This window comes from Pogona vitticeps, chromosome 5 (genome assembly GCF_051106095.1).
Source record: "Pogona vitticeps strain Pit_001003342236 chromosome 5, PviZW2.1, whole genome shotgun sequence".
Classification (NCBI taxonomy): Eukaryota; Metazoa; Chordata; class Lepidosauria; order Squamata; family Agamidae; genus Pogona; species Pogona vitticeps.
Window position 1 is genome coordinate 91,679,106 of NC_135787.1, and position 72,089 is coordinate 91,751,194.

At 41.3% G+C, this 72,089-nt stretch overlaps 1 protein-coding gene across 2 annotated transcripts; it reads right to left on the reverse strand.

Annotated features, from left to right (window-relative positions):
• Positions 1–8,465: 8,465 nt before the first annotated feature.
• On the reverse strand, positions 8,466–46,687 carry LOC140707753 (homeobox protein Nkx-3.2). Of its 2 annotated transcripts, none has more exons than XM_078394073.1 (4): positions 41,675–46,687; positions 30,152–36,987; positions 24,227–24,373; positions 8,466–23,583 (listed from the first exon to the last, which is right to left on the reverse strand). In XM_078394073.1, the coding sequence occupies exons 1-2, from the start codon at positions 42,216–42,218 to the stop codon at positions 36,443–36,445; spliced, it is 1,089 nt and encodes a 362-aa protein (XP_078250199.1). In that variant the 5' UTR covers positions 42,219–46,687; the 3' UTR covers positions 8,466–23,583; positions 24,227–24,373; positions 30,152–36,442. The 2 variants fall into 2 exon arrangements, with proteins under 2 accessions (XP_078250199.1, XP_078250198.1); XM_078394072.1 differs by having other exon boundaries at positions 30,152–36,990.
• Between the last annotated feature and the right edge of the window lie 25,402 nt (positions 46,688–72,089).

Consider the following 72,089-nt stretch of genomic DNA (forward strand, 5'->3'; position numbering starts at 1 on the left):
TATAAAGGTAAAGGTTCCCCTTGGCAATTTTTGTCCAGTCGTGTTCGACTCTAGGGGCGGTACTCATCCCCGTTTCCAAGCCATAGAGCCAGAGTTTTGTCTGAAGACAATCTTCCGTGGTCACATGGCCAGTGCAACTTAGACACGGAACGCTGTTACCTTCCCACTGAGGTGGTCCCTATTAATCTACTTGCATTTGCATGCTTTCAAGCCACTAGGTTGGCAGAAGCTGGGACAAGCAACGGGCGCTCACTCCATTGTGTGGATTTGATCTTACGACTGCTTGGTCTTCTGACCCTGCAGCACAGGCTTCTGCAGTTTAGCCCGCAGCGCCACCACGTCCCTATTTAGCCAACATATACTCTCTAGCAATTGATGACAGGCCAGAAAGTGACCATCTCTCCCTTAGAGTATCCTTAAGATTCCAATAAATCCAATCAGGGGCATTAACAGACCATAAAATGCTGGGACATGTTCTAGGTGAGAAAAGGCTTAAATGGTCAATTAAAACTAATGACAATATAAGGTAGATGCTGGGCACCAAAAAACTCCAAGAGCTACAACAACATGCTCTTTTGAGGACCCAGAACATTTGCAAGGTTTACCAGAATGAAATTCTTGCACTTAGACCACACTTAACTATTACACACTCAGAAAGAATGTCTGAAACTCAATGGTCCCGATTCGATAGGGAATGTAAGATCAAGAAAAAAGAGCTGAGCAGAACAACAAGACAGATGAAACATATTGACACTGATGAAGCTACAGCTTTCGTGCAACATCTACAGAGAAAATATAAATCTTTCCTTAGAGGAAAAGAAAGGCTTTCTATTCTGATAATTGGAATTCTTTGGGCCACGCCCTCATCGAGGGTAATGAGCCCAAATTCTGGATGCAGATAGAAAGAGGCTTCTCACAGAAAGCCTTTGTGACTGCCAATTCCATCACGCCAGAAGTATGGGTCTCCTACTTCAATCGTAATTTGGGGGGCAATATTCATACGAACATTACACATGAGATTCTCTCTAATTCCCCTGATTCTAACTCTTCAGAATGGCAAGGCTGCCGGTGGAGACATGATCCCCAGTGAGGTTTTTGCTGTTGACATTGAATGGTGGTCTCCCATTCTAGCCAACCTATTCACCTATATTAACAGCATAGGCAACCTTCCCACAGGTTGGCAAACAAGCATTGTTGGGCAAATTTTTAAGAAAGGCAATCCTCTAGATCCTTGCAACTTCAGACCTATCAATCTCCTCAATGTGGCCTCTAAGCTTTATGCCAGGTACCTCTTGAATAGGCTTTTACACTGGGACAGCAAGCATTCTATCATTTTCGAAGAACAGGCTGGCTTCAAAAAAGACTGAAGTACAATAGACCAATCCTTTGTTCTACATCATTGTAATCAGTAAATTTACTAAACCTCCAAACAAATATCTTTATGCTGCCTTTGTGGATTTTTTATCAGCCTTTGGTCTGATACAGTAGATAGAGAATGCCTATGGTCTAAATTGGACAGAACAAACATTGACAAGAGACTCCTTTGGAGTGCTGGCGCTGCGGGTTAAACTGCAGAAGCCTTTGTGCTGCAAGGTCAGAAGACCTACAGTCGTAAGATCAAATCACATGACGGACTGAGCCCCTGTCACTTGTCCCAGCTCCCACCAACCTAGCGGTACGAAAGCATGCAAAAATGCGAGTAGATAAATAGGTACCAGAACAGTGGGATGGTAACGGTGTTCCATATCTAGTTGCACTGACCACATGACCACGGAAGATTGTCTGCGGACAAAAATGCTAGCTCTATGGGTTGGAAACTGAGATGAGCAGAGTTGGACACGACTGGACAAATTGTTAAGGGGAACCTTTACTTTACATAAAGAAAACATGGTCCAAATGCGTATAGGCTTACAGGGGGCTCTATCACAACAGGTTTCCATTAGTCCACAGGTGAAACAAGGCTGTATTTCAGCATTCTTTAACTTTTATATAAACAGCTTGATCCCTCCAATGGCTTCCCCCTCATTCTTCCCTCCAACCATTGGCTGTAGGAAGATCTTCATACTGCTTTATGCTGATGACCTGGTTTTCCTATTTTTGAATAAAATTGGTCTTAAAAGAATCCTGTCCAAATCTGGGCAGCTCTGTAAAGAGGAATGGCTAATAATCAATTACAACAAAACAAAGATTATGGTCTTTGGAAAGAGAGTCCCTGTGAGCGAGGAACCACCAGTGTGCGGTCCTCCAAGACACCCATCATTGAGGAAGACCGCAGCTGCATAGAGGGGGTGTTACTGGAAATAGAACAAGAGAAAGGAGAGGGGAAAGAAGCGTTAGAAGTCTGTTTGGCTGATGACAAGGGGAAGGAGCTGGATTTGATTGTTTGGGAGGAGGCATTAAAAGGGGGAAAGCATGTGTGTTTTCAGAGTAATGGATGAACTAAGGCTGGAGAGGAGAGATCAGGCAGTACAAACGGAGAATGAATGGGAGCAGGAGGATGTATTAAGGTTAATGAAGGACTTTCTGAACCTCAGGACAGGAGGAGGCTTGCTACCTGATCTGGCGGGCATCAGAGCTGTGAGAGAGAACCTTGAACCTGTGGAATGGACAGTGGTCGTATATCCGCGCAACCAGCATGGGGGGAGGAAGGTAATACGTCCCAGCCCAGCAGCCGCACAAGGGGGGTTGGGCGAGACACCCCTGCTGTGGCACGATCTGCATGGTGTGGAGCATGCCTTTGAGGCCCATGACAGACAGGGTGTGCTTTGGACCAGCCCCGATGTGAGGAGTGACTTAGTAACTCCTGATGTGAAGATCCGCAGTTACAAGATTCTACCTGAGTTTGGTTGATCCTTTTGAAGCTGTTGAGTTAGATGTGTTAAAGAATAAAAGAGACACTGTAAAAGTTTTAAACCAGCCTCTGACTCTCTTTCCCATGCAAACTTGGGGATCGCCCATGACGGAAGAAGAACCCGATCACAGTCCCTAAGCAAAACTGGTCACTGGATGGGCATGTTATTGAGCAGATACACTCATTTAAATATTTGGGCCTTCAATTTTGTCAGAAACTCTCCTGGAGACAGCATTTAAATGCTACCATCTTATTGAGTACCAGATCAACAGCGCAATTTAAAATATTTTTTATGGTAGAGGAAGCCAGCTGGTAAATTCTGTTCTCAAGGTGTTTGTTGCCAAAATTCTAGCACAAAAGCTCTATGGGACAGAACTATGGGAGAGACAGCCAAGCCAAAATTGGAAATCTTGCAGAACAAATTCATGAGGCTGATACTGGGGCTCCTCAGCTCACCTCAGAGCTGAGTTAGGTCTATCCTCCATTGCTGCTACAATCAATCTGGCTTATTTTAGGTATTGGCATAGACTGAACAGCTTGGAGAACTCCTCCCTGACAAAGTGCTGCTGGCTAGAACAACAAAAGTCTGGTGGATGGGCACAACAATGTCATCAAAAATTAGTTTACAATCTTCTGATGGAAAATTTCTTTAGTTTACGCTCCCGTGACCTTAGGAACTGGATCTTTAACTTTGATGCCAGTTAGGATAGGGCGGCTATTGTTGTGTCCCGTTTTTCTACCTGGTACTCCCAACTTCAGGTGAACCACACAAAACCAAAATATTCTGAGTCAGTGACTTTCCCCCAGATTCACAAAGCTTTTACAGAACTTAGATTTGGACAGGGAGATAGAAAGGAATCGAAGGGAAATATAAAGGAATTCCTGTTGAGGAATGAAAATGTGGTTTTGGATGCAACCAGATTGAGGATTAAACTCACTACTTACTGTTTTGCCTCTCTATAAAAATCCTAGAGGAAGATTTCTGGTACCCATCATTCAGATGCATTTTAACTGTACCACCACTGAAACAGTAGTAGGATTGCTTGCCGATACACAGTTGTACATTACATATGCTGTAGCACAATTTGCACTAGCAGCTAAGAAGCTGAGATTTAGATTTGTCAAGGATCATAATGCCACATAAATGTTGAATACAGTGGATTGACATCATAGGTCATGACAATATTTTTAAACTAGGTTTTATTGGTTTTACGGCAATTACCTGTTTTAATTAGATTTTATATATTACACTTATCTGTACATTGTAAAGGCCTATGGCCAGAAACAATATATATGTAATGAGAGAAAGTAACAAACAAAGGAAGTGAAATGAACAAATGGGAAGAGAGAAGGGCAAGCCAGAGATGGGAAAAGTAACTTTGCCAATAGGTTAGTGAGAAAGGAGAATCTCTTTAGGTCCTAAAAGTCCCTGCTCCCACTGGGGATTGACATTATCTCAACAGTTTTGGTTCATGATCACTTTCTGTCTGGATGCTTGCATAAAAGCTTTCAATGTATACATTTTTCCAGCATCTTTAGTTGGAACATAGACCTGATAGATGGGTTATATTGATAGGTTTTGTAACAAGTCTGATTGATACTATTCATCAGAATTTACATCTAACCTCCTCTTATAGGGGTCATGTTTCTTTTGAGTGCATTTGTTGTTTCCAGGATAAAACACTGTGTAATCCTATTGCAGTCTACATTCATTCACTAACACAAAGTATTATGATACTTATATATTCTATGTCTTGTTTTACCATCACTGTGGTAACTATTGAGTATGTAATTCTGCACATATAATTCAAATACATTTTAGCTCATTTACGATGCTGCTATTCTGCATAAACAGGAACCGGCATATTTCTACTCAGAAGTAAGTTCCACTAAGTTTAATTTATAGAGCTTCTAAGGGAAGTGCCTATAGAACTGCTGCTTAAGTGAGCTTTGGCCTGGCCCATCCTCTATGAGACCCTGGGTACCTCTAAAGCCAGGAATGTGCCTCACGTGACGGGAAAGAAAGTGAAAACAGAACGAAGGAGTAGGAGAAACAAACGATAAATCCCGTTTGTCAGCATGTCTGAGCTGGCACACTCCGGGCTACCGAGAGAGGCCGAACGCGGGCAGGGTAGTGGAACAAGGAGCTTCTCTCTCCCCGCCCGTCCCCTCCCCCAGTCAGACAGCCGAGATGGGACGAGAATCGTCGGCTGCGAAGAAAATGGACACGATCTACCCGGAACTTATTTGGGTTTCTACTGTGCTGAGCTCTTAATTTATTCAATATATATATAACTTGTTAAGACTTGGACAATCTTTCATTTTAACAAGAGCAGGGGGATGGTAAGGGGATTCAGCCTGGCAAAATGCCGAGAATATAAACTCTGCTATTTGGAGCTGCGGTTTTTTCCTCCCTTTCGGTGAAACGGCAATCTGGCCAGCAGAGTGCGACTGGCCCGAACGATCTTTTGCTGCGAAGTAAATCCTAAATGGCATAATGGGGCTTCCAACCTGAAAAGATGCTAAGGTTTGCAGCTTCGAAGAGATTATCGATCATTATTTAGAGGTTCAGTCCTATACATGTGTTATTCAAAAGTGGGGTAAATTTCAGGTAAGGGACTATAGATTTGCGAGCTAAATTCTTACTTGCACTCTATATTTTACTCTTTTCAATACTTTTTCGCCTGCAGTTCGTCAACCCCTTTGGGAAAATATCTCCTTTAAACTTGGGTATAGAAATATTTTAAATTAATTAATTAAATAACTGAAACTTGGGAAAGCTTCATCAAAACATTATAAATAAACACAATATAACTTGGAAAAGAGTTAAATAATTAGGAACAACACTTAAAGAAAACAAAGGCACAATATTTGAAGGAAGAAAACAGACTAGTGGTACAATCTAATACTTTTTGCTTATGTGGTCATTTGTTTTAATTGTGGTCTGGATAGATCTCTGAACTGAGTACAGAAACTCCACAGAACAATTGAGCAGAGAGAAAGAAAAAGATTCTAGAAGGGCTTACTTCTAGATATTTCTCTACATTGTATGGCAGTTCAACTATTACTTTCATTGTAAATATCAGCATGTTTCCCAGTTATATACTGTATTATGTACACTATGGAAACAAACAAGGGTGTGTGTTCTTCCTTTAGGCGGACATTCAAGTATATGTGTTGATATCCAAGGCCAATGTGACTTCCTTTCCTTTCCCCTTGTTTTTCAATTCTTCATGGTGTCAGAAAACCCACCCTGCTTCAGTGGGCTTTCTGGTCCTCACTAGCAGATCCTAGTGAAAATAATGGAATCCAACAAAAGCACCCATTATATTCTGACCACAATATTTGATTACATTTTGTTATTGTTGCTGTGAAGTGCCTTGGCTTCTTCTTAGGGAAAAAAGGGCCATGTCTTGTTAACGCTAAGCAGATTCAGACAAAGACAAAGATATAATTGTAGGGGAACCAAGAGCCCCTGCTTGTCGATTAGTTCCTTTTGTTGGACATATTCCCTAGTAAAATTTCTTTGCACTAAAACTTAACACTGCAACCTTATACAGGTATTCTCAGTGATAAGTCCTATGGAGTGCAATTAAACCTACTCCCAAATAAGCATACCCATCAGGGATGGAGCGCACCTTCCATTAGTTCTGCTGACTAGGTGCAATATGAACTGCAGTCTAACAGCATTTGGAGTGGAAAATCACACCTTGCATACCTTACCATAGGACTGCAACCCCAATGTACAAAAGGGACAAGGAACATGTGCTCCCCACCAGCCCTATACACAGATCCATAATTAAAATTGCTGAATGTGAGAGATGCTATAGACCAACATTGAAAAGGGATGCATACTGACATCCTCCATTACAAATATTCATAGGCACAATTTGTGTTGGAAGAATATTCAAGAGCATATCTTCTCTTCACCTCTGCACAAATGCCTTAATAGGAGCTTTTGGAAGTAGTTGGTTGTATGTTCCCCCTGGATTTACCATTTCCTCTCATTTCCCCTTAGTCCTTTCTAACTTTCAAGCTGTTAACATCTCTTTTCTTGAGGGTGAGCTATGCCACCTGCCCACTGTGGACCCTGAGGCATAATCTATCGAGTTTAAGAAAGACTTTTGTCAACTATATTTTCTAAATAAACCTAGTAATATTTTATTTTAAATTTAACCTCTGCCTAGTTTATTGCTTCAAAGAACAGAACAACAAGATGGGTTGAAAGTTTCACAGGAAATACCCATTGTTGTTTACTCAGCAAAGCAACCTTTGCTGAGCCCTCCCAAACAGATTTGAGAACCTGAATCAAAATTACAACTAGATTGTTGAGAAATCAAATCTAAGAAATAAATAACTTATCTTGCCCATTTAAATGTATGGGAGAAAGAGAATTTCTGAGAGATTAATCCCTCCCCACCCTTTGTATCATTAATAACTTCTCCTTTTTAAAGCAAAAACATTTTAGCTTCTTTCTCATCTAGATTTATTTCTTTCTCTCTGAGATGAAGGTGAGAATTTAACAGCTTTAGTTCATCCACATAGATTTTCTGTCTTTCTGACACCTTCTGATTTTCTGTCTTTCTATTCTGGGTGGAGTATCACATGAGAAACTTGTACACTATCCCTTTGAATGGGAAGAGAGGGTTTGAGCCTAGTATGGCAACCATACACAAGTCTATTCAAATGTAGGCCCTATTACTGTAAATTAAACAGCCAAAGGCAGATAAATACATTTACATGGGCAATAGAAAACTATTGCACTGCAACTTATATCACCATAAATTATGCTAGTTTTAGATGAATATTATTATTGTTGTTGTTGTTGTTGTTGTTGTTGTATTTATACCCCACCTATCTAGTCATTTCGACCACTCTAGAATGGCTAGAGAGAGCTCAGCTTTTTCAGATGAACTAGCCCCAAAAGGCTAATCCTATAGTCAAAGCTGACTCATGTTGTGGAGCATTGCAGTGCTCTACAAATCTATCAGAAGTAAATCCTACAGAGTTCTGTGGGGCTCACTAAGAATAAGCATGTAAAGGATTCTTCTATAACTGTTGTTTTCATAACTTGTTAGTTCTTTGATTTCGATAAATTTGTAACATTATTAAAGATTATTACTACATTATTTATCTGTTCAATAAGCCAATGTAAAAATTGCACCTGAACAGTAGGCAATATTCATCATGTCCTGACATCTGAAACCACCAACATCATTGTAATCATATCAAAGTGAAATTTAACCTTAAATTAGGAATGCTGAATGACCACCAGGAAAGCATACTATCTGATCAGGAGGAAATAAAGAGAAGGTGGAAACAGTATACTGAAGACCTATGCAGAAGGGCAATAGACTGTTTTGAAGAGGAATTATATCATGAAAAACCTGCAGTTCTAGAAAATGGAGTCAAAGCTGCTCTAAAAGCACTAACAAGAAATAAATCGCTGGAGTAGATGGAGTACCAATACAACTGTTTCAAGCCATAGAGATGGAATCTGCTAAAATCCTAAAAGGACTGTGCCAACAAATATGGAAAACAAACAATGCCCCACAGATTGACAATGTTCAATGTGCAATCCAGTCCCCTAGAAAGGAGATGCCAAGGAGTGCACTTTTTAATTATTTATTTTTTTTCATACATAACAAACAAATCTATATATACATTAGTGTGCTAATGGAGATATTCTATTCCCATCATTTTATGGAGCCCCATTCCCCTTCCAGAAATCCATTGACTCATGTGTAAGTACACAATGCTTCCCCTTTGTTAACACTAAATCAATAAATTATTCTGATATATTTCTAAACATATTCTTGTCATTCATTTTCTTATCTTAATATGACATGTTAATTTATCATTAACAACTATATTCCACACTTCTTTATACCATTCGTTTAGTTGGAGATTGCACTTAACTTTCCAATTCTTTGCTTTTATGATCAATTCTTTCATTGTCCAATTCCATTATTCATTCCCAAATATGTTTACTTATCATCCCTTTCATTCTTGTACTCCCATTTTCTTTTTCCTTCTTCAATTTTTTTAAAACTCCCTACCATTTTTTTCTCTAATCCAATGTTCCAGCTGAATTACATTAAACCATGGTAACTTTTCCATTAATAACATGTACATTATTTGTTCTTTAGTACCCATCCTCTCCATCCAATCTTTTATTCGAATAACCTGTTTCCTCCCTAATAAACCTCCTTTCAAATACCTCAGAAAATTCTCTAATTCTGTTACAGGATGTCATGGAGAAATTGATGGGGTAAATATTTTCTGTACATACTCCATTTTTGTACCATGTTCTTTAAAAAAGGATTTTCAGTCTTCTTTATAATACTAAAATTATTTTGTTAAAAGAATTTTTTTCTGGGTTGTGACCAACTTCTTGAAATTCCAACCTTGATTATTTTAACTTATTAGGTTGTGATAAAATATCCACCATATATCTCATTTCATAGAATCATAGAAAAGTGAAGTTGGAAGGGGTCTACAAGGTTATCAAGTCCAGCCCCCCCCGCTCAGTGCAGGAATACAATCAAAGCATATCTGCCAGGTGATTATCTAAGTTTTTCTTGAATGCCTCCAGTGTTGGAGGACTCACCAACTCCAGAGGTAACTGATTCCACTGTCAGCTATATAATTAGCTGTATAATATAGTTTTGATTAGCTATATAATATAGTTATATATAGTTTAATATTAGGTAAACCTAAGTCTCCTAATTGTTGATATTTATACAAGTACTTTTTAATAATCCTTGCTTTTTTATCACCATTGCAAAATGCATTAATAGTATTTTGCCTGTTTTTCAGATCATCCTCTAGCAACTTCACTGATAATATCAAAAATAAAAAACAATTTTAGGTAATATCATTTTACATAATGCTATCCTTCCAAATCATGATTATCCTATCCTTTTTAATTCCTTTAATTTATCTTTAACTTCTTGTTTTGATTTATCAACATTTTCTCTTTTTAAACATAATATTTTGTAATATTTATACATAAATACTTAATATGTTTACATATTTTTATATCAAACTTTCTCCTAATTTTTTTCTTCCTTGTCTTTAACATAATTAAACAACATCATCTCTGACTTTTGCAAATTTCTTTGTAAGCCATCATCTCCTTAAATACTTTCAATTGTGATTTAATGATAATCCATAACCCTAAACAGATTCTCTATTGTTAATAATGTATCATCCACAAATAAATTAATCTTACCTTGCCTTTAATGCCCACACCTTTGATTAAATTGTCCTGTCTAACAACATTTACTAATACATAACTAATCCAGATAATATCAGGAGTGCAGTAACTATAGGACCATTTGCTATAATTTCCCATGCAAGCACATTGATGCTCAACAATGCCTAAGCCTTATATGGTGTGAGAAATGTCTGGTGTTCGAGCTGGATTCTAAAGAGAAATGGGCATTCAAGACCATATTGCAAATATCCACTGGCTACTGGAGTGCACCAAATAATTTCAGAAAAATATAAGCTATGGGTTGTTCTGAGCCTCATGGCACAGTGGTTAAACTGCAGTACTGCAGTGAAGACTCTGCTCACAACTTGAATTCAATCTTGGGTTCAAGTAGATGGCTGAAGATTGACTCAGCCTTCCATCCTTTTGAAGTTTGTAAATTGAGTACTGCACACAGCTCACTGGAGAGGCAGTGTGTACAGGACATTCTGAAAATTGCCATCACCTGGATGTGACATAACAGCACCTAGCAACAACATTATTAAAACTAGGGATGTGCACTGTCTTTAGATTCATGTGCAAAAATGGACAAATCAGAGTTTTTGTGCAACTTTGGGATGAACTACAAAGCAAAGTGTCTCTGGTCAGGATGGAGCATTGTCTCCAACCATTCTTTGCATTCCATATGGTATTTGTGCAGTTTAAAAAGCTTTCAGCCAAAGATGCCCACCAATTTAAACTGAAGAAATTGAAATTGAAAAGACTGAGCAGCCACTCAGCCAGCTGTTTCATATATATGTGATGTGGGTTCAAATATATATACTTCCATTCCTCTTGTATGACCTAGTAAATTTACTAGTGTTACAGTATCTGTCCTGAACCACCATCGCCTCTCTTTCTCTTTTTTCCTTCTTTGGGCCAATACCAATCCCATTTTCTCAATCTCTTTTCTCCATTCCTAGAAGGGGTGGGGGGCTGTGGCAAAAGTATTTCCAAAATTTTCAAAATTATTGATGCTGTGTAGCATCCATCTCCACCCCAAGCCATAGTAGTTTGAGTTCTTTTCCTCTTTAATGGGGATGGGTTTTTTTTCACAGCAGTCCAAAAAAACAAAAATTATCATCCTGAATGTGAACAAGGATCAGGTAGGTGTATCACCAATTGTGCACAGAGCAGTTTGGGTATAGACCAGGTAGTGGCTTCTCTGCATCCCTAGTAAAAATACTTTGGATCCTTGCAGCTATGCATTTTTCTGTATTATGTGCCCTCAAGTCACAGAACAGGCTTATAGCAACCCTAATAAGTACAGTAAGTGAGATATTTAAGAAATGGTTTTACAGCTTCCACTCCACCAGGGAGTTTCCACAGCTGAGCAGGAATTCAAACCTGAGTCTTCTGAATCCTAGTCTGTAACTCCATCCACAATCGTTATGCATTTTTTTCTTGCTAATAAGCCCTGTGTCTGTGATGTGGGTTCAGTTATTCAACCTAGTTTGCAAGATACTTAAGCTTGCAATTTTAAAGCATGCTTATTCTGCAATCTTATATAAGTTTACTTAGACCCAATTAAGTTCCGACCCAATTAATCCTGACCCAATTAAGTTCAGTGAGGCTTACTAACAGATAATTGTGTATTTTTTAATGCACTGTTCACAAGTGCATGCCTGAAGATGGGATTTTAATCTACAAAAGTTTGCATTATTGTTTGCTTTTTAGTGGCCTAATAAAAGTGTCACAATCTTCTTCATCTGTGTTCTGTATAGCATTGTAGCCTTAGTCTTTACATACTTACTGGCGAATAAGGACTACTGAAATCAATGAGGCTAATGACTGAGTAGACACTGTAGAGTAGCACTGTGCCTTGGAAGTTCATCCTCCTGAAAACAGTGTGACTCATTTTCAGATAAACATACATGGGGTAAAACTGCCTTCTGTAGAAATTTTAGGGTCTCACATTCAAATTTCTTGGTCATGAGCCATTAAAAAGAAAATTAAATGAATGCTAGGTCTTAAGAAGCATGGACCCTTGCTTCAGTGCAAACTAGGTTGGAGCCACACTGCAATTCAGTGCAATTCTGTTTGCAAAAAGGCAGCAAAACTAGGAAAAGAACTGAATGTTCATTGAGGCTTCATTTACAATTTATCATCTGATGTTGTAATCATCAAGTAAAGATCAGGGATGTTTGGTTCAGTCCCTCTGTTCAACTGGTTTTATTTTCCTGTGCTCTGGCTTTCATTGCAAGCGTCGTTTTTAGATTTGAAAGGGATTGCTTATGTGAAGCCTTTTTGAAAAGACATCCCCATGGTCTACTGACATCGTGAGTCCCATGTGTAAAAATATGAGTGGAATATATTTCAGAATAGGCTGACCTTTCAGAAGTACTGAGTCCTACACCAACATCTGTACAGCAATCTGCTTCTTAAACACGTTTTACGGTGGTGGTCGTTAATGGAAACTTATGTGTCCCCGAATTGGTTTAGGGGCTGGAGAAGCTTTTGGATTCCCTCAACCCAGTTTTCAGTATCTTACTTTGTAGTAGCTTATCTATAGCAAAAATTGGATGAAGTAATAATTTATCCCGCCCTGTTGCTATACATTAAGTAATTTACAATTCCTTCTCCTGTGGATCTTTCAGAGTTGGAAAGAGTAGTAGTGATCTTGAAAGAACTCGAATCCCGAGCGGAAATGGATTAAACAGATCCATTTCCCGACCAAACACTGTCTGTGTGAACATGTAATTGGATCAGACGGTACTGGAAACATCGAATCTACTGACATTGGGAGAAATGTGTTCTTCAGCTCCGCAGTCTCCTACCAGGACTCCGCTAAAGACTGTCAGGTTATTCTGGATCTCAGTCTTTCTGCTACTTGCTGTCGCCTTGCTGGTTTTGTTTTTCTCGGTCTTCCATCTGTTTCAATGGAATCTATGTAGTCACGATTGGATTCCAGATTCTACTTTTCTAAGGACAAGGCGGCGTTTGTGTGTGTGTGTCTGTTTCTTCTTCCAAAGAGTTGAGAAATCTTAAAATAGAATCGGAATGTAAAACTGTTCTCCTGAAGTTTTTTAATTCCTTTGCAATTATTACCAGATACCTTTTTTTCAAGCTAAAGGATAGCAGAGGTGAGTTTGTGCTTATATTGGGTGGAGGGTCCAGGCAGACTCCAACCGCCTGAGTTTGTTCTTTTGAGCCAGACGTTCCCGAAGTCTCGGTGACCTTCTTTTTCCTACGCTGTGAAGGCCGCTGAGAGGGAGTAGCGGTGGTACTAATAATTAGACAATCCTCACGCTGGCTCCAAGGTCTGGGGCCACGAAAGTGTGACAGTGAATTAGTCTTGACTGCTGGGAGTGGTGCTAGAAATCCTAGTAAGAAACGTGGTATCTCACATCACGTCTCTGTGACCTTGAACTCAAAAAGTGGCACAGAGTCAATCCTAAAATTATGGCTCCAATAATAAATTCCGCGTTATTATCATAGTTGAATGTAGCAGAGCTGGAAGACAGAAATGATGATGATGATGCCAGATGTTGCCTGGGGGGCAATAATGGATGGCGATTATGAATATAGTAAAAGAAACACATCAAGTGTCTAGGCTTTATTTACAAAACCTCCAATGATCTAATAGTATCAAACAAAATGAATTTAGAGACAATGTTTTCCAGATTATAATAGGTAATGGAGTATTTCCCATCCCTCCTCTAACCATTTTGCTTTCCTAGACAAGCCAGCCATTTGAAGTTGCAGTGTGGAGAGGCAATAAGAACAAGAAATACATGGGTATGAGGACAGAGCTAGAATAAAAGAGTTCCTAACCATGGCGATATATTTACACAATAGAGCAAAGCTTATTGTGGGGTCCTCGAGGTATAAACTTCATATCCTTGTTTAGCGGAATCAGCTCTGTCTTGGTTACACAAGAAAGGAACTGGGCAGTGGCCTTCGGGAAACAACTTTAGAGTGGTGGGGCAACGTAGCCTCTGGATTTCGGCCTCTTAACAAGCTCAGCCGAAGGGCCGGCAAAAGGTAACGGGCGCTGTGAGCTTTCCGAAACTTCAGGTCCTTCACGGGAAAGGGAATTCCACAGCCTCGGGCATCGCCTTTTTCGGATCTCAAGGGATTCCGATCCTGGTCCCTTTGAAAAGCGCGAATCCAGATCGAGTATGAAAGTGCCCTTGCAGTCCCTACATCTTGAAAATGCGCAAGATGATCAAACACGTTACGACCTGCGTGGCTCATGCACCTACCTTTCTAGAAGCCCACTATATGATTGTTAGGACAAAGGCTTTTCTGTGGCTAACGCTGTTCCTAAAATGAACGCTGAGAATTCTGACTTGAAAGAACATATTTTACCTTCTTCCTCCCGAGGCAGTTTATTTAAACCTTCTCCCGGGCCGCTCGCCCGCCGTCCCTCCCTGTGATGACCGCTCTTTTTGATCGCTCTGCTTTGACATGAGTGTCCCTTCCCAAGCCAGAGGAACCAGCGCCTATCAGGCCCTTCAAAAGCAGTTACAAACCATCTCACTCAAGAAATACGGTTGTGCATGGGCGTCCCTCCGCTGGCAGCCCCGACTCAGGAGACTCTCGTCGGAGAGAGAAAGCAGAGAGAAAGCAGAGAATCATCGAAACAGGGGACGCCACCGCGAACGTCGACCCAGGCGCCACTCCTCGCTCAGTTCACCAATTTCTCCCCACCATGAATTGAATTTACTTTCCTTCTTTTTCTTTTTCTTTTTCTTTTCTCTATAGGCACAGCCTATACTTGTAGTTCTGTAAGAATTGTTACTCAGAACTCCTCCCCTTGTCCCTTTCCTTTCGGGTTGTCTTTTAAATCTTAAGCAGGGAGTATCTCCTTTTATTTATCTCTAAACCGTTCTGCGAGTCTTCTGGGATGAAGACTGAGGAAAAATTATTTGAATTCCCGCAGCTGCAATCAAAGCCCCACGTACTTGTGACTAATCTCTTCTGAATTCACTGGGATACTGCTGTGTAAATATGCGTAAGGTCAGACTTCACGAATGAAAAAGAAAGTTTAAATCGGAGCACTGTAAGAGAATGTGTGTTACGTGCTGTCTAGTTAGAACCTACTTAGAGAGACCCTAATAGGGTTTTCAAGGTAAGTGAGATATTTAAACAGTGATTTTTTCTAATCCCACTTCGCACTCCCGTGAGTTTCCATGACTGAGCAGGGACTGAAGCCAGCTCTCCTGAGTCCTAGTCCCTCACTCTATCCACTTCACCACAATGGATATCGAAGAAAATACAAATGCCTAAATCCAGACTAAATCCAGACTTCTGGTTCCAGTAGTGACAGATTGCAAGCAATGAGAGATCACAAGCAGTATCTAAGAGCCATTAATGACCTTATATTTCCTACATATATCGCACCCGCTTACATAAAGAATGCCAAATCAGAACCAAATGCCATCTGGACCACCACTCTGTTTCCAACACTATCCGAAAGAATGCTTCTGAAAGCGGGTGCCTGGTATTCATGATACTGCGCCTTTTTATATAAGGTTCGGTTTCCAAACCCTAGCTAGCGGTTCCTGAGCGATCTGACCTCTGAGAATAAACCGTTTGGAAAGGCCATCGCAGTTCATGGACAACATCACTTGGCAGCATAAATTTTTGTGAGTGCGGGAAGCCACACTTCCCCAGCATCTTTCTGTTCGTGTTTCAGCTCCGTGTGAACGGAGTGGGAAATGACTTAGTACTGCCGGAAAAATATTCTGCACATGCTTCGGAGTACTCTTTCCAGTCGGTACAAGCAGCTCTCTTGAAGTCTGAGCCTGCTTGAACCGATCGGGAATAAAACTGTACGCCAGCTCTCGCGTTGAGAATGGAGATCTCTTCACTAGAGCACAGCTTACGGAATGTGCTCGTCCTTCTTCTGCCTTGGCCAAGAGCGCACATATGGCGTTCGGCATTAGGTGTCAACAGGCAGCGGCGTCGAATTAGAGAGGGTAATTGTCCGTCATTAGGCGGTCTGAAACGCGATCTGTCACAACAACTGGAACATGTCTGGGCGGTCGGCGAAAATAATCGGAATGATTAGTGCTCATTATGAATGTCAAGCCAAGTCCAGGGAGTTGGAGGCGCAAATTAGCCTTGACGTGCAAAAGCAAACGCCAAAAAGAGAGAGACGAGTATTCGGAGGAGGATTAGAGTTCCCCGCCATGTCTAGCAACAACCTGTCGAGAAGAGTTGAGACCCCTCCTGGCACTCCGGCCCGGAGTTCCACCCTTGCGAAGGACACACTATTCTATACATGCTCAGAAGCACTCTGCCGTGGAACACAGGAAGATATATTACTGTTAACGATAAAATAATGATGATTCGCAATACCTCAGAACACGAGTACATAACCTTTCTTCTCAGAGCAGCCATCCTCTAGGTTAGAAAACATTCAGTGTTCAGAAGTATTAATAAAAAGTTGACAATTAACCTCAATGCCACCCCCTCCCTAGTTTCAGTCTGTCTTTGAGCACGGGCGGAAAACCTTCCTTCTCCTCAACCACAGTAAAAACCGTGGCCGCAAGCCAGTTCTTGTGCAGACTTTTCTAGAGATTTCGGACAGGAAATTTTCACAAAGTAGTAGATTTTATGTCCTATGTTACTTATTTTCGTTTATTTAATTACATATGTATCCACTTTTCTACCAAGGATCTCAGAGTGGCCTGAACGACGCTCTCCCCACCTACCTTATTTTCAGCCTACTTTTTAAATTTTGTCTTTACGTCTGATTGTACTTGCACACACTCTTTAAGGTTGCACCCACCACCACCACCACCAAGTCAGTTTCATTCCTGTGCCAAAACTAGCCCCTTCCCCCCAGTGGTGATGTTAGATTAATTTCCTAATTTAATTAAATAATTAGTTAATTAAAGCCCACCCTCCTCTCCATTTGCCTTCCGTTATCCAATATAGCCCCTTCATTTAATGTGTTCTTAGTTAGAAGGGGTAAATGAATAATTAAAATAATGGAAGTGACAGATTTGAAAGCAGAGTCAGCCTGGTAGGGTTCAGGAGAGTTGGGCTCAAGTCCTGCTTGCCCACTGAAGTTCCTTGGGAGACGTCAATGGTAAACCATCCCTTGAACTTCTCTTATATCTCAGAAACCCTACTAAAACCACCATACATCTGAACTAACTTGATAACACACAACGATAAGGTTTGAAGATGGGCATCAGATTTTTTAAAAAGTTTGTTAAAAGGGGCACATGGTTTATATATATAATGGCACATTATATATATAATACTCTCTTATTATCTATATAAAATGGATATATTATACAGTATATCCATTTGAATATAGTATTATATATATATATATATATAATATAGAAGAAATAGATTATTCTCTTATGCCTTATCCTTAAGAAAAATGTTATTTTAAAAAATTTCTGTTCTGGAAAGAGCCACATTTTCATCTACTTAAAACACCATAAAATAAAGATCAGTGATATTTAATATATAGCATCACAAGTAAGGACAGAAAACAGTAAATTAATCTGCAGTATGTTATTTGTAACAGTTGGAGTTATAAATCTGACAACTATATATTTTGCACTCCTTTGATTTAAATTTATTTCAGTCTTTCCCCTTGAACTCACAGAGGCTGACATTCAGAGGATAACACCGAGTCAGCTTGAAAGCACTGAAAACTCATTTAGAACTACCTAGATTTCCTCCAGTCTGACTTCCGTTCTTTGAGCTGCTGAACTGCTAAATCCTAGCAGGAAAAGCAAAACCCTTTGCAGTCTGATATTCTGTGTGTACGGGAGCAAACTGCCTAGGACACATGAAGATTTGCTTGGAATAAATATACGTACGGGACAGGCTTGTAGAATACCCACTGCATTTAAACCTTTAAACTGATGGCTATGAAGTGCATAAAGTAACTTATCAAGAACTGTCCCTGGCATTCCTGTCTCAGGGGCGATTTCTATAGTTCCCACCTCTTAAAAAAAACAAAAACAAACAAACAAAAACACCCTATATACTCAAGTGGAAAAGTATAAGGTACGTTAGACTCAGCGCCATCTGCAGGATGGTATTGGAGGTGAGTCTGCTTTTTGCTTATTTTCTGTGTACAGTATGTTTTAGTTTTGTAGAAATTATCTACAGTACTTAGAACCATAGCGAATGAACTCCCGATGAACTTGGTTAGGATCAGACTAAAATCTTCTCTGCAAAAAACTCAAGGCCGCTTTGTTAAATAAAATGGAAATCCTATGCACATTTTTGAATGAGCTTACAATAAGAACTGTACCTCCAAAGGGAAATAGTAGGGTTGAGTGCCTTGGTAGCACTTTCCAGAAGTAAGCTCCACGATGGGACTGCTTTCGAAATCAACATGCAGGAAAAAAGGTACAAACATCTGGAGTAAAACAATTAACAGATCAAAGAACGAACTAACTTCACTTTGCCTGTAATGAAAAGTGAAATACGTGGCAACCATCCTCCCCATATGCAAAATGTGGAACTAAACTTTTGGTGACCCCCCTCCGTGCTTCAAAACTGGAATCATCCAATGGGTTTTATTACAGAGGAGGAGAAGAGAGAGACCTTCACTACTGAAGGTTCAGGGAAGAAAGTTGGTGGTAGTATTCTGCAAGACAACTTCAGTCTTTTAATTATGGATCTTCCAAACCAAAATAAGTCTGGGGTTTTCCACCATAAAAGCTCGAGCTGGGCCTTTGCTTTGATTGTAATGGGAGATAAAACATGAGATGCAGAGCGTGAAGCACTTGTGGGTTCTAATGTTGCCTTTAAAATTCTGGGCCCTTAAAGTATATAGAAAAATTCTAAACATCATTCAGAAGTCAGTGCCTTTTTGTTTTCACTTAAATTTACTCCCTAATATCAGCAGGAGTGTGTGCGGAAACCTTTCAGGGGTAGGGAGTATTTTAGCATAATTCGTATGTATCATGATAACACACCTGCATCCCTCTACATACTTTAAAGATAAAATTTAGGACTGGAAGGCAAACGCCCTCTTGGTCCCCTGACATCCATGAGCAGCCATACTCAAAATTGCAGAGGCCAAATGGATTTTTGAAGTGGAAAGCAATGAGGTAAATTACGCCTAATATAACATCTTACGAACACTTCAGATACAGTTCAACCCAGTAATATGGACCCGATACTATTGTTTCCAATAATACCGATACAGGGAATTAAGGTGGTTTACCTGAGGCAAGGACAAGACTGCAGTTGGAGGACTGGAAAATAACAGCGACAATAATGTTGACAACGATAATGATAGTGAATTGTTAAAAATAGTATTATAAAACTAAATCACTCCCCTCCCTCTCTGTGGGTATGAAAAAACCAAATCAAATGTTTACTGGACAGACCACAGTTATCAGATGTTCATTTTTACACATAGAAATGTGTGACTTTGTTTCTTGATGTTCAGAATAACCACAAGTATAACCACATTCACCTGAATGAATGCTTATGCTTTCTGTGAGTCTTCACTTCTAAATCAAGCGTGGAAGCATTATTTCAAATCCCTAAAGTTTACTGAAAGGCACTGGGGTCCATCATCTCCTTGGAAGATTTCTTGTCTGTCTGACGGAAGTCAATGGGAGAAGCAAAAAGGCAGATTCCATGGATGATGTGAGTCGAATCCAAATGTAAATTGGTTTAAAACTGCATCTAGGTGTTCATTTAATCAGGGAACCTCACAGAAGCAGAAGACATCAAGAAGAGGTGGCAAGAATACACAGAGGAATTATATCAGAAAGATTTGGATATCCCGGACAACCCAGATAGTGTGGTTGCTGACCTTGAGCCAGACATCCTGGAGAGTGAAGTCAAGTGGGCCTTAGAAAGCCTGGCTGACAACAAGGCCAGTGGAGGTGATGGCATTCCAGTTGAACTATTTAAAATCTTAAAAGATGATGCTGTTAAGGTGCTACATTCAATATGCCAGCAAGTTTGGAAAACTCAGCAGTGGCCAGGGGATTGGAAAAGATCACTCTACATCCCAATCCCAAACAAAGGCAGTGCCAAAGAATGCTCCAACTACCGTACAATTGCACTCATTTCACACGCTAACAAGGTTATGCTCAAAATCCTACAAGGTAAGCTTCAGCAGTATGTGGACCGACAACTCCCAGAAGTACAAGCTGGATTCCAAAGGGGCAGAGGAACTAGAGACCAAATTGCTAACCTGCGCTGGATTATGGAGAAAGCCAGAGAGTTCCAGAAAAATATTTACTTCTGTTTCATTGACTATGCAAAATCCTTTGACTATGTGGACCACAGCAAACTATGGCAAGTCCTTAAAGAAATGGGAGTGCCTGACCACCTTATTTGTCTCCTGAGAAACCTATATGTGGGACAGGAAGCAACAGTTAGAACTGGATATGGAACAACTGATTGGTTCAAAATTGGGAAAGGAGTACGACAAGGCTGTATATTGTCCCCTGGCTTATTTAACCTATATGCAGAATATATCATGCGGAAGGCTGGACTGGAGGAATCCCAAACTGGAATTAAGATTGCCGGAAGAAATATCAACAACCTCCGATATGCAGATGATACCACTCTGATGGCAGAAAGTGAGGAGAAATTAAGGAACCTTGTAATGAGGGTGAAAGAGGAGAGTGCAAAAAGTGGTCTGGAGCTCAACATCAAAAAAAACTAAGATCATGGCCACTGGTCCCATCACCTCCTGGGAAGTTGAAGGGGAAGATATGGAGGCAGTGGCAGATTTTACTTTCTTGGGCTCCATGATCACTGCAGATGGAGACAGCAGCCACGAAATTAAAAGACGCCTGATTCTTGGGAGGAAAGTGATGACAAACCTTGACAGCATCTTAAAAATCAGAGACATCACCTTGCCAACAAAAGTCCAAATAGTCAAAGCTATGGTTTTTCCTGTCGTGATGTATGGAAGTGAGAGCTGGACCATAAAGAAAGCAGACCGCCGAAGAATTGATACCTTTGAATTGTGGTGCTGGAGGAGGCTCTTGAGAGTCCTCTGGACTGTAAGGAGAACAAACCTATCAATTCTAAAGGAAATCAACGCTGAGTGCTCACTGGAAGGACAGACCCTGAAGCTGAGGCTCCAGTACTTTGGCCATCTCATGAGAAGAGAAGACTCCCTGGAAAAGACCTTGATGTTAGGAAAGTGTGACGGCAAAAGGAGAAGGGGACGACAGAGGATGAGATGGCTGGACAGTGTCTGCGAAGCAACCAACATGAATTTGACACAACTACGGGAGGCAGTGGAAGATAGGAGGGCCTGGCGTGCTCGGGTCCATGGGGTCACGAAGAGTCGGACATGACTAAACGACTAGACGACGATGACGAAGGTTATTTCCATTCATGCAATACAATTTCATGGCTATCTGACTCAGAAATAAGCAGTATTATGGTCAATGGGGCTTACTCCCAAGTAAGTGAATTCTTTAGTTTGCTCTCCTTCCTCATACATGGCTACAAGTCCCAATCAAGTATATACATATAGAGTGGGCTTTTAGGCAAGAATATAAAGTTCTTACTGAGAAGTCACTATGCAGTGTAATTTGAACATGGTTAGTCCGAAGCAAGTCTCTTGGTGTTCAGCAGTCCTCTTTTCATAGGGATCTAAATCCCCTGAAATCTGAAATGCTGCTTTACTGGAACATGGATAAGGTTGTTGGACTGGAACATGACACCTCCTGATAATCACAGAATTTGTTCACTGACCCAAATTTGAGAAATTACACATTTTTGAATCATTTTTAAACTCCTGATTTTTTAATAATAATAATAACCTTAGAACTGCAGGACTGGAAGGGACCCTATAGATCATCGGGTCCAATCCCTGTCAAGGAGTCACAGTGGGGTATCAAACTCCCAACCTCTGGCTCTGCAGCCAGATGCATCAACCACTGAGTTATTCTCATGCATTCTTGCTGCTTTGTTGCTTTTTTCTATTTTGAAGAACTGGTAAATTGTAATCCTAAATAAGCTTGGAATAAAACCCCAGTACATTTAACTGGAGCCCCACTGCCTTCAACTCCAGAGTAAATGATTTTTAAATCCTACTGTTGATTATATTTGAAATCAATCATCAGAAGTCTATTAATTTTTAATTGAACAGTGTGTCAAGCTAAAACTGCATTGAGAAAGGGTCTGGCAATTCTCCAAATTAAAATTCTCCCCTTCACTTTCTGCTGGCAGAAACTGTGCCTTTTGGAAACTTATGAGGTGTCTAGTGCCTCTAAGTAGGATTTTTCTGCCACCACCATCACCACCACCCCTCCACTAGTGAAGCAGGCAGCCACTCACTCTGAATAATTCCCATCTCAACGTTATTCCTTTTGAAAATCACTTGTTGCTTGGTGTTAGAGAACAATACTGAAGTGGACAAACCTTAGCACCACTGGACTCTGAGGGCTCCTGAAAATAGATCCTGAGCCTTAAGAAACGGATTTGGGGTTGGCCTTACCAACGCCTCCATAGGGCACAGCCAAATAGTTCAGCCAGGGCAGCTAGTGGACCAGGACAGATGCGCCTCACCCAAAAATATCAGGGAGAGACACTCCTCTGCCCTGATTACTGGCTGTCCTCCAGTTCAGCACACTTAATTCAGAAATTAAACAATTTTTGGATTGTTTCAACCCAACTGAATTTGATGAGAAAGATGGCTACTTATAGGAAAGAAGTTCTACAGGAATCAATGAAGGTATTTGAATGACTGCCAACTGAAGTTACAATCATAAGCAAAATTGTTAGGGGTTAAATCCCATGACTGACCTAAAGTGACACTTTCCAACAGGCATGCCTTGGAGTGTGCTGCAAATGTCTGTAATGCGAAGTGTTAGGGCATCCTTCTCAAAGATGTCAGTGGGGCTGACAGGCTTAAACACAATCCAAAGTCAGAATATTTTCATTTATTGCAGTGGCAAAAACAAAACAAAATTTTAAAGCCCTATTTATACTCATGTTTCAAAAACTGCATTTTATGCTTTCCCAGAAGCATAGAGGCTGTGATAAACAGGTCTTTCTATGGTGCCTGAGTCCCAGATCTGATCCTCAGAGCCACATATCTGTTTCCCAGAGACAATGCTGCCTATTAATGCTTAACAAAGGTTTTTACCTGTGAATTTTTCTTAATATTTCCATTGTTGCCAGTTATTTATGGAATGGGTTTGTAGGTGGAATGGACTACATCTCTTCATATTTTGATACTACCACTCTCATTGCCTTCAAACACCAATCAAACTGGTGGCAGGACTTTGTTTCTTGATGGCAATAAATAATATCAATTTCTTGAGGTCTGCTGTTAATGTTCAGAAAGAAATGGAGAGAGATGGGAAAAGGAGACAGAGAGGGGGCAGTGGTAGAGAAACAACAATGTGTTTGTCATCCTAAAAGTTTAAACAGAGAGGACTCTCCAGAAAGCCCTGGTTTGTGTTGTGGCCATGTGTCAGTTGTGTTTGTCCCTGCTCTGTGAAGAGGTCCTGCTCAGTCTGGGACTTAGTCATTCTCGTTGTATCTTCCTCCCTGTTGGGCCCTGTAGGAAGAGAGACAAAGGTCAAAGAGAGGGATAGCCATAGTAAGGGAACTTCATTTCACAGATATTGCTTTTCTTTGATAGCTTTTCACTGCTTTCCTGTGGCCTCTGTGCTGTCTGCTCTTTGCCCTTTCCTCCCTCCCTCCATCTCTCCCTCCTTTCCCCTTCCTTCCCCATCCTTCTCCTTTCCTTTCCTCCAACCTGAAATGTGGCTGCCATTATCTATTTCTAGACTCCTTCCTAATCTTCCTTGCCACTTCCACTCTATATAATCTAGTCTCCAGCATTCACTTCGTTCACCACTTACACGGATTTTGATCTTACCTCTGAATGAAACTGTGTACAAACTAATTTTATTCTGAATTTAATAGATTGACTAAATTATGATTAATGGAGGAAAGCATTTCAGAAATTAAAGTGAGGAGGAAATGAACAGGAAGTAATCCCTTCCTCTGGACCTATCTTTCTTTTTAAAACAATACTGTCAATGTTTCATAATTAAGTTTCAGTGCAGATTTATGTTGTTTATTTCATGTGTGTAAGGATTCATTTTTAAAAAAAACACCTTTCCAGGCATTCTTGGGGATAACATTTTTCAGACTCATTATACGTACACAGTGCAAATGAGTTCAATGACACTTACCTCCAAGACATTGAGCAGAGGATTGCAGACACACTGTTCCTGATTTACGGAGCATACTGTTGTGCTTTATATTGATGCTCTTTGCACCCTCATTCATGCACTGTCATGATGGGCTCATCCATTTTAAAGTTTATCACCACTGCACTGCTGATGTGGTACAAACAAATGAGAATGAGAGAAGTGGTTAACCCATGGTACAGACATATTCATGTTTTAGGTTGTACCCCAAACCACCCTAATAAAGAACCAAGTCTCACTGAATGTTGTTAAGCATCCTCTGTCTTAACCCAGGAAGACCTTTAGAAACAGCAATTCCAGCTCCAAAGCATTTCCTTCGAGTGTACAAAGCACTTCCTTCGAGTGTACAAAGCACTTCATCAACCATTGCAGTTGTCTTGAACACAGTGTTATCAGCAAGAAAAAACACTGGCCTTCAAACAACTAGTGAAGCTAAGAGATATTGGTTGACCTACTGCTCTCAGGCTCAGGGCTCAGGTGCAGAGTCCTCTATCAGTTTCTCCACTGTGAAGCTATTTCAACATGTATAAAAATACAAAATAAAAGCATGGATTACCATGTACTTCCCCAACTCTCAATGAACAATCATGCACTGCAGTCCAGGAAAGCCCGCAACAAAAATAATCTGTTGGTCTCAAAGGTGCCACAAGACTTTGGTTTGCATGTTGTTTTATTACACTCTCCAAAACACATGTAACTAACATAGACTGTATTTGACAATTATGCTGTTTCAGTGGATTAGTTAAATGAGTATGGTGGTACAAGAAAATGGAAGAATAATCAAAGGCACCTTGCATTTGAAGGGAAAGGAAAGAAGGGAGTCCTGTTATATGGCATGTAAAAAAACTATCTTTCAAATCAGTTTCAAGGACCTCCTCTCTTTCCCTTTCTCATACCTGCTATCTTTTGTTTGGAACCTTGCCTCAATGGTTTAAATTTAATTCCACCAAAGACTTTAAATATTTGGAATCTCTGTACCTCTATATTGGCTCTGAGTAGTTACACTGTTATATAATATTTATATCTTTGGAAATGCTATGCAAAATTTAGGAAAAGATCAAGCTAAAGAAGCATATCCCTACAAAGCAGTATTGCAAAGAAGTGTAGTTTGGGGGCAACAATCTTATGTTTACTTACTTTAGTGTAAAACAAATGTACTGCTTATGCACTCAGGTAATCTACATAATTTGATCCCAGGTAAATCCTGGAGTTAAATCTCAGACTTTACACATTTAGGTTGCCTTGCTGCTATTCCTGTGCCTACCTGTCCTAGTTTCTTGCTATCCCAAGGTATGATACTTATGGGAATTTGTAAATGATCAAGCTGTTTAAAACTCTGCCTTTTTTCTTACTATTCTGTTTTCATCATTTTGAAAAGGTAAATCATTCCACATGGAATAAAGAGTACTATCATAAGGTCCGGCAGTGGTTGTAACATAAAATAAAAATTTGGAGGAGGCACAGTGACTGTTTTATGTCAAAACAACTACAGGAAAAGTCACATGGCATAATACTATGCGGGCTGACTTAAAACAAAGTCTTACTATGTGTAATGGAACTTGCTTCTCTTGTGTAATTGCATTTAGGATTTTCTAAGGCAACTCCAGAAAAAGATTCCATGCTCATTCATAACAAACAGCTTTCAAACTGGTAACTGTGTTTGTTTGTGCAAGCATATCAGATAAGAAACAAAACAAAACAAAGACCATAAAAATAATAAAGACAAAAACATTGTGGCACCCTAAGAACTAACTGCTATATTTTAATGTGAGCTTTCATGGGCCAAGTCCACTTCCTCAAACATAAGAATGAGACTACATGGCAATTCCCCCCAAATAAAGAGGTGGTAGTTAGCTAATAGGCACAAGTTGCAAATATTGTGAATAAATGTGGAATTTCACACCTAGTAATTATTTAAGACCCCAGTTAATTATTCAGTTCTTTTCCTTGACTATTCAGCTTGCTTGGGGGGGCAGAGGCGCAATGTGTGACTTGCATAATTAAATTGTAAGCAGTCCAGAGAATGCTTTAAGTGCTATTGGGCAGTATATGAGTGGCACACTTTGCTTTTTTGCTTCCTTTGAAGTTTGTTCCATAAGTAGCAACAGTGGTTAGTGACTAAAGGAAGTGACTAGTCTATCAATAACAACAGCAGAAACCACATATGGTGGTAAGTTACGGATCCCTGACTTTAAATTTGAAGCTTGTTCTGTAAAGGTGGCCATGGTTAGTTGGGAAAGAACCTAGGCTATGGAAAATAACACTGGATAACAATATAATTACTGTAGAATTTTAAATTTGGAGATGGCTTACGGACCCTTGACTAATATTGGATATCAGGCATATGAATATATTTTATCTCAGCTGTCTCTCTCTGGATCCTTGTCATATAATTTTTCTTCTCCAGAATAGCAACTTTCAAATCCCATGAAAAGTTCCAAATATATTGAGCTGGGTTTGGTGTATTGCCATTCTTATTGTCTGATTTATGTCCATTAATTCTTTTATGCAAAAATTGTCCCATTTTTGTAGAGTACAGATGGACATTGTTGATAGAAAATGGCATAAATCGCATTGGCAGAGTAAATGTGCCCTTGATGTTGTGTATTAACATTGTTGGATCCTGTAATCATCTTGCCAGAGTAAATGTGGGGATAGAGCTGGCATCTGGATTTGTAGCAGGGCTCAGTCCCTATCCCTGTATTAGTGTTATGTAGTCTGTTTTGTGTGACAACAGTCACTTTGGATTGGGGAATTGTCTCTAAGCAAGTATAGGCCTGTCACCATGGGCTTGGGGGAGTGAAATATTCTTGCCAAGGATGGGGTGGAGATTATTTATGATACATGTCTCGGTTGTGGGCTGAAAGTGACAACTAGTGGTGTTCAGTTGTTTTATCTTCTAGGTTTGTCTTGCAGTAGATTGTTTCTGGGTATTTGTCTAGCCTGATACATTTGTTCCTTGGATGGGTATTGAAATTTAAGATTACATTTTGTAGATCTTTGAGTTTGGAGTCTGAGCAGACTTGGGTCTGAGGAGATGTGATTGCAAGGGTTTTTGGGGTCTGAGGCTATCAAAGCTGGGAATAGGGAAAACCCAGAAGCCATTTTCAATGCCAGCCCCAAAGATACTTTCTCCTTGAACTTCATTAGTAGAGCTGCCGCCATTCCCCTCTTGATTACAAGCATTCTGCTCAAGCTTTAAAGACAACATGCTCTGGCAATATGGGTGAAGTATGGTGAGGCATTTGGAGCTAGACTTGAACCAAAAGTTCCACAAGAGAGAAACTTTCACCACAAGTGGAATGTTTCTAAAGAGCTAAGCAGTAAAGTCACACAGACTGCTTCCCTATCTCCTAGGCAAGGTATAAAATTAGTAACAGGCAATTTACAGAAGTAGCTATTATAATCTGGTGACTCTTTATCTGCATAAACTGGGCTAAATGGCACTTACTTAGGTGTTGTGTATTGATTCTCCAGCGTGAGAATATATAATCTGTCAATGATGTTTTCAGCCTTTTGTTTATTCCTGATCTCCTGGCCAAAAGGCAGATCAAAAGGGCTTTTGATCTAAACACTTAATAGTCTGTATAGGTGAGCTCTTTCCTGAGTATATCTGCATACAAAGATATGCAGTTATATATTGGTTCTTGCCTTCTTGTCCAATGGGACTTCTCACAAATTTAAAAGGTATGAGTCTGATAACATCTTTGATGCTTTGTTTATGTCTCTGGCATCCTGACCAAGGGGTTCCACCGCATCTTTACAGTGATTGTACCTGAGGACATGGCTGTAAATCAGCCATTCTCAACCTTTTTTTTGTCCACAGCCATAAACATGAAAGAAATAAAATAAGCTGAATTGGTATTGTCTAAGTTGCATAATGAACCTTATAAAGTAGTATGTGAAGAACTGTTTTCAGTCTGTGGCCCCATTCATATGGGCCAAGGCCTCTCAGGGAGCTATATAGCCCCTTTGAGAATGGCTGCAAATGATGCAATTTTTTGTGTATTCAGGATGGAAACTGGAGGCATGCAAGTAAATTTATCATTCAGCATGTTTTCAGTGCGGCATGGTGCTAAGATTGTAACTCCACAGTGGTATTTAGAAAATGCACCTGCTGTGTGCAGAGATCTAGGCTGAGTTTGATGTTCAGATAAAAGGTATTAAAATCTCATTGGAATTTCTCTAATGTTTCCTTTCTGTAGAACCAGATCAGAAAAATGTCATCAAGGCACCTCAAATAGAGAAGTGGGTTTTGGGTGCAACAGTTATGAAAGCATAAGAAAGCAAATTCCAAAATTCACAAATTGACAATAATTGTATTAAAATAAAAATATGCAAGCTAGATAGTTTTTAAAAATGGAATGGGAGAGGTAAAGAAGGGCAAATACTCAGCTATGTATTTCAAGGCAGAAATACATAGTATCATGTTGGAAAATATGGCTTGATGGGTCAGAAGAATGTTATCTGTTTGATGCAGATAGTGTAAAATTTCACAAAACCCATTTGGAAAGGGACAAGTTGAAGACAGATTCTCCCCTCTGCAAGAACAGTCGCTGGTTTTCCCTCTACTCATTTTTCAAACATGCAATGGCTAAGCTTCTGAGGTGTTGCTTCAACAATTAGATTTTGGCACATATATTGATGCAAGCCTTGCCTGTTATAGTCCAACATGCCATCTATCTCATGGACCACACAAGTCTTATATATTTACATATTATCTATTTGGTACTGTGTGTATTGTATTATGTATGTTTGTGCAAGTGTACATTATTAGTTTTATTATGTTAAATTTAAAATTTCAAATCTAATTAAATTTAAATTCTCAAATCTAAGTGGTTTATAAACATAAATAAATGGATGATCCACATAATTGCACAATATTAAATGATCTGTTCTGATGTCTCTAGACTTGACAAACAGAAGGCAGTGGTAGGAGCGCTCCACCAGATGACCCTAAAGATCAAATGCATGTATAAAGGAGAAGGGGATCCCTCAGGTCACCTAATCCAAAATTATTAAGGCTTTGTGAGTAAGTGACAACATCCTAAATCTGGCCCAGCAGCAAAAAGACAATCAGTGCAACTCCTTCAGCAAAGATAATTGATTGCTCCATTTCTGAAGCACAGTTGTGCCAGTTGCAGCTTCCTGACCAACTTAAAGTTAGCCTCACATAGTGTGCCAGCCTTGAAAATATTGTTGCCTAGATAACTGTTGCCAAAATGTCTCTGTCAAAACATAATCACAACTGGCATACCAGCTGAAGTCCATAACACACCACAAAATTTGAAAATTGGATTTAGCTCAAGCTACTATATTTAAAAAAACAGTGAAGCTTTTAAATTGAGGGTTTCTTGCATGTTGCTAAGAAATTCTTGGACAGAAACCATGGTGGCTGAAGAAGCAGTAAGTCAAAAAATAAATACCCACAAATGGCACAACACACACAATGCATTGGGTTAGAATACTTTGTGTAATAAGAAATGGAAGCACAGATTGTTACAGCTCATTTGAGGTAGAATAAACTGGAAAAGGAGTACAAGAGGGAGAGTAACTTATTGGCTGAAGAACCTGAGATATTGGTTAGGATATAGAGCAACATTATTATTCAGAACTGCCATATCCTAAGTCAGTATAGCCATGATAATGTAAGTCAGCTGCCAGGAGAGCAACAACAAAAGGAAAAAAGTTACAAGAAACTAAAAAAAAACATACAACTATGTTAGAAATATACTAATATTTTGAATCACGATTGTAAAGAAGTCATTCGGGTGGGAGGTCCACTGGAAAAAAACAAGGTTTTAGGAAGGAAACATGAAGTTTTTTAAAAGTCAGCATTACTGAAAAATGCTTCTTGACTTGAAATCCTCCTGTCACGTCACACTGACCAAAATTCTGGTTACTTACTTACTATCCGCCCTCCTGTGAGGTTTCCCTCTGACTCCCAATGTTGCAGCACTGACACAAAGAGGAATAGACTGGAACCTATGACGTCTAAAAATATCGGAGATAAACGCTGGTGTTCTGGATACGCTTCGCAGGGAATAAAAACACATGTGTTACATCTCCTGGGAGTGTAAAAAGAGGCCTTCACGCCGAATCAGACGAAAGGGCCACCTAGTCTAGCAGTTGGGGTACAAGCAATGCCAGCAAATGCTTCTGGAAGCCCCCACTTAGCTACACTTTCCTTACCCTTAGCAACCGAGATCCAAATATAAACCCCCGCCCCGCCCGGAAGACTCTCATGAGTGCTAATAAGAATTGTTAGACTAACAACATAATCCTACGTATGTCTACTCAGCAATAACTTCTGTTAACTTCTGTGTATAGGCAAATGTGCCTAGAATCGCAGGCTGAACCACTGTGATTTTGTGTGATCTCTTGTGCCAAAAGTCCTGTGCCCTGAGTGAAGCAGACTAGGTCACAGAATTTAGGGGCAGATTTGTTTGGGGGTTGTGTGTGCCGCCTACAAAGACTCAGGCATGCGGAGGGCATGTGACATGGTACACAAGGCCCTCACTTCGGACACAATGCCAATTCTCCTTCCTGACCGCAGCAAATTCTGTTTCTCCCGAAACTACCACTGTCCTTCCTTCCTTTGTTTTGTTATCAGCCCACTTATTAATGGGCCGATTAATAACAGTTATTAATGGGAAGGGGGAAAGTTATCTACCCGCTTGGCCCTTTCATTTAAAACTTTATAAATCTATACATGTTCCCTATTAATTGTCATCAATGCATACACATACACACAGGTCCACTCCAAAAGCAAGAAGGAAGACTTTTATAGAAACTTAGCAAGATAATCGAGCTTGAACCATTCAGATTAGGGCAACGCTCCAGTCCTAATCAGCAGAACTTGGCCACTGAGGTCAGAGAAAATGGGAAAAAAGTGGGGAGTTGGAGATGTACCTTTCCCTTAAACCCAGTCATATTATTTATATTGAGATCAAAGTAGGCAGGAGATATTTCTTGATAAAATCAACATCATAAAGCACAGAATAATTCCCGACTTCAGAATATTACAAAATTTAAGAAAAGTTAGTTTTTGTGGGTTTTTTGCTTGGAAAAAAGGAGTCAAAGTATTTTTTTAAAAGAAAATCAAAATAATTGTGTTGTATAGAGAACACATTTCAGGTAAAGACTTAGGAAAATACAATTGGTCGAAAATTGAGTATTTGACTTCACCTGGCTCTGCATCGAGTTCCACAGGTTAAAGGAGGGAATTATGTATTTGTTGTTGAAAACAAGGACAAATGTGTCCTTCAGAACAATCCACACAACAAATTAAGAGAGAACCCAGCTAAAAGTGCATAGTTTTTGCACTGCATCTGGGTCATTTTGAGAAATAGGAACCCTTTTCAAATATTCCTTGTAGAATCATTGGGATTTCAAGAGGGGAAGCAGTATTTTGTCCATTGGAAATGCAAATGATTCAAGCAGACCCGGCGCCCTTCTTAATTTGGGCAACCTATTATATATAATCTGAAAGTCTCGGAAACCCAAAGCCTCCGCAGCAGATTTTATCTTGCTTTGACGGGGGAAGGGCTCAAAATTTCCCGGCCTTTCTCTACTTTCTTTGCCAGGAAAGAGACCCTCAGGACATCCTTCTGTTCTGAACATTTTTACCGACAAACTTTATAGCAGGAGCTGCTTGAAAACCAACCGGGTACAAGCAACGGTCCCTACTCCGCCCCCGACAGCCTCCTTAAAAAAAAAAAAAAACTCTTGTTACGCCTGCCTCCCGCACCCTACGTTTGGAAGGCTCCCTTCATGACGGCTGCTCCTGCAGTTTCTCTCGCTGTAGGATTCACGGAAGGGAAAGCACAGATTCAACAAAAGAGAACAGGGTGCGTGTGGTGTGACGTAGCTGACGTGAACTCCCTCGGTATTTAGTAGTGAACACTACGGAACCCGATGAATTTGGATACCGACCCAGTTCCTCTCTCCGTGTGCTTTCTGAATGGCGCTTGACGACTCAGTCAGCTCCCTCGATAACACAGAAAGTTCTAATAATGCAGTATGAAACAGCGCTCTTCCGAGGATAAGTTCTCCCGCTACCCAAGGATCAGTGACAGACGTCTCCAGCGTGTTTGGTGGAAGTACCATGAATTTAGTGATCTTCTGATTACAGTACTTCCCAAGTAAGTAAGCATAAAGAGTGCAGCCTACTTAGCGTTTACTAAGCAGCCTAATCACCTAATTAATTGCAGCCCTCCATGTTAATTTAATAATAAATGTAATAGTCTTGATAAGTCATATTTCGATATAAATCAGAAAAATAATAAAAGCATCTGACTTTTCCCTCAGTTGCCTTTTAGTGAGAGAATATTTACAGATCATTTCAGCACTTCGTTTTTATTCCTTTCTGTACTGTTTCTGGAAACTGTGTTGATGATAACTATTGGTCTCACGCGCCTCCAATTAGTTGTGTTGCAAAACTGTCCCGTCATCGTTCGTTTTCGCAGGCAGACCCATTCTAGCAGTGCATCAAACTGGAAGTAACGCCCTCTTCCCTGAAAAGAACTGTCCTCATGCACTGTAAAATTCAAGACCACCTAGAAATAAGTATTTCTTTTGTTATCGTGTTCATTATAGGATGAACGATAATTCCTCCATTTTTAAAATCCTAGAGTCATTTATAATGAGGTCAAGCGAGTGTAGTTCACAGTGTCAGGGTTGCGATCTGGCATCAAGTTCCACTGAATATAGTTAATTTCTGAGTAAATGTTTCATAGAAATGTGCTGCCAGTCACCACGAGAAGTCATAATCTTCCATAAAGCCCATATATTAAATTAGTTTGTGCCTAGAGCTCTGTGTGGATTGGGGAGGGTGGGAAGTTCGCTGTTCTGGAGGGTATGGGGAAATCTTAAAATGCCTTGCGATAAACCAGACTGTCGAGTCTTACTTCGAAGAGAAGACGGACTAGGTTCTCGGGCTTAAGGATTGGTAGGGGAAAACTCCGTTCCAGCGCAGCTGTTTGTAATGGGCACCCATGGAAATTGTTGTACCATGAGCACTAAGGTCACAAAATCGCCTATCCGTGCTGCACCTACCCCATAACCTTCCTCTCACGATTAACTTTAGAGGAAATAAACCCATCAGCTACGGGTTAGGTGAGGAAAGGTTGGGGATACCCGTTAAAAAACAGAAGGATACCGCGAGTGGCTCATTTGGTTTTTATGTACAGCGTTTGGAATGCATTCTTTGTGAAACCGACCCTCCTACAAGCGACCCCCCGCCATCAATTTCGATGGCCTAGTTTAGAAGGCAAAACCACCTCCTCCGTGTTTTACAGGAGGGCAGAGAGTTCTATTGGTTCCCACAAAGAGGGAGGAATGGGCACCATCACTCTAGTCACTTCTACCTCGCTCACCTTTGCTGCTTGTTATGGATTCCCATAATATGTCAGTTTGTGCCAAGAGAAGAAATAGCCATTCTTCTTCCTTTAAAAAAGGAGGGGGGAGAAACAACCATTACACTCTCTCCCTATCAAAGTTATTATTGGAACACCTAGACGACTGCCTCTAGTTTGAGAGGGCTTAAAACGGAGGGGGGAGGGGGAAAGGGAGAGAGATCTGTGGGTGGAATTCTCCGGAAAGCTCCTTGAAGGACAATATGGATCCTTGAAATCCCAACCAAAGATGATGAGTATTCTTCTCAAATGAATGGCCTCCTGCTCTCGCCTCGGGCCTTCATTTCTAATTCTTGATCTTACACAGGTTTCCAAGGAAGTTTAGGTCGAGGTGCAGCAAAAGTTTTCAAACACACAAAACCAATGTGCATCGGGAGGTTTGTCCAGTATTCCGGTTTACTTTCCTTATCGGTAAGAGGAACTGCAGTGAGACCCTTTACATACCTATCTATGACCTTTTCCATCTGTCTACCATGTCTATGCCGGCCTATTTCTGTCCGATCACAACCATGTGCTCTGGGACTGCATCTTCCAGCACCACCACCACCCAGCCCGTATGGCTAATAGTGAATACTGAGAGGAGGAACAGTACAGCATTTGAAAAGCCATAACTTCCCCTTCCCTGTCTACAGGGCTCCATCTTAACTTTCGAAGGTGTACCCCTACATCCATTTACTTGGGAATAAATTCAGTGTCAATAAAATCAAAGTCAGTGGAGCTTTTTTCTGAGTATAGGTTTTGAAGATTCCAAACCTCGAGAAACATGACTGGTTACCTCCAAAGGGGCAGGGATCTACATCTGTTCACAACCTTTTTCTGTTTTTTCATAAGCCTACCCGGATGTCACAGTGAGTACTATTTCTCAAGTCAAAGAGCCCCCCTCTACGATCCACAGTTCTGTCCAGGTGCTTCCGTGGGATTTGTCACTATGCAGATTTATTTGGGAGTAAACTATACGGCACTCCCACTCCATAGGATTTGCTTTCCAGTAAAAATGCAGCATGGGAGCTGAATACATCGTTAGTAATCTGACTAAAGTAAACGAATAGAAAGGAGTTTATTCTAGTAAACACAATAGAACGGGGATGTCAAACTATAGGGGAGGGAGGGAGGGAGGTGGTGTCATTCCCTTAAGAGATGAAAATGTAAGTAACTGAAGTCGATTTTGGAATACATTTAAAACTGGTCCCCATACTGATTTCAGTGAGTCTACACTACACTCACTGATACCTAGTGTGGTATACTGGACAGAGCCCCTGCCGAGATATGGAAGCTTAGTGGGAGTGTGGAACTGGTAAAATGACTCCTTAAATGTTTCACTTACCTTGAAAGCCCTCTTGGGCTCCCTATAAATCGATTCCAAGTTGATGAAAGGTAATATAACATAACACTATAAATGGTATTTATTTCCCTATGATTAAGAAGTCTTACTCATTTCAGACGACTAGCTGCAGGCAGGTTGAGGGACTTTAGCCCATTGTTTTCGATGCTCCTTGACGGAGATAAACTGAGAAATAATGTTATGCCTCTTTGCCTAAGCTGAGAAATAATGTTATGCCTCTTTGCCTAAGCTTACGTCCACTGGTCACAGTAGGATAACCCTCAAGTGAATATGCACAAGAGCAGGCTGCATGTTCCGCTTAAATCGACCAATTTCTTTTCAGCGACCTAAGCTGTTGGTTTCCGTGGGAGAAATAGGACGTATCTTCCCACTGAAATCAAAGGCTTCCGGAGCCGAACTTCATGTATTTCTCTTTGAAAGCAAAGCTTACTCACTGATATTTTTGGCCACTGAATCGCGTTCGTAGCACAAAGTGTTCGGTGGATTTCGTCCAAGTATTTTGCCAGCTGTTCAACTGAATGGGTTGGAAAGTCATGTTACATTGTTTCTGTGTTTACCATCGGTACTTTCTTCCTACTCGAAAGCAAGAGTCACTGGTTTCAATCTTCCTTATTTGTAGCATGAGCTGTGCGATCAAATCTTTTAATCATCAATTTAAAACTGAGGAAGGAGACAGTAGCCAAAAGTAAAACCAAATTTTATAAATTAAAAAAGGTACATGGGAAAGGATTAACAGAGAAATATTCACAATTTCACTTAAAGTAAATAGTAATAACTGAGTGCAGATGTCCACCAAAGAGAATGGTGCAGAAATTTACTGGGAAATTGAGAGAGAAAAGGACAAGAGAAGGCTCTGAATAGTATTAAATTCCCGAGGTAAGTTTTTCCCATCCCACAAAGGCCCGATTAAAATATTCACATTGAATGTAAAAATAATAATTATAATTATAAACAGTAATTTTAATACAACCGCAAAGTGCTGAATCCGCAACATCCCAAATCCTTTATCTCAAGACTGAACGGGACTGCTACGAGCAGCAAATGGACCGGAGCTGCTTCAAAGCGCCAATTCCCACCCAGGGTTGTTCAGTGGGGTTTGCTCTTCGAAGATGAAATCCACTTGCTTTGGTGCGGAAAGGGGGCTCTCTCTCCGTGCCGTCTAGATTGCTTTGGCCAAGTAATGGGCACAGTCAAAGAAAGAGGAAGGCGGGAGCCTACACTCCCATTACATTCGCACCAACCGGAGACCCCACTCCGGTGGGGTGGGGTGGGGCAGAAACCGAGGGACGAGGACTTGAGCTGGGATTCTGGGTCAGGATTCGAGTGAGCCAAGCGTGTGGTTCTTCTTCCTCCTGCTTGTTCCCCATCTCCGTGTCCAAGTGTTCCAACAAGGCGCGAGTTTTTCTCTCACTCAGAAGCGAGGGGTTCCCACCGAGCTTGTCACTGCGTGCCCCCGGCGGCCGCGGCACAGGCCGAGAGGGCCCAGCCTGGAAGGCAGTAGTACGGGTAATAATAGGAAGGCTGCAGAGAGAGGAGCGGCGGCGGCCGGAGGACCTCGCCCGGGTGATACTGCCTTTGGTCGTCGCGGACTAGCACCTTGACGGCGACTTTCTTGGCGGCCGGCGCAGAGGAGAGGAGATCTGCTGCTAGCTGGCGCCGCTTGGTCTTGTAGCGCCGGTTCTGAAACCAGATTTTCACCTGCGTCTCGGTGAGCTTCAGCGAGGCGGCCAGGTCTGCGCGCTCCGGCCCGGATAGGTAGCGCTGGTGGTTGAAGCGGCGCTCCAGTTCGAAGACTTGCGCGTGGGAAAAGGCCGCCCTGGAGCGCTTCTTGCGCGGCTTCGGAGCTGCGGTAGAGGCGGCCATCGGGGCCGCGCTAGCAGTCGTCACATCTTCGTCTTCTGACAGTCCCTTGAAACACTTACCGCCCGCCGTGTTGTTCCAGTGGTCTTCCTCCTCCTCCTCAATCTCCTCCGAGTGTCTGCGATCTGCTGGTGGGGAGGCAGAAACGACTGCAGTGTCAGGGCAGCTGGAGCACTTAGAGACATCCCCCCCAAACACAAAAACAAGCCCTCACTTCCCGTATGGCGGGGATCTCATCTGCCCTCCTTGCAAGGAGACAAACCCATCACTACCCAAGTATCCCACGCTGGGATAGCATTTCAGATTTTGAGGCAAAAGGAGGAGACAGATGGGGACGAACATTCTCCCCATTATATGCACAGATGTCGTAATATGTCGCGACTGGTCAGCCCAGAAAGCTACCTGGGTATTGTCTACTTCGCCCCATTTCAATGTACCTCCTTGCATGGATTAAATATTTCACTAAAACTATAGGTGGTTATGACAAACAGGAGAGCAATGTCTCTTAGCTTACGTTTTACGTTTATTTCCAAAATACTGTACAACCGGTTAACAATTGCCAATATGTAACAGCGGAACTTCTATCAAACTGCGCCTACTTTTGTCAACACTTTGATATACTATTCCTATTATGGAGAATAAAACATAGGACGAAAGACTTCCTGATGTACATTTCCAATCATAAAAGATGGGGGGGAGACATTGTCCCTTGTTAGTGCCAAATTCACTGATTCGGACTCCACAGTGGTCCTGTGGAGTCCGTGAAAATTACTCGCAGGCTGACTCCAAGGTGGTTCCCCAAAGAGTCACGCGATTGAGCCCGCCGAACATTGTCTGCTGGGCAATGCCACTCCTTGTCTCTTCGTATTCTTCCCTTAAAGTCTTTGCTTTTGATTTATCGGGACGTTTGCTGCGTTGCGATTAGCAGCCTCCCAGTCCTCACGAACCCTAATATGTTAGTTTCGACTTTGAAGAAAGCTGCGCGAGGCAGTAAACCGCAGGAGGGCACTTCAATAGGTTGAAAAGGGGAGGTGGAAGTGTTGATATTTTAAACAGGCACACACTGCCCTATGCGTACTTATGTAGGAGCCAGTCCCCTTGACCTCAGAAACTTACTTCACAATAACTATAACTGGAAACCGAAGTGGCCTAGAAGTTCCAAACGACTTTTTTAATTGGCTATCCCAGTGGAGCTATTGTAGGTTAAACACATTCTTAGTTTTACTCAGAATACAGGAATACAGGTATTACCGGAATATTCTCAGGCTGCAATCCCATTCTCGGTTGTTATCCGAGGCAAAGCAGTGAGGCTTGCTTGCTAGGAAACATTTAAAATTTGTGCCACCATGGGGCGACAGACTTAGTTGCCTGGGAAGGACCCCCTGTGAAACGTGTAACAAAAGGGACAGAAAAAGTGATGTGGTGCCACAAGCGCCCTATTGCACTGTATTAACCTTTCAGCCGGCTTCTCTGAGGTGCTGATCTTGCACTTGTGGGAGTAGTCTCACCACCAGTGGTGCCACACTGGCCCACTAGAGCAAAAATGGTTAGCCCTTCCACAGATGTATCTCTGTGTGAATTTTCGTGGGTTACTCTCCACTCATTCAGACACAAAGATTTTAACAAATGCCCAGCAAATTTGAAAACGCTGGCTGGAGTGTGTTTTGGTGGCCCTCCAAGTTGTTCCCCTCTCCAGAAACTGGGGGAAGAATTAGAAGTAAAGGCAGTAAAGGATGTAATAATGCCACCTAGATTTTGCTGCTCTTGCCAAGACGGTAGTTTGATTTGCTTTCTATCACTGTGTTACAGAATTTGGAGGACCCTATTTATAAACTGACTCTGGAAGACTAATTTCAAAGTATGGTTGAACTGGCCCAAGAGCTCCCCCTTGGAGTGAACAAGGAATCCACAAATAGCTAAAAATCGCTGCCAGCTTCCTCATAAGTAAAACCAGCCACTGTAAGGGGGCCGAGCTACCAAGTAGCAGAGGCTAGGATGCAGGTTGCAGTAGAGAGGCACCACAAGGCAAGGAGGACAAAGGTCTCCTTCAGGAACAGCCAAGAAGAAATGGTTCCTCCCATCTAGGAAAAAAAAAGACAAGATGTGCCCACCCACCTCACTTTCTCACCCACACGCAAACATATATAGAGCGCATTCAGGAAACAGTAGGGGTCAAGTATTTATTTCCATCCCCTCCAGGTATCTTTAGGAAGAGACCTAGTTTAGCAGAGACCACGCAGAAAAGTAATCTCTGTTGCGAGGAGGAAAAGGCTCAGAAAAGTTCGGATTTTAGTTTTAAACTCTTGTTTTGGTAGCCAGAGCCAATCACAGTGAGGAAGGGGGTTGCTTTCTGCATTTATACGATAGGTCCAAAAAACAGAACTTCGGAATTCATTTCAAATGCACCATTAATAGGAATGTAAACCCAAACTGAAACAATGGTTATCCACCCTAGCGGTGTTTAGGTTATTTTTGTTTCTTGTTACTTGAAAGCATGTCCTGCCTAACTTCGAGCAGGAAAGCCGCATTATTATTGAACTGAATTATTGGGTCCAGGGAAACGCACTTCAGGTGAACAGGCCTATGGAGTGGGTGGGTCAGCTAAAGTGCCTTGGCCCAGTTGTAGTGACCTTTGTTGAGTTTAGATGCCTTCTTATTCTGAGGAAACATACATTTGGGACTCTAAACACTTTGATGTTCTGTGGAAAAGTATCACGCACTGGCTTAATTCTTTCAGGTAAATTAAAGGGGCGCAAACCTGTATAATGTTGGCTGAATCCTGCTCAGTATGATTTATCATTGCTCTTGTTTGGACTGTCTAACAGTTCCGCCACTGTGGTTGAAAGAAGTGTGTTCTGCATCTGTTAGTGAGCCTTCTCTTCTCCGATCATTTTTGTTTTCACCCAGACCACCAAGGTTGCCTGTGGGACTGAATTCCAAACAGGCATGAAGGTAAACTTTAAAGCTTGTTAGCTCTTTAGCGAAAAAGCATTCATTTATGGCCTTTGAGTAGCCGGGTGGGGGTCTCGGCATCAAGAGATTATTGTCCTACATGGTCAAGTGGGAACCCTCTGTGGCATACAGACATCATGAGTAGGAAGCAGTCTGACACCCCATAATATGCTTCCTCTTGATTCCAATGGGAACTCACATCACGGTTTTCAATGCCCAGATTTTGCATCAACAGGAACCTCGCAAGGTTAGGAGATGGAGAGCCGAAAGGCTCCACCAAGTTGGTTAACAGTCAGAATTATTTCAGGTTTATTTCCAAGGTGGAGCAGATGCCAGAGGTAATTAAAAGTGCAATGCTAAATACACTTACCTGGGAGTATGCTCCATGGAGCCCAGTGGAATATACTTCCAAATAAATTTAGTTAGCATTGCATAACTAGGTATAGAGCTGCAATCTGAGGTAACCGTCACTGAATTCTCTGGTCCTTATATCTGAATAGAGATATATATGAAAGTATTACCAATCCTACAGTTTTTAAGAAAAAAAAACTTCTTTAAAGACTTCCAAGCAGTATAATTTAGGAATGGCATGCCAGAATATGAAATCAGTGACTGCCCAGTCTGGCATCACTGACTGGATGGCAGATAAAGACTAAGATTTAGTTTTTTACTCTGGCTTGCTATATAGCCTATTGATTACAACTTGTGTGGGCTCCTAGTCCTAACGCTTTGCCATGCCATATGTGGGAAGGGTGATAGTAAAGATCAAACCCGCATTTTTTTTAACGTTGAGAGACAACAGTTCAAGAAAGTCCTTTGATTCTGGATTCCAAGGAGGGGATAACATAGAAGGTGTATGCAGGCATAACTAGGGAAAGTGGATTCTTGACTGTCTTGCATAAGAAAGGAGATGGAGAATATTCAAAAATGCCTTTTTAGCTCGCTCATCTATTCTCTGAAGCTAATAAAAGCAAACAACATGAAGAAGGTTACAAACTGTCGTGCTGATTTACTGTACGGAGGGAGTTGTGGGTGAGTGGCTTCCCCCACCGCACCTCGATGTGGAACATGTCTAAAGTACGACTCCTCTACCTACCAGCTAAAGCGACTCGGTCCAGAATTCTGCGAACACAGCTCATCATTTCAGGATTATTTGCACAACCCTGAACTCCAAGTAAAACATGACATGGAGCAATGCTGTGAGAAGAAGGCGTTTCAGTTCCATTGCTTTTAATGAAGATACGTCCTGAGATTTATGGCAGGTTTCTCTAATTTTCATTTGGTTTAAGCCTAGAGAAGTACGAATAGCAACCTAGCAGTACACTGTGTAATCCTGACGATCTTGAATCTCGGAAATGTGTCCCCTCGCCCAGGAGGTTCGATTAGTGCCAGGGTCCGGGCCCACACTGAAGCTCTAAAGTAAACCTCGTCCTAATCGGAGTTTCCAGATCAGTTGCTGCTGAATCATTCCTCTGGCATACACGGAGTGTATGGATGTAATTTAGGTAATTTAGAGCGACCTTTTCTCTCCCCCAAAACTTTTAGTTTCCTCTTCAATATGTGTTATGTGCTTTCTAGTCGCTTCGAGTTTACAGCAACCTTAGCAAAGTTTTCAAGGATATATTTCTGAAGTAGCTTTACCACTGCCAGTATCCCTCCTCCCACTCCATCAATTTCCGAGGCCAAGTGAGAATTTTAACCAGGATAGCCACAGTCCTAGTGCAGCGTTCTATCCACCCTATCTCTCAATAGTACAAAAAAGCTAATGGTCCGGTTAGGTAGCTATGCCAACCAAAAGCGGAAGTTTTAATATGGATTAAAGGTGAGCAAAAAAAAAAGTCCCTCAAGATTACTGCATACCTGAATTTCGGGCTGACAGCTCGCTGTCTCTGAGTCCCGTGGCGGACTGGTTTGGGGTCTCTTCCGACGGCAGCTCCCTGCTTGGGCCTTCAGGCAAAGATTGGATGCTGCCGCCACAGGGCAATCCTTCACGCGGCCTCGGGGCGATGGGAGGAGGTTTGCAGCCCTCTCCTTCCTCTTCCTCCTCCTCCTTGTCGCCTTCTTGCTCCTCGCTAAGGACCGATTCCGAGTCCCAGAGGTCTGGAGCCTTAGAGGCTGTGGACTGGTGCCGCTGCAGGGCTGCCGCCAGCGCCGCCGCCTCCTCGCCAAAGCGCCTCCAGCAGCAAGCCGGCGCCAGGTCGGGTTTAGCTGCAGCGCCCCCTGCGGGTGAGGGCAGCGGCTGCAACCGGCCTTGCAAAAAGGTCCGCGCGCCCCGCTCCTCCTTCTTGTTCAGGATAGCTTGAATAGAGAAAGGCGTTGGCGCAGGGGTGCTGCTGCTGCTGCTGGTGGCGGGTGTGGTGGTGGTGGTGGTGGTGGTGGTGATGGTGCTGCTGCGCACCGCCATCGGTCTCCCGCCTCTCAGCCGGACAGGCCCAGAGAGCTGCCCTTTCCTAAGGTACCGTTTCCAAGGCGAAATCAACTGGGCGAGATCATTGCCTTTCCTCTGGCAGCAGCTGTGGCGCCGTCGGGGCCCCTAGGCGTCGTGTTCAGTCCTCTCATAAAGCACTTCGCTGGACTCTCCCCAGGCCGATCGGCTGATCTTCGTCCTCCGCCGTTCGAATCCCCCCTTCTCGAACAGCAAGACACCTTTCCAAGCCCTCCCCTCGTCTCTGGTTCTTTTCTTTTCCTTTCCTTGCCTTTTTCTTGCAAGCCCAGCTGTCATTCCTCTCCGATGAGTGACAGCTCCAGGGTCCGGCCTTGCCTATTGGGCAGGGCTGGACTCGAGCAGCCGCCTGATTGGCTCCGACTCTAGCCAAGAGACTTTGTTAGTCTTTTCCAGGCAAAGTAACTGAAGAAATGGGCGTCCTGTCCCAGAGGCCGTTAACCCTTCCCCGGCCAAGTGTTCGCAAATTCTTTACTCTATCTTTTGCTTCAGAGTAGTTTCTACGAGATAGCTAGCTACAGGAGTTCGCTATTCAGCGGAGACCACATTCTTTTATATATATATAGCGTAGGTTTCTGTGAACTCAGTGAGCTTTACTTCTGAATAAACATAGATGGTGCGAACATATGGCAGATAAAACCATCTTTTAAGAAACAAATACTTAGAAGGTCAGAAGAACTGTCTGTGGAAATTAAAGGAAGTAATTTGAGCTCCCCCGCCCTATCCATTGCAAGTATTTCACTACGTCTAAGGTTGATTTTATCGAGTTCCTTGAATGAAGATTTGAATAAAGTTCATTTGCCGACGAACTGTTGGGTTCCTAAATATTGTAGCTAACTTTTCGCCCTGGAGGTGGCCGTTTCTTCATTTTCGTTAGGTCAGTTTCACTCTAGCAGCGACGTAAGGGCAAGGAAGCCTTTCGAATAATTTTTTTAACTGTAGTGTAAGGAGAGCTTCTTCTTTCCTTCATTCACATCTTGAATCCAAACCAAACCAACCCCCGACTGTTGTACATTGGTATGAAATTATATTGAAAGAGAAAAAGATACCGCTAGTGTGATTTTTATTCATCCATATGAAACTCGTACTAAGTTATCAAAGCAAATGCCATGTACAAAGATAATTGTTAGTAGTTTTTATGTCCACCTTTCACAACTCCTGATTATTGATGATGAGACCAATAAAAGAGAAAATCTTTCTGTCTTGGTGTGGAAAGCAGTTTCTTCTTTTGAAACCAATGGACCTTAAATGTAATTGATTTCTGCAGGACTGTGTGTCATAATTAAGTAAGGTACTTGCAAGACGATAGACAAAAACGGGTTTTCAACCCATATAACATTCGTAATTTAACCTTTTCCAAATAATTTCAGGTTACACATTCATCCCTTTCCCTTCCAGAAAAATTTGATGGCTCTTATGGAATTTACCAAATATTGTGTGTAAATTGAATACAAATTGTATGTAAATTAAATGTTAAAGTGAACTGATCATGGGGGAAACGAAGGGTTTTTGTCTGAACTGCCTCCAGAAGCTTGTTGATATTACAGAAATACAAAGAGAAATGGTAGAGGGCGATAGGTGTACGTATGAAAAATAGAACGGACGGCGGTGGCGAGCGGAAAGCCGAGCAGTCCGTTCCATCAAGAAAAAGAGGACATGAATTTCCAAGCAAAGACAGGCCAGGAGAAGGACAGGTTTAGGAAGAAAGAAAGGGGTTTAGATTCTTTAAATTTGAGAGGCAGAAATGGTGAAGTGAAAGGGAAAAAAGAGTGAGGCACCAAAGCGGAGACATTCGAGAGTTTGTGTGTCTCTTCAAGTTACATCCAGTTTTCAGCGACCCTGTTGTAGTGGTCCTAACAGGTCTAACCGCCCCCCCACTTCTCTTTTCCTGAACAGATTTTTTTTTTCAGTGTGCCCATTACACCACGCTGGAACCCAGCACGGTGTAACGTGTGGTAAAATCTGTGAAATTTGTTATTTCCGTTCAATAGATAGAGAAGGCTAGATGTGAAACTGTGAAGGTGAGAGAACAAGCGAATATGAGGAATGTTAAAAACTCCTGCCTTTGAAAGTACAGGCTACTCCTGATTGTTTAAGAGAGCAGAGTCTGGGCCCCATCTTCTGCATTTCATACCATATGCATTTTTCCCTCGGGAGGACCTGTACGTGAATGAAATATAAAATAAATAAAAATAACGACACCTTTTAGTCTTTAAATAGAAATGCATTCAAGGGCATTCATGTTCACCTTGTTGTAAATCTTGATCTCTCCTACTGAAATCTTTCCCGAACTCTGAAACCATCCTGTACAAGTAAATCAGGTTTTGTTTCAATTTAATTTATTCATTCTCCTTCTCTTGAAAGCCACGCACAACTTAGCCCCAGCTAACTTACGTTAAGATTGACATATTTAGTCGTACCGGGATCACGGTGAACTATGGGGCTGAAATCAGTGGTCGTCTGAATGAGCGGCTAGCCCTTGGACTGCTCCCCATTGAAGGTTACTCAAGTCAGCTGGCGTTTGGGAGGGAAAGAGAAGCACAAGGGAGGTTGCGCTTGTGGCGCTGGTTTTCATCTCCCGAGCTGGAGAAAATTTATAGCCACCTCTAGGACGCCTGAATTTACAAGCCAGCCAGCTACAGCCCTCCGCCCTGAGTTTACAATGGCTGACATTCTTTTTTGCTGGTTCAGTCAAGACTGAATCTCCCCAGCCCCCTCCCCCTGTTCCCAGGCTTCTCCTGGAAATCAGTGCGAATATTGCGCCCTCTTCCAGAACAGCAAACGATCCTTCCGAGAAGGAAACGCCTGAGGAGAAGTGGGATGGGGGCGGGGGAGGGGAGAGAAGAGGACAAGTGCGATTGCGTGCGTGTACGGGGAGGGAGGGAGGGAGAGAGAAGGCGATAGGGTAGCGCAGCCGAAAGTGTCTAGCGAAAAAGGTCGACAGTGAGCTTTGCAGATGCCGTAGTTGGGGGACCAATGCAGGGTCGTCGACCAAGAGCAGAAGCGCCTCCTCCCCAGTGGCCTCAACCACAAGGAAATATTTTGGAAGTATTTGGAGAGCCCAGTAACGAGTTGTTCCCTTGCTGTGCCCTCCAGGAGAAACATGTCAGACCTAGAAAGGGGCATTGATGATGAAGGAGGACACGTGTATGTAGGACTGGATATCAGCTTAATTTGGCGGAGGGGATAAAAGAAAACCGCAATAACCAGCACCCCCAAAGGGGTGGAATGGGCAACAACGTTGCAAATTTTATGTTGGTGAATGTATGTGACCTTGAAGGGACACACACTGAGGCAAGCTACCCTCTAAGGTGACCCATGCTGTGAAGGGGGCAGAGCTGAGTCGAGCAAATTAGATTTATCGGGAATTCATTGGACAGTTCACTGAAAAGGTTTGGCCCAATGATATGTCCTGTCAAATGAGGCAATTTCCATTTCAAGTTATCATTAGGGAAGGAATTGAAAATCGGGAAGGAATAATTAAAGAAGGAGTTGAAAATAAAAGAACCCACTATGAGGAATTCCTATGACACTTTGTAGGCAAAGTTGCTTGGATCAACTCTGACTTGGATACTGTTAATTGATACAGGTTCTGTGGATGCAATTCTTGCCAATTTGACCCATTTTAATTGATACTTTTCCTTTGATGCAGACTGTATGTGGCTAGGATTCTCAGAGAGGTGAATGCCATTACATGTGCGCTGAACCCTTGCCCTTCCTGGCTCATAAAAGCAGTCAGAGTGGAAATGGCCAAGTGGGTACAGGGAGTGGTAAATGCCTCCTTGCTAGCAGGATAGGATCTGAGCTTGATCAAAGGAGGCAGTAATAAGACCATTATTGAAGAAGCCTTCGTTGGATTCCAGTTTACTGGATAAATCTTGGCTAGTCTAAAATATTCCATTTCTGGGCAAGGTTGTGGAGAGTATTGTGGTTTCTCAGCTCCAAGGATTCCTGGAGGAAGAGGATTATCTAGATCCATTTCAATCTGGTTTCAGGCCTGGTTATGGGACGGAGACAGCCTTCGGGGGAAATGTGTCTGCTGGACCTGTTGGTTCTCAGTAGATTTGGGGTCTACACACCATGGTATTCTTCTGGGCCAACCCTCAGGGATGGGACTTGGAGACTATTTTATCCTTCTTGGAAGGCAGAATGCAGAAGGTGGGGATGGGGAACTTTTTCTCAATGCCCTGGCCATTGGCCTGTGGCATCCCTCAGGGTTCTGTTCTGCTCCCCACTCCCATACTTTCTAACATGTACATTTATTATTATTATTATTATTATTATTATTATTATTATTATTATTATTATTATTATTATTATTATTATTATTATTATTATTATTATTATTATTATTATTATCATCATCATCATCATCATCATCATCATCATCATCATCATCATCATCATCATCATCATCCCCTTCTGGGCTACAGAAGGTAAAAGAGAAGGGAAGAGGATTTGGGTTAGGGGTAGAGGAGAAACAAAAATATACTAACATCCATTCTATTCATATTGCAATATCAAGATTCAAGCTCAACTGTTATAATATTTTCTGCCTTCCATATTTAGTTCACATTTAGATCTATGTTATTCGAGCACTATCTGATGACTCTAACCATTTATGGAACAAGTCCCATCATTTTGTTACCTTTTGTAATGCATAGTCCTTCAGCACTTCTGATAAAATGTCAATTTCTGCCATTTCCTTTATCATTTCTGTAAGATCTTCTTATTCCGGTACCACCTGACTTTTCCAATTTTTAGCGTAAAGAATTCTAGCTGCAGTAACTATATATATAATCTTACATTTCTTTGCTTTATCTATATTATCTGTTATCATACTCAATAAAAAGAGTTCTGGGATTAATCAAACCTTACAACACAATATTTGTTGTAACACAGTATGTACTCCTATCCAATATTGTTTCGCTACTCTACAGGTCCACCATATATGCTAGTAGCTTCCCACCTCTCTCTCTCTCTCTCTCTCTCTCTCTCTCTCTTCTCTATTTCCAATTCTTCTTTAGACCTTAGCTCACAGTCCTTTCTCAATAAATCCTGGTATTTTAGGAGCTTGACTTTCGTCATTAGATTAGGTTGATTCGTCATTAGATTAGGTTGAGTGAAGGCCTCTATAGGTGATACCTATACTGGTATTTTTTGGTAGATTTGTTGAATAGTCTTTGTCCAGGTTCCTAACAAAGCTCTTCTTATCATATGTGAATTAAAATGTTTTTGTTCTTTGTCTTTTTTATACCACAGAAAAGCATGCCATCCACACTGCAGATCATGTCCTTCCAAGTTGAGTAATCTATCATTTCCCAAAATTATCCATTCTTTTATCCAGTCTAATCGCAGGATCTATAGTACAAAACCCAATCTGAAAGACCAAAACCTTCCAATATAATGACTAGATCGTCTGCTTGGAATCTATAAGTGCGGTCTCTTACTTTGAATCCTTTTATTTCATTTTTATCTCTGATTTGTTCAGATAATATTTCTAGGGTAAGGATAAATAGTAATGGTGAGAGTGGACATCCTTGTCTAGTACCTTTCTGTTTTTGGGGGTTTTTTTTTAGTTTTTATTTATCTAAACATAAACAAAAATATACAAATCAAAATACAATATAACTGTGTTCCTCATCACCGTAGACGGGACCTCTTGCTATAATCTTCTTCCTCCATTCATATTCTTCCTCTTCTTTTATTGTCCTCTTCTCCAGAACTGCATTGATTCTTGATTTGGAGCTTTCCCCTTTCCTCTTGTTAATGCATATTCAAAAAATCTGCCCCATATTTGATAAAAAATATTCCTTTTCAACTCTCCTTTCTTGACCTTTAAATTACAAGTTAATTTATCATTTAGAGCTATATTCCATATTTCACTATACCATTCATTCATTTGGAATTCAGATTTTGATTTCCTTTGCCTAGCTATTATTAATCTCGCTGCTGTTAATAAATTAGTTATCAATTCTTTAATCATCTTATCATATTCCACATTCTCAAATATCGATAACAAAGTGATCTCAGGATTTAATTCTATTTCTTTTCCACATATCTCATTTAATTCTTTAAAAATTTGTTTCCAAAATCTTTGTACTTTTTCACATTCCCACCACATATGAAAGTACGTACCAATTTCCTTCTCACATTTCCAACAGACATTCAGATAACTAACATTAATTTTATTTAATTTTGTTGGTGTTAAATACCATCTTAAACACAGTTTAAAATTTTTCCCCTTATTCTCAATACTCCACATCTCCCTCCATTCTTCCTCATTTATCCTTTTTCCAAGGTCTTGTTCCCACACTAGCTTCACCCCTTCTTTATCACTTTCTTTTTCTAAATTGAGCAGGAATCCGTAAATTTTACTCACTGTGCCCTTTACTGAAGCCGTCATCTGAATGTCTTCATATGATAATAGAAATTGTTCGTACTTCGTGTATTCTCTACCTTTGTTATATTTCTTTACCCATTCATTAGTCCATCTTTCTAACTGTAAATAGTTCAACCATGAAATATTCTTACTCTGAATAATTTGTTTCATTTGCTCTGTTGATCTCATTTTGTTCAACCAATCTTTTAATCTAATCACTTTTTTCTTTAAATAATTCCGCATACACTTTCATATTGACAGGAAAATTCTCTATTTCTGTCACTAATCCCAATGGAGTTAGGTGAGCATAAATTCTTTCTATATTTATACCATATGTTTAACATTGTCTTTAAGAACGGGTTTTTAATTTCACTTATTTTATACTTCTTAACCATACCAAATAAATATTTTTCAATATCTACCTGTATTTCTGATTATTCCATTTTCCACCAAATTAACCTTTCTGGGTTATATATAATTTCTCAAATAAACCTCAACTGATTAGCCAAATAATATTTTTTTATATTTGGTAAACCTATAGCATCGTTTTTGTTGATCTATAGCAATATTTTTTATTTATTCTGGCTGTCTTCCCTTCATTACAGTATTTGTTAATCATTCCTTGCCAAAATTTCAAATCTTCCTCTGTTAACTGTACTGGTAACATTCTAAAAAGAAATTTAATTTTTGGTAACATTTTCATTTTCTAGTACCTTTCTGTATTTGTATTTCTTTCGTCAACTCTCCATTAATTTTCACTTTTGCCTTTTGCTATAAATTGATTTAATTAATTTCAAAAATCTTCCTCCAACTTGTAGTGCTTCCAGCTGATATAGCATAAAATTCCAATCCAGATTATCAAAGGTTTTCTCCGCATCAAAAAATGTCATAGCCATCTGTTTCTCCGGATGTGCTTCATAGTTTTCTAGAGAATTTAAAATTATCCTTATATTATTTTTCATTTGTATTTTTGGAAGAAATCTAGACTGCTCTTGATAGCTGTAATAAAATCCTTTTCAGTCTAGTTGCCTGCATTGTTGCATATATTTTATAGTCCAGATTCAACAGTGAGATCAGTCTATAGTTTTGAATTTCTTTTCCTTCTGTGCTTTCTTTGTGAATAAGGGAAATTATCACTTCTGTCCATGTTGGTGGCAATTTTCTCCTTTCTTTAACACATTCCAGAAGTTTCTTATATGGGTTAAGTAATGCATCTTCCAATTCTTTATAATATTCAGCTGGGAGACCATCTGGGCCTGGTGCTTTCCCTTTTTTTTTTTTTTTTTTTTGAGGACTTCTGTAATTTCTGCATAGAGGCTCATTTAAGGACTGAATTTGTTCTTTGGTCAATCTCATTTTGTTATGTTTCCATATATAAAATTTTGAGCTTCTTTATCAACTTCCTTTTTATTGTATAAATTCCGATAAAAATCCTCTGCAATCTTTTTTATTTCCTTTTGTTTCAATTTTTCCATCCCTGTTTCATCTTTCAGTATTCGTATTGCTGTTTTCTCCTTCTCTTTCCTCAATTTGTATGCTAGCCATCTCCCTGGTTTGTTTGCCTTTTCAAAAAAACTTTGCTTTGCAAATTTAAGCTTCGTTATGATTTCTTTGGTGAAGAGTATATTTATCTGGTGTTGTATAGATTTTATCCTCTTTCAATTCTGTATTTGTCGGATTTTGTTTCAACTGGATCTCGTCTGAAGCTAATCTGCTTTCCAACATATATTTTTCTGTCTTTCTTTCTTTTTTGCTGCAAATCATATAGCTATTCCTCTAAAAAAAGACCTTTCTTGCCTCCCAGACCATAATAATCAAGGTTTCTGGGCTTATACTCTGTTTAAAGAGAAGATCAATTTCTTCTTTTGCTTGCTTCTTGAAGCCCTCATTTTTATATGCACAGTATTAAGCTTCCAATTAAATTCTCTTGCCACCTCTTCTTGATGTCTTCTGCTTCTGTAAGATCCCTCCCATTTTTGTCCTTTGTCATGTCCATCTTTGCGCAAAATGTTCCTCTAATATCTCCAATTTTCCTGAACAGATCTCTGGTTTTTCCTTTTCTTTTATTTTCCTCTATTTCTTTGCATTGTTCATTTAAGAAGCCCTCATGTCTCTCCCTGCTATTCTTTGGAAGTCTGCATTCAATTTTCTTTAACTTTCCCTATTTCCCTTGTATTTTGTTTCCCTTCTCTTCTCTGCTATTTCTAAGGCCTCATTGGACAGCCACTTTGCTTTCTTGCATTTCCCTTTTTTGGGGATGGTTTTGTTGCTGCCTCCTGTACAATGTTACAAGCCTCTACCCAAAGTTCTTCAGGCACTCTGTCCACCAAATCTAGTTCCTTAAATCTGTTCTTCACCACTCATGTGTATTCATGAGTGATTTGGTTTAGATTATACCTGACTAGCCCAATGGTTTTTCTTCAGTTTAAGCTTGAATTTTGCTATGAGAAGCTGATGATCAGAGCCACATTCAGCTCCAGGTCTTATTTTTGCTGACTGTATAGAGCTTCTCCATCTTTGGCTGCAGAGAATATAATCAATCTGATTACGATATTGCCCATCTGGTGATTTCCATGTGTTGTTGGAAAAGAGTGTTTGTGATGATCAGCTTGTTCTCTTGAGAAAACTGTATTAGCCTTTGCACTGCTTTGTTTTGAACTCCAAGGCCAAACTTTTCTGTTGTTCCTTTTATCTCTTGACTCCCTACTTTAGCATTCCAATACCCTATAATGAGAAGAACATCTTTCTTTGGTATCAGTTCTAGAAGGTGTTGTAAGTCTTCATAGAATTGGTCAATTTCAGTGTCCTCAGCATTGGTGGTTGGTGCATAAACTTGGATTACTGTGATGTTGAAAGGTCTGCCTTGGATGGATTGCTGCCTTGTTGTGGTGAAGGGGCTTGAGTAATTCAGGGAAACTATGGGCTATGCCGTGCAGGGACACCCAAGACGGATAGATCACAGTGGAGAGTTTGGACTAAATGCAATCCACCTGGAATAGAAATTGGCAATGCCACTCCAGTATCTTTGCCAAGAATACCCCATGATCAGAAACAAAAGGCTAAAAGATATGACGCTGGAATATGAGACCCTCATGTCAGAAGGCGTCCACCATGCTACTGAGGAAGAGCGGAGAACAAGTACAAATAACTCCAGAGCTAATGAAATGGTTGGGCCAAAGGTGAAACAACGTTCAACTGTGGACGTGCCTGGAAGTGAAAGGAAAGTCTGATGCTGCAAAGAAAAATACTGCATAGAAACCTGGAATGTAAGATCTATGAACCTTGGGAAGCTGGAAGTGGTCAAACAGGAGATGGCAAGAATAAACATTGACGTCCTGGGTGTCAGCAAACTAAAATGGACAGGAATGGGCAAATTCAGATGATTATCATATCTATTATTGTGGTCAAGAAGCCCGCAGAAGGAATGGAGTAGCCTTCATAGTCAACAAAAGAGTGGGAAAAGCTATAATGGGATATAATCTCAAAAATTCCTCCAGTAGATGTCATTATAAACCAAAAAAGGTTCCCCTTGACAATTTTTGTCCAGTCTTGTTCAACTCTAGGGGAGGTGCTCATCCCCGTTTCCAAGCCGTAGAGCCAGCATTTTGTCCGAAGACAATCTTCCGTGGTCACATGGCCAGTGCGACTTAGACACGGAACGCTGTTACCTTTCCACCAAAGTGGTCCCTATTTATCTACTCGCATTTGCATGCTTTCGAACCGCTAGGTTGGTGGGAGCTGGGACAAGTGACGGGCGCTCACTCCGTCACATGGATTTGATCTTACAGCTGAAGATCTATAGACCTTACAGCATAGAGGCTTCTGTGGCAGCGCCACCACGTCCCCATAATAATCCAAAGTACCGTAAGTTCTTTCCACTATAAATCCAGTCCGTAACTCCAGTCCTGGTTTTCAGTCACACCATTCACTTTGGGATTTCCCAGCTAAGAAGTTATTTACAACTGTAGCCTCCAAAGGGAGGGCTTTCTCCCCCTCAGGCATAATACACAGTCCCAGAAACTAGCACTCAGTCTATTAAAAAGTCAGTCCAATTCCTTAACATAATAGCTTAGGCTTTGTCCATATCCATGCTTGCCTATTTCATTAACAAGTTTTTCAGAGTCAGCTTTTTTCCCACCTGACTACTGGCCACCACCGGTCTGCAAGCAGCTAGTTTCGCTTTGAAATAACAAAACAGTAGCGCTGGTAAGCAAGACTCGCCGCTCCTTCCACTCCTTTCAGCCCTTGTCAGATTACAGGCTCATTTCTAGATTAAGGGCTTCAGATTTATTTGCTGTTGTCAATTTTTAACTATACAGTAATTTTTAACTGTAACTCTCTGTTCTCCTCTCCTCAAGGATGGGTTACTCACAGTTAAGCACCAATTCAAAATGGCTCCTGGACCCAGTCTGTGCTCCGTGATTTCTTCAGAGGGAGAAAATGACAGTTTGCAGCCTCACTTTCATCTCTCTGATGCTCACTTCCAGCTCAGAGAAGATTCTCCTATCTTCTCCTTCAACCCCTATTGTGATTGGGGACCCTCAGACTGAGCGGTTTCAGCTTTCCCTGGGAGCTATTTCCCCAAAATGCTGACTGTACCATGACAAACCAAGCCTCCCTTTCTAACATTTAAATAAAACTGTTGGGAGAGTTTGTCCAGAGTTTGGGGGTTCAGTGTTACCAGTACATGGATGACACCCAACTTTGTCTCTCCTCTCCATCTAATTCCAAGGAAGCTGTCTTGGTTCTAAACCAGTGCCTGATATCATTAATGGGATGGATGAGAGAAAACAAACTGAAACTTAATCCAGGCAAGACAGAGGTCAATTGGAAAGCAGATGAGGGAATAGGGACACAGCCTATGCTGGATGGGGTTGCACTCCCCTGAGCACTCAGGTTTGCAGCTTGGGTGTGATCCTAGATTCACCCTTGAGCCAAGATGCCCAGTTTTTGTGGTGGCCAGGAGTGCCTTTGCACAGTTAAAACTGGTGAACCCACTGTGCCCATTCCTTGAGCTGTTTGATTTGGCTACCATGACACATGCCTTAGTCACATCCTACTTGGATAACTGTAATGCACTATGTGTGGAGCTGTCTTTGATGATGGCTCAGAAACTTCAACTGGTGCAAAATTCAGCAGCCAGTCTATCAGACTGGAGCCAGTTAATCGTCGTCGTTTAGTCATGTCTGACTCTTCCTGACCCCATGGACCAGAGCACGCCAGGCCCTCCTATCCTCGACTGCCTCCCGGAGTTGTGTCAAATTCATTCTGGTTGCTTCGCAGACACTGTCCAGCCATCTCATCCTCGGTTATCCCCTTCTCCTCTTGCCCTCACACTTTCCCAACATCAAGGTTTTTTCCAAGGAATCTTCTCTTCTCATGAGATGGCCAAAGTACTAGAGCCTCAACTTCAGGATCTGTCCTTCCAGTGAGCACTCAGAGTTGATTTCCTTTAGAATTGATAGGTTTGTTCTCCTTGCAGTCCAGGGGACTCTCAAGAGCCTCCTTCAGCACCACAATTCAAAATCATCAATTCTTCGGCAGTCAGCTTTCTTTATGGTCCAGCTCTCACTTCCATACAGAAGTGAGATAAAACCATAGCTTTGACTATTTGGACTTTTGTTGGCAAGGTGATGTCTCTGCTTTTTAAGATGCTGTCAAGGTTTGTCATCGCTTTCCTCCCAAGAAGCAGACGTCTTTTAATTTTGTGGCTGCTGTCTCCATCTGCAGTGATCATGGAGCCCAGGAAAATAAAATCTGTCACTGCCTCCATATCTTCCCCTTCAACTTCCCAGGAGGTGATGGGACCAGTGGCCGTGATCTTAGTTTTTTTGAGGTTGAGTTTCAGACCGTTTTTTGCACTGTCCTCTTTCACCCTCATTACAAGGTTCTTTAATTCCTCCTCTCTTTCTGCCATCAGAGTGGTATCATCTGCATATCAGAGGTTGTTGATATTTCTTACGACAATCTTAATTCCGGCTTGGGATTCCTCCAGTCCAGCCTTGTGCAGGATGTATTCTGCATATAAGTTAAATAAGCTGGGGGACAATATACAGCCTTGTCGTACTCCTTTCCCAAATTTGAACCAATCAGTTGTTCCATATCCAGTTCTAACTGTTGCTTCCTGTCCCACGTATAGGTTTCTCAGGAGATAGATAAGGTGGTCAGGCACTCCCATTTCTTTAAGAACTTGCCATAGCTTGCTGTAGTCCACACAGTCAAAGGCTTTTGCATAGTCAGTGAAGCAAAAGTAGATGTTTTTCTGGAACTCTCTGGCTTTCTCCATAATCCAGCGCAGGTTAGCAATTTGGTGTCTAGTTCCTCTGCCTCTTCGGAATCCAGCTTGTACTTCTGGGAGTTCTCAGTCCACATACTGCTGAAGCTTACCTTGTAGGATTTTGAGCATAACCTTGCTAGCATGTGAAATGAGTGCAATTGTACGGTAGTTGGAGCATTCTTTGGCACTGCCTTTCTTTGGGATTGGGATGTAGACTGATCTTTTCCAATCCTCTGGCCACTGTTGTGTTTTCCAAACTTGCTGGCATATTGAATGTAGCACCTTAACAGCATCATCTTTCAAGATTTTAAATAGTTCAACTGGAATGCCATCACCTCCACTGGCCTTGTTGTTAGCCAGGCTTTCTAAGGCCCACTTGACTTCACTCTCCAGGATGTCTGGCTCAAGGTCAGCAACTACATTGTCTGGGTTATCCGGGATATCCAAATCTTTCTGATATAATTCCTCTGTGTATTCTTGATGTCTTCTGCTTCTGTTAGATCCCTCCCATTTTTGTCCTTTGTCATGTCCATCTTTGCGCAAAATGTTCCTCTAATATCTCCAATTTTCCTGAACAGATCTCTGGTTTTTCCTTGTCTGTTATTTTCCTCTATTGCTTTGCATTACTCATTTAAGAATGCCCTCTTGTCTCTCCTTGCTATTCTTTGGAAATCTGCATTCAATTTTCTTTCACTTTCCCTATCTCCCTTGCATTTTGTTTCCCTTCTCTTCTCTGCTATTTCTAAGGCCTCATTGGACAGCCACTTTGCTTTCTTGCATTTCCTTTCCTTTTGGATGGTTTTTGTTGCTGCCTCCTGTAAAATGTTACGAGCCACTATCCAAAGTTCTTCAGGCACTCTGTCCACCAAATCTAATTCCTTAAATCTGTTCTTTACTTCCACTGTGTATTCATAAGGGATTTAGTTTAGATTATACCTGAGTGTCCCAGTGTTTTTTCCTACTCTTTTCAGTCTAAGCTTGAATTTTACTATGAGAAGCTGATGATCAGAGACGCAGTCAGCTCCAGGTCTTGTTTTTGCTGACTGTATAGAGCTTGTCCATCTTTGGCTGCAGAGAATACAATCAACCTGATTTCGATATTGCCCATCTGGTGATTTCCATGTATAGTGTCACCTCTTGTGTTGTTGGAAAAGAGTGTTTGTGATGACCAGCTTATTCTTTAGACAAAACTCTATTAGCCTTTGTCCTGCTTCGTTCTGAACTCCAAGGCCAAACTTCCCTGTTGTTCCTTTTATCTCTTGACTCCCTACTTTAGCATTCCAGTCCCCTAGAATGAGAAGAACATCTTTCTTTGGTGTCAGTTCTAGAAGGTGTTGTAAATCTTCATAAAATTGTTCAATTTCAGTCTTCTCAGCAATGGTGGTTGGTGCATAAACTTGGATTATTGTGATGTTGAAAGGTCTGCCTTGGATTCGTATTGACATTATTCTATCATTTTTGAGATTGTATCACATTACAGCTTTTCCCACTCTTTTGTTGACTATGAGGGCCACTCCATTCCTTCTATGGGATTTTTGCCCACAATAGTAGATATGATAATCATCTGAGCTGAATTCACCCATTCCTGTCCATTTTAGTTCACTGATGCCCAGGATGTCGATGTTTATTCTTGCCATCTCCTGTTTGACCACCTCCAGCTTCCCAAGGTTCATAGATCTTACATTCCAGGTTCCTATGCAGTATTTTTCTTTGCAGTATTGGACTTTCCTTTCACTTCCAGGCACGTCCACAGCTGAGCGTCCTTTCGGCTTTGGCACAACCACTTTATTAGCTCTGGAGCTACTTGTACTTGTCCTCCACTCTTCCTCAGTAGCATGCTGGATGCCTTTCAACCTGAGGGGCCCATCTTCCAGTGTCATATCTTTTAGCCTTTTGTTTCTGATCATGGGGTGTTCTTGGCAAAGATACTGGAGTGGCATTGCCATTTCCTACTCCAGGTGGATTGCGTTTAGTCAGAACTCTCCAGTATGTCCTGTCCATCTTGGGTGTCCCTGCACGGCATAGCCCATAGCTTCTCTGAGTTACTCAAGCCACTTCACCACGACAGTGCAGCAATCCATGAAGGGAGGAGCCAATTAACAGGTAGCACATAATGCCCCTGTTACAACAACTGCCCTGGCTACCAGTCAATTTCCAGGTCCAATTCAAAGTGCTGATCATTACCTATAAAGATGTACACAGTTTGGGTTCAGGCTTCTTGGTCGTTATGATAATCAGAGGAAGCCCTCCTATCAATCCCATTCCCAGGGCAGGCACAGTTCATGGCAGCCCCAAATTTATGGAATGCTCTCCATCAAGCTGGCCTTTTATCCTTCCACCAACAATTAAAGACTTATCTTTTCAGGAAGATTTTTAACAATCATAATTAAATCTTTGAATACCTTCTTAGAGTTAAGATAGATCACATTCTTCCGAGTATAAAGATAAGCATGTCTCTCACTGAAATCACCATGAATTTAAGCATGCTTTCTTGGGTTGGGCCTTACCTAGGTGCATTTTTAGATATGAGATGCAGGAACCTAAGATCAAGTTGCTATTTTAAAAAGACCAGCAGTGAAAGATAGATTGCCTGTATACAGATCTACTTTAATTTAGGCAAGATCAGCAGGGAGCACATTCAAATCCTCAATTTCTAGCTACATTTTGCATGAAAACATTTCCCTCTCTCTTTCTGTTCATCCATCCTTACTTTCTTCCCTAAAATGAATCTCATATTCTTAGCTAACAGCAATGCCAGGTGTATCTCCAGAACAACTTCTGGTAAACCCAGTAATGCTTTACCACATTGCAGAGAATGGGGTGACAGATATGTAATCTGTTGGGAAATTTTGAAAATCCCTGTTAGGAAATCCCTTTGTTTAGCAGAGTAACTACAGAAGTGTTTTCTGTGGGCATTTAAAGTGACTTCATATATCTTTCTTCTCTGGATCATTAAACAGATAAAGGATGAACTTAAAGTAAAATAGTTACTATTATTTGTTTTTAAAATACATTGATAGGAAAGCCTAATGCCTAATTGTTACAGTCAGCTCTGATGTCACCTGTCCTTCAAGGGTTTGGAGGGAGAGTTATCATCCAATGGTGGTCGGAAGGCGGGACATCAGGGGGAGGAGCTGTGTGGTATATATAGAAAGTGGGAGTTTGATGTGGGAGAGAGAGAGGAGGAGTTGGGTTCTGTGTGAACACGTGTGGAGAGTCTGTATAAGCTTGAGCCTTTCTTTACCTGATTACATGATATGTGTGTTTTACCAATCCATGTGTACCAATCAATAAACATTTAGTTCTTTTATTTTTAAATCCATTCCAGTCTGTGTGACTCAATTCAGGGAATGGTTGGTGGCAGACTACCGGAAGTGTAGAAGTGTGGTGACGTAGCAACCTTACTTTGTGAGGTGGAAGGAGGCTGTTACATATAAAAGTGGTGGCAGCGGTGGGATTACGAAGAGATCCAGTGAGGCCTTGGCTGAATCGTGCCCAGAGCAAGGGTTTTAGTCAGGGAAATCTGAGGCGAAGCGTGGGTAACCTTCTAGGATCTGGCTCACGGGGAGCAGGTCTAGTAGAGGGGCACTGAAACTTCAGATTGGGACTAGACAGGGAAGCTCTGAGGTAACCTTTTGGCGGGAAAAGTGCCCAGAAGGCAGAGGCTGAAGTGGGGCTGGTCTGTCCTGAGTTTAGTGAAGCTCTGAAGGGACAAGGCTGAAGCCAAAAAGACAGCTACGCTGAGGGAACTTCCCATTTGTGAACAGCAGAGCCTGAGGAAAGGCAGAGCTGTGTGAAATTAAGATTGGTACCACAGACAGAGCAAGGTGATTTCACTCTGTTTACTGAGAGGCCTAGCGAAAGGAGCAGAAGCCTGCCTGGTTACTGTTTCTAGCTGGGGGGTGCTAGAAGGACAGCAACAGTGTACAGTACAGACTCTAAGTAAAGGAAAAAAAAAGAGTGGTGTGCGTTTATTCTGAGGCTTGGAAATTGGGAAAAAGCCTTGTGTGGTTAGAATATGCCACTAACACGCAGTCAGACGTCAGAGATGGGGGAACTGAGGGACCCACTGGTGGATGAGGGGGCTGAAGAAGAATTTGGCTCAGTGCAGGGAGAAAATATTGGGGAACAGACATCAGAACTCAAGAAAATGCACTTAGCCCAACAATATGAATTGAGAGTGAGGGAAATAGAGGCACAGAGGGAGAGAATGAGAATGGAAATGGAGGAAAGAGAAAGAGAGAAACAAAGACAATTTGAATTGGAGAAAGAACAGATGGCATTTGAACTGAGGAAGTTGGAAGTAATGAATGAAAATAATAACAATAATGTTAATCCAAGTGATGAGGGCAAATTGTCAAAAGCTGACCTGAAGAAATTCCCAGTTTACAGGAAGGGAGATTGCCCTGAAGTTTTCTTTTCTCTTCTAGAAAGAACGTTTATACATTTCTCAGTGAGGGAGTCAGAAAAGATGACCATTGTGAGGTCTTTAATTAGTGGAAGCCTGGCTGAGGTCTATGCCGAGATGCCAGTAGAGATGTTAAAAGATTTTTCAGAGTTTAAGAAACTGGTGTTTGCCCGGCATGGTATCAACGCTGAACAGTTGCGTCAAAAGTTCAGATCACTTACCAAACGGCCAGACCAAACTTTCACACAGTTAGGATCCGATCTGGTGAGGTTTTTGGAAAAATGGCTGTCTCAAAGAGGGGATAGAGACATTCCAGCTATTGAAGGATGTTATAGCGTTGGAACAATTCTATTCTATCCTACATGGGGAATTAAAATTCCAGGTTAAAGAAAAGAAGCCGAAAACTCTGAAAGAGGCCACGGAAATCGCTGATTTTATATCTCAGATCAGAAAACCACTATATTCTGAGGGAAAAACTGTGAGGAAGACAGGGGAGACTTATAATAGGTTCTCTCAGGGACAAGTAAAGAGTCAGCAGGGTGGAGGTAGCCATGTTGAAGGGAAGCCCTCGGACCATAAACAACAGAGACCTCAGATTTTGGAGGGAAAACCAAAGATAGATGAGAAATACTCAGGGAACAACAGAAAATGTTACTTTTGCCAAGAAAAAGGCCACTTGATCTCCAACTGTGAGAAACTAAAACACAGAAAGGAAAATTTGCCTCAAAATTTGAGCGGGAACAAGCCAAAAGCTGTTTATTGTGTACAGCAGGAGCAAAGTTCTTCTCCACTGGGAGAGACTGTTGCCATAGCGACCCTGGCACGACTTGATACAGCAGCTGAGGGGGATGCGGAGTGTATTCCTCTGGCTGAAATAAAGTACTGTCTTTTAGTTAGGATGAATTCCCAACTTTTTGAGACTGCTGGAGTTAAAATAGGGATATTTGATCATTATTATTTGGCCCTAAGGGACACCTGTTCCCAGGTGACTCTTTGTCACCCTGATATTATTCCTAAGGAGCATATTATCCCACATGAGAGCCTAAAAGTTAAAGGGATAGAAGGACAAGTAATTTCTCTGCCAGTGGCTGAGGTATTCGTGCGTTATCAAGGCTGGAGGGGCAATTGGCGGATTGGAATTTCATCGGAGTTGCCAGCAGCCGTGCTTGTGGGAATTGACTTGGCTGAACATGTCAAGAGGGTGTTAATGCTTACACGTTCACAAGACCCAACAGGGACAGTTCAGGAAGTTACTGAGGAACAGGAGGTGAAAGTAGATGAGGGTAGACACGAAGATGAAGCAGTTAAAATGGTATTACCCAAAGACAGCACATTTTCACAAGAGCAAAAGGAAGATGGCACGCTTAAAAATTGCTTTGGTAAGGTGACAGAAACCCAGTTAACACCAGAAATGCCAGAGAGATTTCACATCAAACAGGGAATATTATACAGGGAGACACTAATGACTATCTCAAAAGGGGGAGAAGGGATTAGAAGTCAGATAGTAGTGCCGATTAAATTTCGCCAGATGATATTAGAAAGGGGACACTCTGACATATTTGCTGCACACTTGGGAGTAAATAAAACTAAGCACAGGATCACACAAAATTTTTATTGGCCTGAGATGGGGAAGCAGATTAAGGAGTTCTGCAGACAATGCGATGTTTGTCAAAGGCAGGGGAATAACCACGACAGAACCAAAGCTAAGTTATGCCCATTACCCGTGATATCAACGCCATTTAAATGCATAGGGGTGGACATTGTGGGGCCATTGCCTAAGGCCACAAAGAGAGGGAACAGATTTATCCTTACCATTGTGGACCATGCCACGAGGTACCCAGAAGCCATTCCCCTAAGTAACATAGAAACTAACACAGTGACTGATGCCTTGGTAGGGTACATGTCTAGGATGGGATTCGCTTCGGAAATAATAACAGATTTGGGAACATCTTTTACTTCTAAGCTCATGAAACGATTATGGCAAATTTGTGGAATCAAACACAAAGAAACCACCGCGTATCATCCTGAGAGTAATGGGTTAACGGAAAAGTTTAATGGGACCCTAATGAGAATGATCAGGGCTTACCTGGCAGAAAACCCGAACAACTGGGATCAGAAATTGCAGTCATTGTTGTTCGCGTATAGATCAGTGCCACAAGCCAGCACAGGGTTCAGTCCTTTTGAACTTTTGTTTGGGAGGAAAGTGAAGGGACCACTGGAGCTGATTAAACAGAATTGGGAACAGATCATAGAGGATGATCCCCAAGATGTAGTTACCTACATAGACACGCTAATGAATGATCTGAAGAGAAATTTAGAGTTAGCGTCAGAAAATTTGCAAGCACAAAAGGCTAGACAGAAAGCCTGGTACAATAAAAAGGCATGAGAAAGGCACTTTGGCCCGGGAGATGAGGTGTTGTGGTTAAAACCCTGCAAAGGGAACAAGTTACAGTTAAATTGGGCAGGACCATACAGGGTCATTTCAAAAATGAATGACCTGAATTACATTATCGAGAATGAGGAACACCAAGTCAGGAGAGTAGTGCATGTTAATGCTCTGAAACCTTACTTCAGGGGGGAACAGAGAGTCTTATTTGCCATGAAAGCAGCTGATAGTGAGGAAGCTGACTTGCCTTTCTGGGAGGGTAGAGGTGAAGTGAAATACAACCCAGAGGAGGTGAAGATCAGTCCGGCACTCACCCAAGATCAGCAACAAGAACTGAAATTGCTGATCAACAAATATTATAAGGTCTTTTCAAATAAGCCAGGGATAGCTAAGGGAGTGATGCATAGGATCCATACAGGGAATGCACCCCCGCAGGCAGTATCCCCATACAGAGTTACAGGACCCTATAAGGACAAGGTGCGTAAGGAGTTGGATGAGATACTCAGGGAGAATATCATAGTTCCATCTTCTAGCCCTTGGTCCTCTCCTATAGTACTTGTGGATAAACCAGATGGGAGTGTCAGGTTTTGCGTTGACTACAGGAAGTTAAACCTAGTGACCACACCTGATGCCTACCCCATGCCCAGATTAGACAACCTGATTGAGACCATAGGGGGTTGTCGGTACATATCATCATTAGATCTGGTAAAGGGATTTTGGCAGGTGAGGATTGATCCAAGAGATCAAGAGAAGACCGCTTTTTGCAGCCCTTTCGGTTTGTTTGAATTTCGTGTCCTCAGTTTCGGCCTCAGGAATTCACCAGCTACATTCCAAAGGCTGATGGACCGTACTTTAGAAGGTCTCAGTGACTTCACAGTAGCCTACATCGATGATATAGGGGTCTTCAGTAACACCTGGGAAGATCACCTGAACCACCTAGAAGTAGTGCTGCAGAGGTTAAGTGCAGTAGGGCTAACAGTGAAAGCAAGCAAGTGTCAGTTGGGTAGCCCAGAGATCAAATGTTTGGGTCATATGGTAGGGGGAGGAGTGATCAAACCCCTAGAAGCCAAGATAGAGGCAATAAGTGATTGGCCTAGAGCCAATACCAAGAAGAAAGTCAGATCATTTCTTGGTCTGGTAGGCTACTATAGAAAATTTATCCCTAGGTTTAGCGAGATGGCAGCGCCGCTAACCGAGCTGACGAGGAAGAAGACCGATGACCATGTCCTGTGGACCAGCGACTGTGAGGAGGCGTTCCAGAAGTTGAAGGAGGCGCTAATCCACCATCCAGTGCTGCGTGCTCCAGACTTCGACCGGGAGTTCATCGTGTACACAGATGCGTCCAACACCGGGGTAGGAGCTGTCCTGTGCCAAGCTGATGACAACGGAGACCAGCATCCAGTGTCCTACCTTAGTAAAAAGCTCCAGAAAGGAGAGAGACACTTAGCTACTGTGATGAGATGGGTTTTTGAGTTAAAATCTTTTAAGGCATATGGGTTTTCTAATTATGAAATGAGCCAGAGAGGTTCCATCTTGTTTCTTTGTATAAAGTATCTTTGCTATGCTGACTTGTTTTCTAGGCGAGCAGAGAGAATGTTATTCTGAAAGCCTGAGAAAGGACTCGGTGTAATTAGATAGATGGGAATTGTTGTGACTCTTTGATAAACCACAGAAAACCCAAATAACATCTGGTGCGTATGGGAAGGAAGTCATGTGATGTAACAGGACTGTTTGCCTAGTAACGAACTCTGATTGGATGACATCGTGGGAAGGTGCGATGAGCCCTTGCCAGTTACTCTTGAAAAAGGAACTTTTTGCCTATGGACATTGTCTTTCCAAGACCTACCTTTCAGTGATTCGTGACCTACTCTTCAGCCATCTGGGACCCACCCTAATGTCTTTCAAGACGGACTGGTGGCCTACCTACATGGACTGGTTCCTATGCTTTGCTGGATTACTTTTGGACTTATGGGATTTTTCCTAATGACTGTGCATGGACTATTTTCTATGGACTGTTCTATGGAATATTCTTTATGAACTCCTTTTCTTGGAATACTCCATATGGACTATGCTCTTGTAATTTTGTAAGGACTATGGTATATTTACTGGATTTTTCTTTTCTAAGGACTATGGGACATATAATGGATTTTTACTTTTGTTTAGGGGTTTTTATTCTATAGGATCACTGAGGACTATAGCCTTTTTATAACCTACTTGGATTATTTTGTTTTTACTAATGATTTCCTAGACTGGAACTGTTTTTATTCTTTTTAATGTCTTTTTGTGTTTTTATAAGGTTTTTGAACTCTTTTATATTTTTCATGTTTTCTTTGCCTCACTACATCTGTGTAACTAAACAGCACAATGCTAGTTTATTTGTTTTGGTTTAATTTGGCTTTGATACTTAGTAACATGCTTTTTCTTTAATAAAATAAAGATTATAAAACTCAATTGGTTTTCTGAACAGTACACTTGTCATAGGGTCATCTGAGAGTGCTGCCTCGGCCTAGCTTACTTAGAGTCCTGTCAGTGGTGCAAGTTAAGTCTAAGGACTACAAAGCCCACTTGACCTTTTCACAATAATATCTGAGAGTACCAGGGTGTTCTTATGTGGGCAGACCTGCGAGAAGGAGTGTTGTATTATGGCTAGCTGAATTTGGACTCATTCAGCCCATTTTAGCATGTGCAAACTCCTGATTGCTCTCTGTCCAAGCTTACACGTGAGTTTTCGAACCCGTGTTTGCGACAGCTACCGTGGAGAAGGAGTGTCTTGCCATCGTTTTTGCAGTCCAGAAGTTATCGCCTTACATCTGGGGGAGACATTTTGTTCTTTGCATGGACCACTCCCCACTACAGTGGTTAAAGACAATGAAAACCCACAATAGCAAACTGATGAGGTGGGCTATGATGTTACAGGACTTCGACTTCGAGGTTAAGGTTGTCAAAGGGACGATGAACTGTGTGGCTGATGCCTTATCCCGAAGACCAGAAGAATGAAGACGACCAGATGGACTATGGACTATGCAATTTGGTGGAAAAGGTTAAATGTTTATGCATACTTGTTGATTAAAATGGTGTTATGTATATGAATAAAGATGAACAATGGAGATGTAAGTATAATTGTTTTGATGCATGAAATAATTTAAGTATATGTTGCATAGTGTTGGAAAGTTTGTGAATAATGCAATGTTATAAAGTTATAATGGGTTGACTTTGCTCCTAGTTGTTTTTGGGAGAAAAGCAATCTAGCTTTCCCCCGCAAAAACAACTTATAAAGGGGGGAGGTGTTACAGTCAGCTCTGATGTCACCTGTCCTTCAAGGGTTTGGAGGGAGAGTTATCATCCAATGGTGGTCGGAAGGCGGGACATCAGGGGGAGGAGCTGTGTGGTATATATAGAAAGTGGGAGTTTGATGTGGGAGAGAGAGAGGAGGAGTTGGGTTCTGTGTGAACACGTGTGGAGAGTCTGTATAAGCTTGAGCCTTTCTTTACCTGATTACATGATATGTGTGTTTTACCAATCCATGTGTACCAATCAATAAACATTTAGTTCTTTTATTTTTAAATCCATTCCAGTCTGTGTGACTCAATTCAGGGAATGGTTGGTGGCAGACTACCGGAAGTGTAGAGGTGACGTAGCAACCTTACTTTGTGAGGTGGAAGGAGGCTGTTACACTAATCTAGATGCCTGTTCACATATTAGACTAGAGCAAATAGTGTGGGGCATATAGACCATTCCCCAAGAGAGAGAGATGTTAACAAGTCAAAAGAAAAAGCAAGGCTGACTTGCAAAGAGAAGAAATGATAAACAGTTACTTTTGGAATAGGAAAGTACAGTAGATAAACAGCCACTGAAAAGGATGTGTGAAAAGGATGGACATAAACTGCTCTACTTCATAGATGTCCCAATTAGAAATTTGTGATGGACAGGTGCTAAGAGGCTATGGTTCCTATGGAGTCTTCCAACATAAGCAAAACTTAAAGTCACATTATCTGAAAGATCATGCCTCCCTATAAGATTATTGTCTCTGGTCCTGCACTGAACTTATTGTTCCCTCTCAAATATCAGTAAACATGCAATTTGTAGACATACTCTTGGATTTAAATTTAATATTTCACTTATTTAACTCCCAAAATTTAATTATATTTTTGCATTTCCACCACATATGGAAATAGATTCCCACTTCTTGCTCACATTTCCAACCTATCTCAGAGTATTTTTATCCATATAATTGAATTTCACTGGTGTTAAGTACTATCTCCAAAAATTTCTTTTATTCTTACAGATATACATTTTAAAATTCTTTTACTCCATAAATTATCCCACTTCTCAGTACATATTTCCTCTACCAAATCTGTTTCCCATAGCATCTTTAAAATCTCTTCTTGATCCTCTACTTCTGTTAATATTTTATAAACTTTACTTATCATTGTAGTGTTCAGCCCTGCCCTCACCTGTCCGTCACAGCTGAGCAGTGGAAAAGGAGCCAATGAGTGAACGGAAGGTGGTGCTAAAGGGGGAGGGGCTGGGATATAAAAGGGCGGTATGGAGTTTAGTTAGGGAGATTGTGAGTTCTGAGAGTTGTGAGCCAGTGAGTCAGTGAGAGTGGGGTTCTGTGTATTAGTGAGTGAGAGAGATTGATTAGCAACTTGTGATTTACCTATTACTTATTATTAATCAAATAAACAAGTTTAAGTTTCAAAGAAACACATGTTTCAGTGATTAATTAGTATTGAAACAGCAATACCTGGTGGCAGCTACCTGAGAAGTGTGAGCATCTCCTGGAGGCCTGAGAGAATAGAGGCTCCAGCGTGCCCGCAACATAAATTGGTGGCAGCAGTGGGATATGTGCTTGATCCAGTAACGCCTTAGGAGTAGAACGGTGCCCAGAGCAGGAAAAGATCTTTAGTCAGGGAATCTGAGTGGAAAGAGTGGGTAACTTCCTAGGGCTTTTTCAAGGGGAAAAAGTCTAGTGGGAAGGCTCTGGAAACTCAGATTGGGGGGCTAAGATAGGAACAGGCTCTGTGGAAACCATTTCTGGAGTGAGTTACCCCAAGCAGAATCTGTGACCGGTTGGCTAGCTTGTCCTGAGCTCAAAGGGTAGAGTTCTGAGGGGACAAAGCGAAGGCCAAGGGCAGATAAGCTGTGGGGGCTCAAGTCAGCTAAAACTGAGAAAAGTTGAAGCTGTTATTTAGGGTTATTTGGTGCCTGAGGCAGGGAGAGAAACTCTGTCTTTGGTGAAAGGCCTGGCTGGAAGACAGAGGCCTGGACACAGTATCTTACCAGTGGATGAGTGCTGGGGAAGCAACTTTATAACACAGACTTTCACTGTAGAAGAAAGAAAGTGTACTTTTTAAATTTGAGGCTTGAAAAGTGAATAAGAAGCCTGAGTAAGGAAACATGCCTTCCACAAGAGGAAAGAAAACTGAAAAAGTGCCTATTGAGATGGCAGCTGGCTCAGATAAAGATAATGGGGAATCTGAGGAAGAAATTACCTCAGATCAAGAAATGGAGACCTCAAGGGGGGAGGACTCTGTAGAATTCAGAAAGTGGAAATTGAAGCAAGCTCAAGCACACAAATTCAGGATGCAACAGCTAGAAATTCAGGATATAAAAAACATCATTGGTCTTGAGCAGTTTTATTCACTCCTACCTGGAGAACTGAGGTATCTAGTAAGGGACAGTAAGTTAAGAAACCAGCTAGCAAAACCCCTACACCTGCTCCACGCAGGATGAAGCCAAATACTCCTAAGGTGGAATACCTAAACTCTACCCCACTTGAGAGTCAGCAGGTACCGACAGAAAACCGTCCAGTTCATGTGGCTAACCAGTCAAGCGTTTTGCCTACAGCCCTACAGGAAGGAGTTAACTTAATTGAATCTCCTTCACAAGCCAGTGGAATGCAGGCAGCTGTAAATCAATTTGTGCCTAGAATGATGGGGTTGCAAATTGCTGAAATAACAACGGAGGGGTTTCAGCAAGCTGGAAGGGAAGCAAAATTCACTGTAATGGACCCTTGTTGCATAATACCTGAATCACAGCGTGCTTGGACTTTACAAAATTTTTCAGAAATTGTTATTTTGCATACTTCTAATGGTGATGTGACTTTAAGTGCCGCACGCGATTCTGCAGCTGATATTTCTTCTATAAGTAAATAATTCCTGGATCCTGATTGATTTTAAATAATCTGAGATGTCCTGTGAGAACTTATGGTTCAGGGGAAGCTGAGGAGAAATACGTGCTCTTAGCATTTCTTAATTTGAGTTACAAGCATTGGAATGGGTTCAAACATGTTTTAACTCATGAAGGGAAACCTGACTTTTTACTGGGAAATTATCTGGCATACCTAGACTACCAACAGGGCTTGAAAACCCCAACCGTTCAGGTGGTAAGCCGTTCCCAAAGCAAACGAATTCAGGAAGCTAAGCCTGAAGAGTCCTCTGAGAACAACTCAGATGGAAACCTAATGCAACAGCAGCCTCTTCTGACCAACCCTAATAGTGCAGCTACTACAGAAACTAAACTTGAGGACTTGACAACTCCAATGGGATCAGCTGATTTTAAATTAAAGCAACTGAATGATCCTACTTTAGCTTCTTTGAGGTCACAAGCAGATAATTATGCAGTACAACCTGTGCAACAGCAAGTTAACTTTTTGTGGGGACAAAATGTACTTAATGCCCAACCTGTAACGTTAATGCCCAACCTGTTCAACAGTTGGTGGTTCCAAGAGAATACAGAGAGAAAATTCTGCAGATGGCTCATGACAACCCAAGTAGTGGACACCAAGGTGTGCAGAAAACTTTAAGTAGAATCTCCCAACATTTTTACTGGCCTGGTATTTCAAAAACTGTTAAGGACTATGTTGGTTCCTGTGATTATTGTCAGCGTACAGGCCACCAGACTGACAAAGCAAAAGCAGAGATGCAGCTAATGGAGATCCCAGACCAGATGTTCCAATGTTTGCAAATGGACATGTTAGGACCTTTTGTTTCAACCAAATCTAATAAAAAATACGTAATCTCATTCCTGTCAAGCAAGCAGATGGATTGAGGCCTATGCTATTAGTAACATTTCTGCTCCAACTATAGCCCGTATAGTGGTAGATTTGTGCTCACGTATTGGAATACCTTCTCAAATAATTTGTGATCAAGCTGTGGCTTTTAAAAGTGAACTGATGAGGAAAATCTGTGAGATAAGTGGAATAAAACTATCCTTCAGCATATCCCATCATCCACAGTCTTGTGGAATGATCAAGAGAGGTCAGCAAACTTTGCTTAGGATGATTAAAACTTTGGTGCAAGAATATGGGAACATTTGGGATGAACCTTTGCCTTTTGCCTTGTTTGCTTATCTTAGTGCACCATATGCTTCTTTGGGGAACTTTTCTTCAAGCGAGATTGTTTTTGGGAGAAATTTACAAGGACATTTGGATTTGTTGAAATCTGATTGGGAAGGAGTTGTAAAAAGCAGTACTGTTCCAGTTGCTGATTTTGTTAGAAAACTTCAAGAGAAACTGTTAGCTGTAAAAGAATTGGCTAAAGAAAATTTGTTAAAAACTTAAACAAAAACAGAAGTTTTACCATGACAAGAAAGCCAGACACAGGGAATTTGCTGTTGGTGATTTGGTGCTTGTTCTGAACCCACTCAGACCTTCTAAGCTGGAAGTTGTCTGGGAAGGTCCAGGAGAAATTGTTTAAAAACTTGGAAATGTCAATTACCTTGTCAAAATGTTGAATTCGGGGAAGAAACCTGTAATGTATCATGTCAATAGTTTTGAAATTGTATAGAGACAGATCTGCAATGGTTTTTCAATGTCATGTTGCATGTTTTCAATCTGTACATGAACCTGTTGATATGTTGACTGAATTGCAAAATGCAGGTACATGGTCTGACAATATTGTTTTGACAGGTACTACAGATTAAAAAGAAAAACTTTTTCACATTGTAGAGCAATTCAAAGATGTTTTTCAGACAAACCTGGTTATACTAATTTGGTCAGTCATGTTATTAACACTGACAGCAGCCAGCCTATACGGTCCCGCCCATATAGAGCTATTGGTAATCATGCTATCGAGATTGAACAAGAGATACAAAAGATGTTATCTCAGGGGTTATTGAGGAGTCTTCATCCCCTTGGGCTTCACCGGTAGTTCTGGTTCCGAAAAAGGATGCTTTGGGTGAAATTCTTGATGAAGTAAGATTTTGTGTTGATTACAGAAAGTTAAACAGTGTTACAGTTCCAGATCCATACCCATTAACCAGAATGGACGATTTAATTGAACGCCTTTCAAAGGCCAAATATATCAGCATACTGGATCTAAAAAACGCTTATTGGCAACTCGATCTAGCCGAAGAATCTCGAGATAAGACCGCATTTATCAGTCACGTGGGAACTGTTCGTTTCCGTTAATTACCCTTTGGTTTGAAGAACGCAGGAGCTTCATTCCACAGAATGATAGACAAACTTTTACATGGTTTACTAATGCTTATCTTGATGATGTTGCAATTTTCAGTTCTGATTTTGATTCTCACATGTCTAACATTGAAATTGTTTCATCTAGAATTCAGCAAGCAAGACTGACAGTCAAAGCAAGCAAATGTCAGTGGATGCAAGGAAAGGTCACATACTTAGGTCATTTGATTGGGCAAGGAGAAATTCAGCCTCTGTATGCCAAAGTACAAGCTATTAATGATTGGCCTATTCCAACAACCAAGAAGCAAGTACATTCCTTTTTGGGCCTTGTTGGCTACTACAGAAAATTCATTCCTGATTTCAGTCATTTGGCTACACCTCTGACAGAGCTAACTAAGAAAAGACGGCCTGTCAAGGGAAAATGGACTCCAGAATGTCAAGGTGCTTTTGATGCCTTAAAGGCCAAAGTTACGGATGCACCTATACTGAAATCACCTGATTTTGACAAACCATTCATTTTACAAACTGATGCTTCCGAATTAGGCCTTGGAGCTGTGTTGTTACAGCAAGGGGAAGATGGGAATCTTTACCGAATCTCATACTTCTCCAGAAAACTCTTGGAAAGAGAGAGACATTACGCAGTTCCGGAAAAAGAGGCATTATCAATTATCTGGGCTTTAAATCTTTTGAGACCGTATTTATGGGGGCGTAAATTTACCCTCCAAACAGATCACAGAGCCTTGGTTTGGCTGCAGAAGATGAAATCTCACAACCAAAAATTGTTGAGATGGAGTCTGGCATTGCAAGACTTTGATTTTGAAGTTCAGTGCATTCCTGGAAGACTAAATGTTGTGGCAGATGGTCTTTCTAGAATGTACTGTGAAGATCCAGATGTAACTGACCGTTGAAACATTACAGTGTTGAAATATTTCACTGTTCCTGTATACTCAAAGTAATTACTGTTTTTGTATTAACTAACATGACTATTTTCTATTTTTCAGATAGTATAAGTGCTTAACCAAAAGAATGTATTGATTTGCTGCTATTAGAATGTTTTCTACCTCAATGCTTTCCTAGATTAAGTGCAATTTTGAATGTATTAATGTTAGTCATTAGCATTTACTTTATCTACCAATTAATTACTTTTAGTTACTGTAATTAGTTACCAAAATAATGGATCCCAAACAGGCTTGGCGCGAGGACACAGCCCTGTTTCACTCTGCTTCAGATGTCAAAGGGATCTGATGTTGAGCCATCAAAAACTACAGTGCCCTTAATTCCCTCATGAAAGGACCTGATGATGTTAAGGAGTCGAGGTGGACATCCAATCTTGGGAAGTATTTTAAAAAGGCCATCCCTGCTAACTAGATCAAAGGCCTTTGTGAGATCTATGAAGGCCACTAAGAGTGGCTGTTGTTGTTCCCTACATTTCTCCTGCAGCTGTCGGAGGGAGAATACCATGTCAGTAGTGGATCTATTAGCTCGGAATTCACACTGTGATTCTGGATAAACTCTGTCTGTGAGCACCTGGAGTCTCTTCAGTACAACATGGGCAAGCAGCTTCCCTACAACGCTAAGAAGGCAGATGCCACGGTAGTTATTGCAGTCATCCCTGTCTCCTTTGTTCTTATACAATGTGACAATGTTTGCATCCTTCATGTCCCGTGGTACTCCACCTTCCCTCCAGCAAAGACGAAAGACTCCATACAGTTTGGTGGTGATGATCTCTTTACAGCACTTCTACACTTCAACAGGAATGTTATCCTTTCCAGGTGCCTTGCTGGAGGCGAGGGAATCCAAGGCCGCTTTTATTTCTGCTGAAGTTGGTTTGCTGTCCAACTCTTCCAAGACAGGCAGACACTCAAGGTTATTCAGTGCTTCTTTGGTTACTACATTCTCTCTGGAATATAGCTCAGAGTAGTGTTGCACCCAGCGGTCCATCTGCTGCACTCACTCCTGGATG

Coding starts and splice junctions, on each gene's coding strand:
- LOC140707753 (XM_078394072.1), bottom strand. CDS start 42,218: ATGGCGGTGCGCAGCAGCACCATCACCACCACCACCACCACCACCACC. Junction 36,991..41,674: donor GCTGTCAGCCCGAAATTCAG/GTATGCAGTAAT, acceptor CCTCCCCACCAG/CAGATCGCAGACACTCGGAG.